This window comes from Bactrocera oleae, chromosome 5 (genome assembly GCF_042242935.1).
Source record: "Bactrocera oleae isolate idBacOlea1 chromosome 5, idBacOlea1, whole genome shotgun sequence".
In the NCBI taxonomy this organism is placed as follows: domain Eukaryota; kingdom Metazoa; phylum Arthropoda; class Insecta; order Diptera; family Tephritidae; genus Bactrocera; species Bactrocera oleae.
The window spans coordinates 49,119,459-49,191,547 of NC_091539.1; the positions used below are offsets into that span (position 1 = coordinate 49,119,459).

At 33.9% G+C, this 72,089-nt stretch overlaps 1 protein-coding gene across 1 annotated transcript; it reads left to right on the forward strand.

The window, feature by feature from the left end:
* The first annotated feature begins 3,986 nt into the window (after window positions 1-3,986).
* On the forward strand, window positions 3,987-49,962 carry Scgdelta (sarcoglycan delta). Its single transcript, XM_036366305.2, has 7 exons — window positions 3,987-4,323; window positions 25,636-25,766; window positions 29,411-30,482; window positions 30,820-30,940; window positions 38,093-38,354; window positions 46,180-46,303; window positions 46,491-49,962. Exons 1-7 carry the CDS (start codon window positions 4,027-4,029, stop codon window positions 46,677-46,679), a joined length of 2,196 nt encoding a protein of 731 aa, XP_036222198.2. The 5' UTR covers window positions 3,987-4,026; the 3' UTR covers window positions 46,680-49,962.
* Window positions 49,963-72,089: the final 22,127 nt, after the last annotated feature.

Sequence of the window (72,089 nt, forward strand, 5' to 3'; positions counted from 1 at the left end):
AAGCATTTGAAGTTTGCGAAAGTCATCTGGGAGCTTAAAAGTAGAATATGAACCCAAAAAGTTGGTTGGAATAATACCTTAAAAACAATGAACCTATTTTTAATGAAATATTAACAACAAAATAGTGTCTCCAATTTTTTATACCTTTTTCATGTCTTTATCCAATTCGTCAATTTCGCTGGTTTTTAGTTTTCCCATTGTCTTAGTTTGAACGCTTTAGCCTTTACAATTTTATTCTGCGCCCTCTTCGTGTCCATTCTTGATACATAGCCTAGCCTTCTTAATCGTCGCGCTTTGATAAGACATATAGTATTTTCGCAATCTGAATCAATATACATTTTTGTTTATCCCTTTTGTGAATTACTAACATTACGTAGTTACAAGACCCTTTTGGCTCTAGGTAAATCTTATGTCGAGTAAGCTGCGCGCTCTCAGCAAGGATCATCCTTTCCCAGTTCTAAAGATCCCATATGTGTTAGCACTCTATTCTCATGTCAACTGTAGAGGTTGCTTGGAAGAAGACGAAGTAGGATCATTTCAATACTTTGATCTTTACTGTCTCACCTTTGCGTAATGAAGGCTAGAACTCCTTGGACCGCACACCTTCAGACATCCGCGTGCATTAACGGAAATAAAAATAAAATACCTAAACAGATATTTAGTTGGTTCAAGGCATTTGACGAGACTATCCAACAATTGGGGTTTTTTGGCTACAGAAGGGACTAATCTTAGCAATCAGCAATCAAAATGTGATTCTCTCTTGTAGATCAACCATAAAAGCTAACCTTACCGAATGAGTAGAACTCTGAACTCCGTTAGAGTAATTCAATCATTGAAATATCTGCATTAAACCTTTGACTCGGACACTCGGCTTTAGTCCATCTTACTTAAATTGTCGCTTAAAAGCCTAAGAATAGGGATCCTCCGTTGTTTCGTTCAGCTAGTGAATGTTCAGGTTCATATTAATGACTTTATTTATTTCTTAATAGCTTTAAAGGCAAATCATACTTAAAAAGTTCTATCTTGTAGAGCTTGGTCAAAATAATTATGGCTAAGTTTATTGGCTTCTAATTTTTTTAAATTGGTATATTCACCACCAAATGACAGCAACAGTTTTTGCCATACATGCATTATATGAGGTATAAAACTCATCGTGTTCACCATGATATGCGCACTCATTTCACTTGAGAATTAAACACAATAGTAATTGATAATACCATAATAAAAGCGATTATTGTGAGAACAGCTGTTATGATTTTAGGAATAACCACCAAGATTTCAAGCCAAATAATAAAAGCAGTTTTAGTTTTTAAGATACATAAATCAAGTTCTGGCAATCTAAGTGATTTTAGCTTGGTCTATAACCATACTTAGGAATTCAAGAGCCATTTTTTTACTTTCACTTCACTTTCACGTTCATCATCTTTATATGATATATATATTTATGAGATAATAATACTCGCTTGACAATCTGATAGGCAAATTACGGACCGTTAAATGGTCCAGCACAGATTTATAGTCAGGTTTTCTACTTTTACTTACTAATGGTGCTAGGCTTACCATACTTCAATACTTTACCATTATCTGAAGTATTATTTTTACAATTTTTAAAGGTTTTTGAAGTAAAATTTTTATAAAAGATCATAAAATATAAAATTACTGTTTAACTTTGGCAACTCTGTACACTTTTACGCGTGCACTTAAGTAGTTTCAACCCTTGAGCAAGCTTACAAGCCAAACACCAACAAATACTGAACAACAAAACCAAAAGCACACAGCACAGCAAAAAATAAACAACAATAAAGTATCGCAATTTACGAGCACAGCCCCGAGTTGTGGAAGCCGCATTGCATATTGTGCAGCAAACCACGTGTTGCCCACACTCGCTAATAACAACAATAACAACAGTATCGAAGTGCGATGTAAACAAACCGGCAATGCAAAACAAAACATTGCTCGGTAAACGCTCACATTTACTCTCACACAGGAGAGAGCACGAAATTTAAAATGAGCACTTAATGGCGAAAGCTTTCAGTTGACTGCAAAGAATGTTTTGTGGCTGCAAAACATTTTTGGCTGCACAGCATTTCTTGGCTGCAAAGCTGCTGCCGGCAAACGAATTTTCCGTTAAAGCGATTCGCTGCGCTGCACGAAGTGATGAAACTGCCGCCGAAGATATTGACCAGTCAGTGTTTGGCAAAGCGTGCGCGTGAACAGTTCGCAAATTGTGCCAAGCGGCGCGTAAAAATCGTGAAAGCACTAAGTGCAATATTAATAATTAATTGAAAGGTGAAAGCAAAACGATTTACACTAAAAAAAGCGTTGAAAATTGTATTTTACGCAACCGCTTAGTGAATTTTTAAGGCTTTCGTGAACGTGCAATGTGCAACGATTATTATTATTAGTGCGCGAAATAATTTTTGGGAAATTGGTGAGTGCCAGTGTTGCAAATGTAATTAATTGTATGTGACAACCGCGAAGAGTGTGGCTAATAAAGTTGCGTATACGCCGTGTGTAACGACTGTTAATTTAACTTATAAAAGTAAAAATTCCAATTTTTTTTTTTAATTTTCCAATTGCCGTAAATGCATGCTTGTCACTGTTTTATATGCTGGAATTTAGCATCATTTCACGCGCAATTAAATTACTGCAATTGCTGCCGTCAGCGCATTGCCTTTTGTATTGCCAACACCGGACAACCGGAGTCAGGCGGCGACCGCCGACGCGCGTTACGTTGGCATTTCTCGTTTAATTGATTGGAAAATCATATAATTTGGCTGTGCAAAATTGAGCTGCTGTGCTGCACGCACTCATTTATCACACATTTTTTGCCATGCACTGTTGCACTTGCAACATATTGACAAGAGCCTTTAAAATCACGTGATATTTGTTGCTTTTTTGTGCAAAGCAATAATATGCGGTTATCTGTCTTATCGTATACTTTTTTTTTAATTTTTATACCTTGAACAGCTGTACTAAAATTTCCACGAAGTTTGTAACACCCAGAAGGAAACTGCGGAGACTCTATAAAATATTTATATACGTTATAAAGGTGACAAGCTGAGTCAATTTAGCCATGCCCGTCTCTCTGTATATATGGAAACTAGTTCTTCGGTTTTTGAGATATCAATCTAAAATTTGGTACACGTCTTTTCTTCCCAAGAAACTGCTCATTTGTCGGAACCGCCAATATCGGAGTGCCATAGCATATAGTTGCCGTACAAGTCCGATCAGAGTCAGGTCCTTGTATGGAAAACTACTTTATCTGACAAGATATCTTGACGACATTTAGCACTGATTATTGCTCAAGACAACGTTATTATATATAGCAAATTGTTCAGATCGGACCACTATAGTATAGAGCTGTCATAGAAACTTACTAATAAAAATCTAATAATTTTTATATGTGAAGGGTGTTATAGCTTTGGTGCAACCGAAGTTAACGTTTCTTCTTCTTTTTTTCAATGACATATTTACACCCAGTCCTTAGCCAAACCAGACGTAGACCATTTAACGGTTTATTGTTTTATTCGTGCGTCTGTTTATTCAACTCTCGTATCGCGTTTGTTTACTCACTCATCAATTAATTAATTAATTAATAATTTGTGCGGAAAATTCAGCGAGTCAACGATAAGTCAACTGTTGTCGCACGGTAACTTCTGACGCATGCATCAGTGTATGACCAGTATTTATGGTTGCACGCATCGTTGAGTACATTTAATATGTGGCAATAAAATTGTGTGCATTAAATGTGCCACGTGTCTGTGATATATTATATAACAGAAAAATGTCGGAACAACAACAACCACGAAAGATAAAATATAAATTCACACACATGTACACAAGCACACAAGTAAAAATAACAATTAAAATAAAACAATACAATTAATTGATAGAAACTATAAATTAAATAAAACCAACTACTACAATTGAAAGTAAATCAAAGTGCCCATATTATTCGTTTTCTTTTGTTCTTGTTTATAGTGCGTCAGCAATCTTTCGGCACAGTGTTTGGCTTTCTTTGCCATGGTGAATGATACTATCGACATTGCCGCACATATTTTAGATTTTAATTTAGACTCTTCGACGTCACTGCAGCAGCCGAAAAATCAAAGCCTGCAGCATTCTTCTAGTAATAACACGCTGAAAGTAACCTCGACGAAAAAGCAACAAAAAGTGTACGATCATTTGGCCAAGCAAGAGCAGCAAGGTCAGCAAAATTGCGAAAATTTGCATATTTTGCCGAATAGCGCTGAGAATTTGAGTTGGACTTTCTTCGAACATGTCTCCACGTTGGACAATCAATTGCGCGGCGATGAAGAGGTGAGTGCAAACGTTTGTTTTTTTATTTATTAGGTTAAGTCTTTAAGTACGATTCCTGAAACGGAGATCATGATTATCCATGTATAAAAAACTTTGTGAATATTAAGAAATAGCAAATGTTGCTAGAGAAGAGTTGCTTCCTTCATTTTTCTTTTTATTTTATCAAAAAATTCTCATCGATTTCTCAAAAAACTAAAATAGACGTTACGATAATTTTGTCCAGAAATCTGGCGCAAAGATTAAGATAAGTGTTGAATCAGTAACTATTTCCTAGAAATTATTTTCTTCAATTCAAAGGCAATTTTAGCATTATGAATAACATTTTCCAACAAATACTATTAAATGCAATTAAAAATTTTAATTATCAGAGGTCGTAGAGAAAAAACAATTTCCAGTGAAATTCAAAGACCTCAGTTTATCTAAAATTGACTCAAACCAAATTTTTAAATCTTGAAACTTTTAATTTCGACATAAAAAATATATAGGGTATACTAAAAAAGATTAAATATTTTTTTATATAATTTTATTATAATTTCAACAAAAAAAGCTTTTCAATTACAGATCATTTTCAGGGGTCTAGTTGATTGCTCTTTCAATAACTTTTTGAAACCTCTTGACAATAATGAGCATCATTTAGTGAGGTGAAAAGATAGCTTTTGGCAAAAAGTTATACGTTTATTATGTATAAATATATTTTTATCTGTGGCAACATTGTTTCTGTTTACAATCGACCTATGCACAGTTGATCAAGGTCTTATCTACTTCGAAAGAAATGCTGAAAAACACAAATGTGCCTTTTTAAACTATTTTAGCCCTATATTTACGTATATTGCACTACAATTGTACTGACATTACTCATACCATGTGTATTCTAAGCAATATTTACTAAACCGTTATGTAGCATACATCTAAGCTTTAGTTGAATTTTTTGCGATTTTAGGTTCAATGATTTCTATGTACTCTTCTTTTGTTTGATTGTGTTAATACTATTGTAATTTTTTTCTAATACGCTTACACATATTTTGAGCCTTGTGTTCACAGTGTCTTCAAAAACAATACTTTTATCAAAATATTGAAATAAAATATAAGCTGATTTTGTTACAAAGCGAACAGCAACAGCTTGCAAATATATACCAAACTTATTTTTCCGTTATATGGCTTCAATGTAATTTCTTAATACATTTTTCCCTTGTTTATATGTCGTTCTGATTTTAGAGATCCTCTGTCTGGCTATACTAAGTGGTAATATTTTGTTTAAAAATATCTTCAATTAAACTATATATATTATTTAATTGTACAGTTTGGCTATTTTCTTCCACATATCTATAACTAGAAGAGACATGATTTTTAAATAAAATCTCAAACAAAATCGGTTTATAAGGTTTGTTAAGATTATACTTTTTCAATGGCAATTCTTTTTTCAAATAAAGACAATACTTAAGCGCCACTAATGCACCGTCTTGGTAATACGTGTGGTATACGTAACTTTTAAATTAAAAGGAATTATCCTAGAAACATTTAGTGTGCCCTAGTAATGCTCTACCTCAACCTAGAAGCTCGTGTTAATATTATTATTATTTTTTTGTAGGTTACCACGATTTTATAGAATTTTGGAAAATTTCTGTTTTCAGAAAAAAATTAAATGCATGCAGTTTTTTTTTATTGACAATTGGCCGCAATCGCTGCAGCATTGAAAGAGTTTTTTTCTATTAATTTGGAAAACAGCGAATAACTCGCAAAAAAAATATATATTTTTAAAAATTAATTGTATGGTAGCTATATACTATATTGATCCAATGTAAACAGTTTCTTTGGAGATTACATCATTACCTTATACAATTACTCATGCTAAATGGAAAAGTTTTCCATACAAGCACTTGTTTTCCATCGTTCAGTTTGTATGGTAGCTAAATACTATAGTGAACCGATCTTAAAATATTGTTCGGAGATTTTACCGTTACCTTGGATAATAATGTGAAGATGAAAAATCTTTCCATTCAAACACTTTATCCCGATCGTTCAGTTTGTATGGCAGTTATATGCTACAGTGGTCTGGTATCGGCCATTTGGACAAATCAGCAGCTAGAAAAGCACGGGTGTCAAATTTCAGTTTATGGATTGATGGATTGATATCTCAAAATCTTAGGGACCAGATCGCATATATACAGACAGACGGATATTGCTAAATCGACTCAGCTCATCGTACTGTTCATTTATATACATATGTACTTTATAGGGCATCTGACGATTGCTTGGGTGTTACAAACTGTATGGCCCTGTTCAGGGCACTAAGTGTACCCCTTAAAACCTCTAATCATATAAAAATGTTACTTATTATTTACTTCAAATTGATCTTTTAACATTGGAGCTAATTCATTTGTAAAGCCCAGTTGAATGAACAATACATTTATATAGCTTTAGAACAGTGTATTGTACTATAGAAGTATTTTTGTACGACTGAATCATCTTCAAAAGCTAATTGATCAGCTCCGGTGAAATCGCTACAAAAAACTGCTTCGTACTTGAATTAGATTTATCAAAATTACAGTCCTTTTCTAAGAATTTTCGTCAGAAACTAATTAGTATTTTTATTGGCTATTACAAAACAACTTCATCTATATTCTGGTGATTTGCATAAATATTAAATTTCCTCGCCTAATTTTATCAATTCCAGTACACACCTTTACCAAACACAATAAATTGAGCGTACAAGACTCAAGAGCAAACAATTTCTTGATAAAATCAGCTTTACGCATAATTTAAAACAATTTTAGTTTCCATGAAATCACATACATATACACATGAGTGCTACCTTGTATGAGTATAGCAAGGAGTACCTTTCGAATAGCCGGAAGAAAATGAAAATGTTATTCATTTTACAGGGCGACCGCAATTACATCAATTTTAGAATGACAACAATAATAAATTTTTAAAGGCGGACACATGTTGTTTACAACTTTTGTTATCACACATACACACACACAAATATTTGAAACCTGTTTTACACCGTATCTTTTGCATACATGTTCACTTCACGGGGATACTGTGATAGGCGAATACTTGGTCTATTCGTTGAGGGAATTTCGAAAGGCCTAAAGATGCCAAGCCACCACACATACCTATGTGGACCGTTAAATGTGTTTTGTTGAGCAAGAACGTGCAACTATTTAAGCGCTACATGTGTACGTATGTAATTGTTGCAACCGCACGCACAATGTGCCACAGATAGGAAATAATGCGTTGACAACAACTGTGTCGACAGACAGACAAAACACTCAGCCAACAGAGTCTACTAAAATGTAAAGGTTAGTTAGGTTGGGGTTATTATTAAAGAGTCTGCGTGCGGCCGGGCTAGGCCCCCGCCGGGCGCCTTATATGCTTAACAGTGCGGTCGACACAACATAAGCGACAATAGTAGAGTGGCAACATTAAATTACACACATCCGGTCAGGATATGCTAAACACAAGCTGAACCCACACACTGACGCACACATGCATGCAAATAGCAATTTTTCGGCTGCGCCAGATGTGTGCGACATACGAATGCAATGAACATGCCACATGCCAACATACACGCACACAAGCGTTGTATGGCCCTGTCGAGCATAGGGTTTTAATATAGTTGTTACCCGTTGTTGTACGTGTTCTTGTTGATATCTTAATGACATGGCAGTGCATGCAGCTCAGCAACAGTTTTTCATATACTTTCATTGCTTATTTTTGCTGTCACTTCTAATGTTGCAACACCAATGCGATTGTGGTAACTGGAGTGGTAACAGTCACAGACGGCATCACAATCAGACTGCTTTGCGTAAATATTTGCACTTTTGTGATTTGTGTAACATCTCTTTCTGAGAAAAGGGATAGTTGCCTTGAAATTCGCTACTGCCAAGGACAGTTTTAACAAAATATTTTCATATTCAAAAAACAGTGAAACCTTATACGAAATTTTTTTTTTTTGTGACCACAAAATTATTTTAAGAGTATCCCATTTTAAAAGCGTGAATTTGAGGTGGTTTTACGTGTGCTATAAATAAAAACAAAATATATGTTAGATATGAATTTTTAACTCTTTTTACTAATGTTTTAATAATTCATAAAAAAAGTGAAAATATTGTAAACATAAAATGTTATTAGTTGTTGAAGAGGGGGTTAGAAAAATGGCGCATCAATTCTTTCACGTTCGCAAGCCTCATAATGAGCTCAAACAAAGAAACTAAAAAGGATTATGTATCTAGCTAAATTCTAATACCATAGTAAACTAAAACTAAACTAAACACTAAAAAAAAAACTAGTTTCGCTAAATTTCAGATATCCAACAAATTAATCGATTTCAAGTTCATATTCAAGGTCCAAGTAAATCGGTCAAGTAAAGCTTATGAAATCATAATAAACTATTTGAGAAGAAAATAAAGTTTGGAAACAAAAACAAGTTAAAATTTTCAGATAAAATTTTACTACCAGTGCCAACCGGCCCAATCGGTTCGGTTGCCATGCAACTAAATTAAATTGACAAATTCTGTTAAGCACACAATCTTAAAAGTTTAAACTTTTAAAATAATAATACAATTTTGTTCAAAGTTCTACACTTAAACTATAACTATACTTTATTAAAAAATTATTAATTTTTTTAGTGTAAATTTAATTATTGATATATTTATAATAAAAAATATTGTCCTATTACTAAAAGAATTAAGGGACTAAAGGGTCGGTCATAAAAAATTTTAAGGTCTCGAAAAACAACTGAATAACTAAGCTTATTACCTAAAATATTACCTTCCGATATTTATTTTCAAAATGAATAGTAAAATTAATTACCTTCAATTTTATTGATAAGTTTTATCGTTAACTTAATTTTGTGATATACAAAATATTACTAATCAATTTTTTTTTTTATCGAAAAATAATTTCTCGTCAATATATTATTTTTTACGACCAATTAATTAATATTATAGAAGTATTGAATAGGTCGTATTGTAATGTATTACTTTGAGTTTGAGCCAAGAAAACTGAGGACCATTGATCTAAATATTTTTGTCTATGTTGTATTTCTCGTCTTTTTTTTTTTTGTTAATTTTGTTAGTTAGGAAGTATTTTCTTTCCCAAATGTGTTCCAGGTGTACATTAATATACAAATGTGTTGGTAGTGAACATTTGTTGTGAACGAGCCTTAATTTTTTTCTGTTGGGTTGGCATAATATCTCTCAAACATATTTAATAACCCTACAGACATTGAACAAACAACATCATATTTATTCATTGTGTTGAAAATGTCAAGTAAGCTCATCCCAGCATTTCCTATATATCAGCAGCCAGTTTTTGTATGGAATGGTTTTTGTTTGCAGATATATCTTCAAGAAATTTAGCATAATAATATATGGTACAACGGTACAATCTACGAAAAATTGTACATATCGGACTACAATTGTACATATCGGACTGCCATACCAACCGAACGCTCAAAATCAAAATAAAGAACTTATTATGCTGTGAAGGGTACTTTAGCTTCGGTGCAACCGAAATTAATGTCTTTCTTGCTTTTTATTTGATTATATATTTCTTTGTTATTTCACGTTTGAACATTTCTTAAAAATTTTACCATAAGAAGTTTTTTTAAACGGTATCTTTAGAACTAATTCTGCTTATGCAATAATAGATTAGAACTTAACAATAATGTTTTTGTGTTTCTATTTTACGAATTGAGCTTTTGGTTTTCGCTCTATCCTTATTTTAATTTAATATATACTTAGCAATTTGGCTTTTATGTTTTATGCAGTAGTTCAAATTGGAGAAAGTGTGTATGAAATATGGCTTTTGTTTCAGCAAGGTCTCAATTTAAGTAAGCTTAATTCGTATCCTTTTACTTACTCATATACAAATATACACACATATTTTCAAGTCTTTAAAGGTTTGCCTTCTTTACATTTGCCCAAAAATGATCATAAAGCCAGCGTTGGAATGGACTCTTGAATGAATGAATCTACATATGTTACACATACTACACAAAGTATAACAATTTACATATATACTATGTGTGTACTTGTAGGTGTAAGCTTGTGCGCCAACATGTAGTTACGTAGCGGTGTGTGCGCGCTTACGTGCGTAAATACACCAGACGACATTTTATGAGTACATGTCTCCAGCGTATAATGGCTGCAGAGTCAATTGTAGTAAATGTAGCTATGAGTATGTATGTGTACATGTTTGTGTGTGTGTGTGGGTATAAGCTTATGGCGGCATGCGTGTAATAACCGCTTGTCTGCAGATACTAAATCAACTCAATCGCATTTGCATTCATTTCATTACACGCTGAAAACTTCCCCCAACAAATAACCCAAAAAGGCGAGAAGAAGGTAAAGGCAGAGAGAAGAACTGTTATTTCAGACAGCAGAGGCACAGGTTCATGATGCTGTCGAGTAATATTCGCCGAACATATGTTGCTTGCCGGCAGTGTCGGGTACACTATTTTAAGTGAAACATACCCAGTACTCATATTTTTGCAACACATTTCGAGTCGCCAGTCTCTGCCACCAACTTTCACACTCACACATAAACCCACGTACAAGCACTTTTCACTCTCAACAAGCGGATTATGGGTTACATTCATAATAATAAAAGCGTTTTCATTTAGTCACCGTACAAAATATCCTTCTGCGATATCCTTGTGAGCGCTTACAATTTGGCTTGTTTTCATTTCATTGCCACACAGCACACGCTGGTAAATATGCACACACGCATATCAGAACATATACGTACATTCAAGCGAACAAATTTGCGAGTAAGAGGTGAAATAGTGCCACTACCAGCCGATACACACACATGCGTACGTGTGTAAGTTCATGAGCGCAGTCAGTTGCTCATTGCGACCACCGAAATTGTTACACGGACAGCTGGCGCATTTTACCGCGCAATTGTAATAGCGAATGAATGAAAATGTTTGCCGGTAACAAGTTAACTTCTCAGTCGGTATTACTCGTTTGGGAGATCTCACTGCCAACACGGACATAATACAAACAGATGGAGGTAGAAGCCCAGATGATAGTGGTTTGTTTTGAAGAAACTGAGCTAACTAGGTATTTGGTTTTGTGAATTAAAAATTATACTTTTTATTTTTTTTCTTAACTGAGAAGTTTAAGTCTGAAATGGTAAATGGTACCGTCAAATGCAACTTAAATTATTTTCGTAATGTCAAACATTTATTAATGATATACATTTATTAATTGAATAAAACTTTTTGTTTTAGTCGATGAGCTTAGTCGATTTAGCCATATCTGTACATTGCCTGTACATTCGCGAGCTAGCCTCTCAGTTTTTGAGACATCAATCTGAAAGTTGCATATATCTTTTTTCTTCAAAGCTTCTTATTTGTCGGAACCGCCGATATCGGATAACTATGGTATATAGCTACCGTGCATGCTAATTGTTCAAAATTAAGTCCTTGTATGAAAGCTTTCTTATTTGACAAGACATCTTCACAAAACCTTGCATAGAGAATCGCCCAAAATATCGCTACAATCTACTCAGATAAAAGATATTTTTTTCTTTATTAAGAAACCTTAGTTGATGTGCAAAACGTCAACCAGAAGATCGGAATTGATGATATTAGGGACATGAGATTAAGACCAAGGTCTAGACCAACTCCATTCATGTTCAGCACTAAACCATTAATATAATTCGGTTTGTTGGAATAACTGAAATTATTATATGTAGTAGTATAATATAATTTCACAAATTTTGGCATTCAACTAAAGTATATCCAATTATTAATTTTGCTAAGACATCTTACATAATTACCGATATATACGGTATAAGGTCAACCGGAAGTTATTATGGGGGATAAGGGAAATATTGACCCGATTCAATTTAATTTATTTGGCATACAGACTTACTATTACCTGGAAAGGATTCTCTTCTAATTTCAATTATATATCTCACACATTGACCGATATTTTCGGTAAAAAGTCAGTCATAGGCCCTAGCTCTACATTTCTGGTATCTGGGGCTTGGAATAGTTATGGTCCGATTTTGACAATATTTAGTCTTGAGCATACCTTAATGGCACTATTCGTGTAAAGTTTTATCCCGATATATTAATTGTTGCTTAATTTGAATACTGGAAAGTGAAAAAAATCATCCGATTTCACCTATTTTCACGCTGTCGAAAGAGCCGACAAAAATTGGATCCTAAACCTATTAGGAGGCAGGGCCACGTCCGTTTTTTTGCCAAGGAACAAGTGTACCAAATTTAATTAAGATATCTTAATTTTTACTCAAGTCAAGACAAACGGGCGGACATACATACAGTCACAGTTTCAACTCGTTTCATCATCCAAATTATTTATATTATATATATTATATTTATTATACATAACCCTATATTTAACTCGGGTGATACAAACAACCGCTAGGTGAACAAAACTATTATACTCCGTAACAACATGTTGCAAGAGTATAAAAACAATGCATACTTTTACGCGCTAAGTAACATTAATAAGAATCTTGAAATAGTCTAGAACCAAGTATCATGTTCTAAAAAAACTACTCTAGTAATAATTACTTCGCATTTACTTCAAATATATTTTAAATACATCTAATTCTAAGGCTATTAAGCTAGGTTAGGTATTGAGGATGATCCCCTAGGCGAACAGTACTCATGAGCAGTTGTAGACCATTACTTTGTTATTTCAAAAACTAGAATAGATACTTATATCCAAAATAGGTTAATGTAAATGAATGAATATGTTACTCACAGTTTAAATATTTTTCTTTCAAAAACTAAAATATTTTTCAGAAAATATAATATTTCAACTCCTTGGCGACATTTCCAATTCATTATACAATATAAAACTATAAAATACCCTCTTGTTAACGGTATTAGGTAATTCATAATAAATTTTTGAAATTTTGCAATTCTTTCCAATTTGGAGTTTTTCCTTATACTCACATTGGTATACATACCATACATCGCCATATCTCGGCATATGCAATTCTCGAAAGCAGATTTCTTGTCATTGAATGAGACTATTAAAAATAAAAACCTTAAATGTTTTTAATCTATTTTAAGTTATATTTCTGCCTTACATCCAAATTATTGTATACTTGGGAAAAGTGATGTTATGTTATTTGGCACTTTAGGTGACGATATATTAATAATTATTTTCTGGATCATCCTATCCAGCTGCATTGAACTGAAAAGTCCTCAATTTACTGGTTAGTAAAATCCATCATATAAATCTGAGCTCATCTGCATATATTGTCTTGCATTTGTATATAATTTTCTTACTACTGGGATTTATAGATTTCCGACTACATACAAGCGTTTGTGAGCTTTTCACATTCATATACCATATCCGAGGTTAAACTCCACACAGTCTGGTGCTCAAAATCCTTTTCCATTTCCATTTCAATCTTCATTCATTCCATTCCATTTCACTGTCATCTCAATGCTTGGGTATTCAATGCCTGCCCTCTATTTATTGTAAGCATGCAACACTCTTTCAGTTGTCTCTTCCATTTACCGTGCGATCTGCTTTTTATTCATATCATCCTGCACCCTTCAGTTGCAACTGTGCATTGTTTTGGTAAAATGTTAAAATCCTTAAATACGAAATAATTTTCAACAAAAATACAAAAAACTTTTAGCTGTCAACATTTATTTTAATTTTAACTAAGATAAAGGGTTGAAAGTAAGAAGTAAAGTTCGGTCGAACATACGACACCTTTGATCCGACCTTGTATGTACTTCCAAAAAGCACACCTTGTTCAATCTCTTCAATATCTTTTTTTCGGTCTGATTTTTTGTTTCGTACTATATAAATCTGGGAACTATTTATCGCTTAATTGCTAGCAATTACGCAAAAGCGGTTTTTATTCTTACACGAGTATACTCTCGAGCACATTAAATATTGTATTAGGTATAATTCCATTCAACTAACTATTTCTACACCAAAATAGAAAAATTTTAAGTTATGTACATCGAACAACTCAAAACTGTTTGCTCTAAAGCCTTAAAGCTATTTTCGAAAACAACAAAAAACACTATATAAAAAAAAGTTCTACATATATAATGGACCATGGAGACTCCACCCATATGACCAATATCGTATGCCCCAAATCAATCAACCAAGTTTCCGTAATTTTGCTTAGAGTCGAACACGGCTTTTGACGCATATTTGTCATATTAAGAAATTCTCCACACATCCAAAATGGTTTAAATATATGGCTCTTGAATGATTTGCTCCAGTTTTGTCAGGAGTTTTCGTCGTTGATTTTAGCTAATAATATAATTGTTATATACCATAATCTACTAATTCTACATGAAAGAAACTGTCTGAAACGTCGTTGTCAAAACTGTTTTTCCAAAACAGTAGATTTTTGGTTTTGTCGCTCCAAAATCAGTATATGGCTTTCATAGACAACCAAAAAATAATATAAATAGTTAAGCCGAAGACTGAGGCTCAATGCTAATTTGGCATAGGCCGCTAAGCTTGCTTCGAAGCTCATAATCTTCATCTGTAAATTTAAGATTACAAAATTGCAACCTGAGTTTTATTTAATCTTCTTTAGGTTTTGATATCTTTAATATAATGTGCATAAGAAGCATGCTGGCTCAATCAAGGCAAGTTAAGAGTGCCTGATATAAGTTATGTCAAAGTATATACATATGTGTACCTATTAGAACATGGTACGCAAGTACATATTTGCCTTCCACTTTCCGCTTTTTAACCCTTGCGTCAGCAATAACAACACTTTAGCTGCGCTGACAGACAGATTTGCAGGTGTGACACGTATGCAAATGCAATGTTGCACGTTGCGGCACGAGTAAAGTAAAGAGGAAAATAACACGCTACGTGCGTCATAGCGTGAAAGTGAAGATGAATGTCAACTTCTTGCTGAAAATCATATCAAGAACATGTGTGGGATGCATTAAGACTAAAGTATTATGCTAAGAGAGTATCAAACCTTAATCGCTGGGGATTCGGTTTGAAGGTAGTGAGTGTTAGATCTTAATATTTTAAGATTTTAAATTTTGAAGAAAATGTATGGTATACATTATGACCAGAAAGTTTACGGAAATTGTAAATAAAACGAAAAATGTTTAACGTCTTCAAAATATGTTACTACTGAAGCGATACACATATGCCATCTCTTTTTCCAGTCATCGAAACATGCCTTGTAGGTCCGCATGGGGCCAAATCGCGTGCATGCGGTGGTTGATCGATGGTATTGAACGAGTTTTTGGTCTTAAAATCGTTCTCAACTACAGCTCGGTGCGGTATTTTTGCAAAAAATTCAGCTCTTTTGAAACAAGCCAAGCATTGACGCGTCTCATGTCCTAACTATCGGTCAAAATCAAATGCTTCACGGCCGATGCTTAGCTTGCTTACGGACACTTTCTGGTCACAATGTATATAAAATATAATCTTAATTATACAGGCCTACTTGTTAGTCCAAACTATCTGGAATTTTTTTAGTTTTTATTAATCTGATTATCCCAACGCATACCTCAAAATAAACTCACACATCATAAACTCAATTTTTATTTCATTCTAGAAGCATCTTTCACCTCGAACATAAAAAGAATTTATATTTCATAGCGTTTTTTTCTTGTTTAATTAATTTATTCAAAATGTGGAAAATTACAAAAAAAAGCCACTGAAAATTAAATTCAAAATTTCAAGCATCAAACGTTAGGCAGCAATTTGATTAATGACTTTCCGAGAGTGGTGCGGAGGCAGCAGCTGTTGCACGAAGGCCACCTGCCCAACGGACGCCGCGCCGTCAGCCGTTTTCAAATCAAATTATTTATAAATTCTTATAGTATACCAAGTGAGTAATGCCAATGCCGAATGCTGACCGAAGCGAACGAAGGAGAGTGGGGAAACGAATTTTCTTTTTTATCTCACGGTTAACTAATAAAAATACTTAATTAGGCTGCATGGCGAGACGTGGACGTTTATATTTGTAAATATATATTTTTTCTTATGATTAAAATTTCGCAATTTATTTTTCTTGAAACATGAATATTTCGAAGTGGCTTTTAATTATGGAGGAAGTAGGATTAAAAAACAAGGTATATTTTTATGACTTTTAACGAAGAAATCGGTTAATTTATTATTGTAAAATGAAAGTAATTAAAAAATGTGAAAAATTACTTATTCAGCGAAATTCAAAAATTCAAAACGAATTTACACACTTTCTTTAGTCTTTTTCCCCATTTATAAGTTAACTTAAGATATTCAATATAAATTTTGGTTTCATTATTCATCTTTTTGATCAGCCTACGTAGACAAATCACGTCCGACCATGTAAATTTTTTATAGTGCTAGTTAAAGAATACTTTTTGATCCAGTAGACGTGTTCATTTTCGGTTTAAATCAATTAATATTTTAACAGAAAATGCAAATTTTCATTTACGAGGGCTGCTATATAGCTGGCTGGCCTAGGCAACACTAAGAGTTGCCAGGTGCAATCTGACATTTCCATTGGAAAGTTTGACATTTTTTAGCATAACATCACTCAGAACGTTTTGCCATTTAATCGTGAATTGTTTTATTTACAGGGAATTAAAAAATTAATCTCGGCCAAAAAATGGAATTAACTCGTGAACATTTTCGTGCGATCATTTTTCACAACTTTCGCACCATCCTATAGCACTGTGAAAAACTAGTACAACGCATTCAATCGTGGCCGACGCTCGCTTAAAGACGAATTCCGTGAAAGTCGTCCAAAAACAGCCGTTGTGCCATAAAACATCGATGCCGTACGTGAACTGATAATGCAAGACCGTCATGTAATATACCTTCAGATAGAGGCATGCCTATGCATTTCTCCCACTAGCATACATTCGATATTACATGATCACCTGGCCGTAAAAAAGGTTTGTGCTCGTTGGATACCGCACAATTTAACAATCGCTCGTGTGGATTGGTGTAAAGAAATGCTGCAAAAATACGATCGCGGTGCTTCAAAAGACGTTTATAAGATCGTCACAGAACACAAAAAATAAACCATTTTCGTTGATAAATATTCGTATTTTCATTATTACTCCCGAAATATATATAGCAGTCCTCGTAGAGAGTGGTAAGTGACCGAAATATGGAAATATTTTACTTGAGTAAAAATACAAATACAACAAATGTAAATGTCAGTTCCTGCTAAAATTTAGTACATAAGAAATGTATAGACAAACAAACAAAACAAACAGCTTTGCTTTCATTGCCATTTCAGTTTCTCTAACTAATCTATTTATGTAAAAAGGTATTTATGGAGCTTGCGTTTTAAATCTGCAAAAAAATTTACGTATTAGCTGTTGAGCGAAATCCATTTCGACACTATATTGTAATGTCTAGTATGCAATCAGCTGTGAAAACAAACAGTGCCAATTTTAATATTCGTTTGTGTTTTGGTATTTTAAGTAAGCAGAAAATGAGCAAATACTTTTTCATTTTGTTGTGATTTTTCTTGCACTATGTAATCATTGAAAGGAACTTTGAAATAAATAAATGTATTGCTGACGTCATTTTGCTTTTCTGTTGGCACATGTTCTTTTTTTTCGTTATATTTAGTTGGGTAACTTCCATAATCAGCTGTCAGTTCTAAACTTGAAAATTAAATTTAATGAAATTTTGACTAATTTATATTTATTATACCCTGAACAGGTAGAGTAGATTTAGCCATGTCCGTCTGTCTGTCTGTATATACGCAAACTAGTCCCTCAGTTTTTATGCTATCGATCTGAAATTTTGCACCTGTCCTTTTCTAACAAAGAAGCTGCTCATTTGTCGGAACGGCCGATCTCGGACCACTATAGCATATAGCTGCCATACAAACTGAACAATCGGAATCAAGTACTTGTATGGAAAACTCTTTCATTTGACGAATTATCTCCACGAAATTTGGCATATATTATTATTTAAGGCATTAATCTAGTCTCCGAAGAAATTGCTTAGATCGGATGACTATAGCATATAGCTGCCATAATAACTGAACGATCGGAGTAAAGTGCTTGCATGGAAAATTTTTTTATTTGACGAGGTATCTTCACGAAATTAGGCACGAATTATTGCTTAAGGCAACAAATTATTCTCCACAGAAATTGGTCAGATCAGATCACTATATCATATAGCTGCCATACAAATTGAATGTTCGGAATCAAGTTCTTGTAAGGAGCCTTTGTATTTGTGAAGGGTATTATAGCTTCGGCGCAACCGAAGTTAACGTTTTTTCTTGTTTTAATTTATATTCGGCTTAAGGCCCTTACCGTAGAGATAAGCGGAAAATCTAAATCAAATAATGACAAACTTAAAACATATGCAAATATAGTCAGCTGTCAGTCACTTTAAGTGAACTGTCATTTTGCATTAGTGACTTGTTATGAGGGTTGCAAATTTTTTTATTCCGAAATTTGAGATTTAAAATTCAATTTTATTTAATTAATCTCGATGTTGGGTCCTTCAATAATTGCCTGTAGTCGTCTATAGTAAAAATAACCTTTTTTGGTTTTTGGATTTGAAGATAATTTTAGGCAGAAAAATCTTCCTCATCTCCAAACACCTCATTTGGAGATCCTCTTGGAAACCTCTATGGTATCAAGGGAATCCTAAAATTTTCAGAACAAATAGCAGATTATTAAAGTACACTGAACTCTATAAATGTACATTTTTTTACTATATATAATGCGTCTTCCAAAAAAATTTACACAAACTGCGTCTTTTCTGACTTGCAGGTGGATATAAGCACTTAAATTAACACAACTCGATATTTTATAGACAGTACTTAACTATTTGGATAAACTAAAAAAAGTACCGCTTTCTTGAAAACTAGCTAAAAGTTAACTATAGATTTTCCTGATCTTTTCGTATTTGTGAAGTTACTCCATGTAAAATATATGTACCTCTGCAGATCTATACCATCCTAGGTATACTTTTAGTGGTGCTCCAAACCATTGGCCTCTCAGTTTTATGCATTATTCTTACAGACAAATATTTTAAATTAACTCGCTTAATTAATGAAAATTTTAATATTTATATTTATTGCTAATGCAGTGAGCGAACGCAAAAGCAGAGAGTAATTAAAAAAATGAAAAAGCAAAAAAAATGAAAAACACTGTTTTATAAATATCAAATGTTAAAAAAGCGACCACAAAAACCACAGTTAAGCCGTGGAGTAAATACTGGTATGTGGGTATGTATGTGTGCTATTGTGAGTATGTATATATTCATACTAGTGTTGGCGAAAAGCGAGTATTTCTGGGTATCGAAAATAAATTTTTCAAATCCCTCATAAAAAATATTATAATTTTTAATATAAAAAAAAAAATTAAATAATAATAAATAATAAAGTTAACAAAATTTAGGTGACAGAAACACGAAAAATTTGTAAGTACAGCCATATAATATTTTTGGGTGTCAAAAAAGGGCTCTTACGATTTTTTCGTAAACCTACTGCTTGCAGTCAATTTTCAGAGAATTAAATTTTCTAAAAAATCTATAGAACGAGATATGTTTTGGAGTAGTTGGCAGCGAGTTTTGAATTTTTCTATCTGATAATAAGAAAAAAATAAAAACTGTAAGACGGAGAACCTTCCCATAACAATAAAGATCTCATACTTGGAGAGACTTTCTTAGAGGTATCTCAGAACCATATTTTCAGAGTACCAAGCGATTATATTCGTTTCATTGTTTACCCACCCTAATGTATATTTAATTTTTTTTGCGAATGAGCGTCAAATGCTCCACTACTTTTGATATCTCTTCTGCACAACTCTAGTTAATACCAAAATGTGTCTAAATACACAGAAATAACACAGACACTATAAATGAACGAAGTAGTAATGATTATTTTTTGCCATTTTTGTGGTCATCCACACAGACAAGTGAACGGTCAAAAGCGAAAAAGCTGAAGTCAAATAATTTGCTACGAGAATAAGAGCATAACTTAAATTGAAAAAAATAAAAATATAAAAAATACAAAAATGCAGTTGGGAGAGAGAGTGTATGAGGCAGAGGCAAGAACAATTATTTTAGACAGCATTTTGTTGGTGTTACTACAAATACAACGCTGTCTGCCAGTGAATGAAAGCTAAAAAAAAGTGTTCGCTCATGCATATCAGTATGTATGACAGTGCATAAGCATGTGAGCATTATATTGACCAGATAACAAATAAAGGCAAATTGTTCGCAGATAAAGTGGCATGCGATTGACATGCGATAAAAATGCAAAAATTCCAGCTGATTTACAAATGTGTAAGTGTGCGCTGCCCGCATGTAACAAATATTTGATGAGAGAATTTATTTTTATCGGCGTTATATAAATCGACTTTTCTGAAAATCCCATTCGTTTTTCGGCTTCTGTTTTTTGTCGAAAACTAAGAAAATCGGTAAATAATTTCAATGTCTGGATATTTTTGAAACTAGTTCAAATGACTTATATATCTATTCATTCTTTATCCTTAAAAAATACAAATAATTCACGAGCCATAATTTTTGTTTTTAATATTAAGATAAGTCCATATTGTCTACAACTCACTCATTTAACTAATAAACCAATATTTACAAAAATTACCAAAAGGCCAAAAATAAAATACAAGTTTATCACAAGCGCACATTGATTATGAGTTACACATCTAGGTGAAATTTTTATTTAGTATGTGGGCATATTTGAGCAATACTTTTAAAATATTCAGCCAAAAACTATATGGACTGCATATCCGTTTCTTTTCTGCATACTGTGAATAGTCTCCCTAAACGAGGTGTGTTCAAAGAAAAAGGAGAATTTCCTTTTCCCAAAACTGAAGAAACCAATGAAAGGAAAGTGTTTGGCCACAATTGATGAGATCAAGTCAGAATCGAAGAAATAGCTGATGGCAATACCGAAAAACGCATTGCAGAAGTGCTTCGAGGATTGGAAAAAGCATTAGCACAAATATATTATATTCAAGGAGGATTACTTTCAAGTGGACAAAACTTATATTGATGAATTAATAAGTACTTTTCAAAAAAATTCAAAATTCACCTTTTCCTTTGAACACATCTCGTATAATCCTTATTACGTGACCTTTAAAATAGAACTTATAATGATTACGGTCTCTGATTATTTTTTATCTTCGAACGAATAATTCGTTTTTACTTTACCATTTACAAAAATTTACTTCTTTCCATCAAACAAAAATCTTCAAAATCTATCTTTACATTCTATTTATAAATTTATTTATTCGTAATCAAAACATATTTTCTCAAATAATCGTATATCATACGCAATGTGTTAACATCCCTAACCAAAAACCACATTATTAGTCATAACATTAAAAGAAAAGTATACAAATGCTACCAAACAATAACAAAAAGTAATAGCAAAGTAATAAAAAGCAGAAACACCGCAAGTATAAAAACAAGCGCTATAATATAGAGCATATAAAGAGGAAGAGGCAGTTGAGCCTTTCGTCATGCATTCATTACCTATTCATACATGCACACTCTATGTCAAAACTAGCCTTTTGGTTGTTGTATCATCATTGTATAAATATTTTACAAATTACGATATTTTTAGAACTTTTTTAATCTTATTGTTGCGCCACGTTGTTGTCATTAATTATTATTTTTTTTTGCAATTCAATTTGCTTTGTTGCTGCTGTTTTATTCTTCGATTTGCCTTTTCGGCGGCTGTGTTCACTCAATTTTGGCACAAAAATATGTAACAATTCATATATGCCATATATATTTTTAATTTTCCTCTCAAAGCCGCACACACGTCGCCGACGCAACGAACGCACAACATACTAGCCGACAACCCGCTGTTAAGCATATTATATTGCATGTTCACATATACATGAATATGGTACATATTTAGACATGTGCATAAGACCGTGTTCAGGCATAGAAATGTTATGTAATTGTAGGAAACTGTTTTGCGCATCGCAGCTCGCTTCAGGAAAATTTTTTAAATACTTTTTTATATTATTTTATAAGCTTAAAAGTATCATCCTTATAAAATAAAAGGGTGTAAAAAGAACTTTATCTTGATTTCAATCGATCAGTTCGTACGGTAGCAATATGCTATGTTAGTTCGATTTGAACAATTTTCTCGCAGATTGTACCGTTGCTTTGGACACTAATCCATCCCAAATTTCGTGAAAATATTTCGTCAAATAAAAAACTTTTCCATACAAGCACTTCATTTTGATCGGTCAGTTTATATGGCAGCTATATGCTATATGGGTCTGATCTTAATAATATTTTCGGAGATAGTACCGTTGTTCTGGAAAATAGAACATGCCGAATTTCATAAAGATATCTTCGCAACCAAAAAGTTTTCCATACAATTACTTGATTGTTATCGTTCAGTTTCTAGGACAGTTATATGCTATAGTAGTCCGATACCGATCCGATACCGGCTGGATATTACAAACTTTGTGACAAAGTTAAGGGTATAAATATTTGGAATAAAATTTAAGCAAAAGTTGCCCTGTCAGAACAGAGTCTCAGCAAAAATATAATTTCAACAGAAAAAATTTCCGCCTGTTTCGCCTTACACTTTTTCGCCTTGTTTACAGTAATTGAGTGTGAATGTCGACACTCCCACTCAGTGGCTGGCACTTTTGACGTGCAACAATCCGCGTAAGTGCATACGAGTTAAATGTGCGTCTGTGTGCAACATGATGCTGATGAAGGCTACACGACGTGGCATAGCGTTGCATACATTTGCATGGCTAACATGTTGAGGTGTTGCATGCCACTGGCTATATGCAACAGTGTTACTGTATATTAATTCATACATAAATATACATATTTGGCATATATTACTACAATTAAATGCATGCCATTGACATGCCACACATGCACACTGCTGTCAATTTGCATAAAAAACTAGAAAGTTCACACTTGCAACACAAATAGCTTGCAGGTGTGTAATAAAACGAGCGCGAAATTTTTCTGAACTTGCAACACCAAATTCAATTACACAGTTGAAAACACGGCTTGTATATATATATATGCGTACCTGAGGTGTGTAACACCATATAAATATGTAAGTTGCAAAAACTACACGTAACATCATATGCATACTGTATGTACGTAAGTAATTGAAAGCGCTGAACTATATAGCTGACGAAAAAATTTAAAAGGAAATATGCCAAAAATGCAGCAGCGCATTTTATTTCATTTTCCATTGCTACAAGCTGTTGCATGCCGTGTTTATTTATTTATAATAATGTTTTCGCGCTTCTGCAATAACTGTTTAAATACTGAAAAGCTTGCTTATATAATAACACGGAAGGAAATGCACTAGTTCCAAACTGACTCATTTCTGTTACATTTCGTGCTATTAGTGGTTCCTTTTTGTAGTGTAAGACCGAGTTCACACGCAGCAGCTCTTGTTTTGTAGAATACGAGGTTTGTTTGTTGTGAAGAGGGAAGGGCGCTAACTTGCTTGTGTTTGGACGAAACGATTTTTGTGGTTCCTCGGCATTTTTTTCTTTTTAATAATCTTTAATTTTTTTTTAATTTCAAGGATGTTTAAAAGAATACATGAAATATCAGAAAATATCAGAAAATATTGGGAAACATTTGCTCTGTTTAAATGTGAAGGATAACATCAAAATAAAATTTCAGAGATATGCGGAACTTCAACTCGTTCTGCATTCCCTTTTCTGTAGAATTCAATAGTCTGACAAGGTAAGCCTCTGGTTTTTTTATGAGGGTATATCCAAATACATGCCTGTAATAGCGGTAACTGGTAGTGAGTTGCCTTTTCTTATCAACTCATAAGCTTTACAGATACCAGCTTATCCGTTATGACCTGGTATCTGACCTAGCCTTATCCAGAAGTTACCCGATGCTGTTGTGCGAACCTCAGCTTGAAAAAGGCTACATTAGTACAAAGCTTAAAACTCATATTGATAGATAGTTTAACAATAGACTACTACATCAACCTTTACCAAAGCATTTGCTCATCCGTAAATAAGCTCATCGTCCCTCTTCTTCAGCGGCTAGCTCTTACCCACATCTCCCTTGCAGGTATGGTGGCAGAGAAAAGATCGCCAAAGCTTGGTTCGGTGACTCTATGATCCAAATGTTCCGTTATGAAATCAAAGCGTGCCAGGATTCCGGAGTGTTCAGGCACAAGTTCATTTAGATACCGAGCTTCGCTGAGTCTAAAAGTAACCTTCCTGTACAAAATGACATTAAATTATATGGTTGCTGGCCCGTTGAACGCCCTTTAGTTTCTTAAAACCTGGATATTTTTCTTTTCATGCTTTTTGTATGTAAGAGTGAAGTCTTTTTGAACAAATACTTTAAATCTTAGAAAAACTTGCATGTAATTATTTTAATTTAATATTATAATCAAATGGCCATCTCTACTTATCTATAGGTATATTATCTATGACGCGCTCAAATACAAATCTACTTAAAATTTTTTCCAATTCATATTCCGTAGGTATGTATGTATATGTGCACACATATCCATTCTATTTACATTCAATTAAAATTTGTGCAATTCAGTATTTTTTTGAAAAGCTTTTGCTTGCGAATAGCAGCACGATCATACGCATTCACCGTAAATGCGCTAATTTCTAGGTCAAAAAAATTGCGATAGCTGCCGTATAATTTCTTTACAAATCTATTGAATTCACATGCAAACACGTAAATATGTGTTGATTTATAGAAAGTAAATAAAAATTAAAAAATCTTGCGGTCAAAAGTTAATTTTTATGAATATCCATTCATAGTTCTTATTTACTCAGTAATAATATAAATAGTTAATAGTTTACGGTAAAAAGCCAATTAATTTTTTTTAACATTTACGAAATTGATTATTTGACTGATGGCACGCGTAACCGTTTGATTAATTTTTGTTCAATTTTTTATATTTAACTGCACTACTGGTTTCATTTGAAAGAAAAATAATTGCTCTGAACTACATATGTATCGAAAATTATTTCAATACCATTTTTAAATTATAAAAGTGGAATAGTAAGTGTGGAATATTATTTAAAAATATAAAATATATTCAGATAAAATATATTATATTTTTTGCATCTACTATTCATTTATGCTACATATTAAAACAAATTAATTGAAAACCGTTGCTCGGAAGACTTTCGCATTACTATTAGGAGCTCACATTTAGAGAGCCTTTCGTAGAAGTGTTTATCAAAAAATTTTTCAGAGTACGGAGTGGAAAAAAATATTTATCTCCATATAATACTAGTTTTGTTCAACAAGTCAAGCAGTTCGTCTAATATATTATTTTCTTAGCTTTTCCATATATATCTTTGTTGACTGACATTTATTTTAATTTTTTTAATTACAGCTGAGCTCAACAACCACCAATGGTTGCCACTTAATGTCTACCTCACCTACGCAAACATATGCAATACACGAGGACGTTGACGCGAGACTGTTGATAAGCCACTCGGGGCCAACACAAGAGACAATCTCACGGTTAGTAGTTTACAGTATATTTTCTGTGTAAAAAAGACTTAAAAATATTTACAGTGTCTAATTTAAAAATATAATATATCCATACCCAAACAAGATTCAATAATGTAAGGATGTGTCGTTGGCGTAAAAACAATAAGTTTCCGTTAAGATTTGCAAATCTGTCTAAATTAGCTGTGTTGCTTTCTTGATGTTTCTATAAGCGAAAAGAAAGTTGCGATTTGAGTGAAAATTTAAGCTAATTTTCTTGTATTATTGAATCATGATGCCCAAACCGATTATTAAGAATGCATGTTTCATTTAGAAGACTTCGCTCAGTTGTCGGTTTTGACTACCTTATACTCTCAATCCAACATTTTCTATATCTATATCCACTTGTGATTTTGAAAAAATTAAATTTGCTTACTTATCGAACGTACATACTATATATCTGAAAACATGCTCCAAATATTTGAAGTTGATCCGGCAAATGTTGCGGAAATAGGACCGTGTTTGTGAGAATTTTTTAACTTAGTGTAATTGGCTCTCACCACTTTAAATGCGTATTTCTCGAAACACTGTTTTCAAAATGGGTGAAGAATACTTTTCCGAACAGTTAGACCGATCGACTTGAATTTCATTACACGACCTTTTATGATATACTTGTCAGGTAATGATCGAAGGAATAAGATTTTGGATAATAATTTCGATTTTTTAAGCCACTTTGAGGTATAAAATTTTTTATTTTTATTTTGGGAAGCCACCATTTTGTGACTAGTCCTGAATAGTTATAATAACTTTTTTTTGTTTTGGGTTTAAAATAAGTTTAATTTAAAAATCGAAGGTCTCCTGGAGATCGGCTAAAATATCAAGCAAATCTAAAATTCTTCAAAATGAATCGCCGATTATTTAAGTACACTAAATTCTGTAAATGGACATTATTTTTATTTATTTATAAAAAAAAATGTCCCTTTAAAAAATTTTACTCATTTTGTTTCTCTGACTTGCAAGTGGATATAACCCTTAAGCACTTGTCAACTGCCATCTGCCGGTTCGCTTTTAAAATTTAACATAATTTGTTAACAGCATACTCAAAACATTTTCATACCTGTATTAGAGCAGTATCGTTTACAGTGGCTTTGAAAATTTAACTTGCGTATCGTCAATACTTTCTTTAAATAAGTTTTATAATTTTTGGAAAGCGTTCATTTGACACAGAAGCCTTGAAATACTAAAAATCATTATGCTGCGAACAATTATCTTTCAGTAGCCCTGTAAAACATCTTTTGTGAACTTTCTATGACCACTGTTAGCCCATCAGCAAACACGGCTAGAAAATCATTGGATATTTTACTAAAAAGGATATTAATACATTAATCGATTCGGAATAAATATTCCCGAGTTTTTTGTACCTTGTCTCCGGTAAAACGAATACCAAAAAGTATTGGCAGTTGAAGATTTCCCAAATAGATTTAAAAACCTTATATAAGTTATACATTCCCACTGTACTTCGAAAATAATAACAAAATTAATAAAGACACAAGTAGGCAATATTCCAAAGCGAATTCCCAATTTTTACTTTTGTTTGTAATTTGTCAAATTGTTATTTCATAAGTCAACGAAAAAACTTTACCATCTATTATTTGTCTGGCAAATTAAGCGTCAACCCGAATTGACAAAATATATAAAAACGTCGTAAAAATGCCACATTCTAGGCACATTTTTCCCATTTGCAAATGTGATAAAATTTTTAAGTGCTACCAACACATTAGTAAACATAATAAATAAAAACAAAATTGAACTATTTTAAATTCATATATATGTATGTATGTATGTATGTACTCGTTTATTGGAAACTATAATTACTTTTGGTCGGTGCTTGTTAATTTTTCTTAGCAATGGCCAGAACATAAATGTCAAATGTCTATATTAGTGGAGAAGAATACTTTCAAAATTTAAATACATATATAAATTGCATAATCTTAAAAATAGTATCCGCTTATCCAATATAGCTAACTTAATGTCACTATTTAAATTTTAAATATGGTATTTAAGGATTTAAAAACAATTACAGCTTTGAAGCAGCATAAAATCATAACTCAGAAATTATAAACTTTCAAAATAATTTCTGATATCTTACACTTAATTTGCGTTAAAAATAACTCTCTTACGGCTAGGTATCAAAGAAATTAATCTGGCTTTGGTTAACTCAATTTGAGCTTGGCTTAATTTTTCGGTTAGTAATAATAATATACCGAGTTTTATAAATAAATGTATTTTTTTCCTTTTATATAGAGGGTTCTGTATTGAATTCAAACTTTATTTTCAAAATGATACAAATTTGAGCTATATCTTGGCACGAGCTTGGGCCCGTCACCTACCGAACATAAGTCATTTATTGTTATACGGCGATTCGTTAAATGATTCAATAGTTTTATTTCTGTCGTCTATATATTTCAATGTTATATCTCGGATTAGAAAAAACGCCACTTCCTATATGGATATGCAGTCCTTTTTAATGTGCTCATATAGTATAGTATATAAATATCAACGTTGTTAGATGAAAAAGGGGCCCACAGCTAAGCTAAAATAGAAATTGACTTTTAAAAATTTTTTGTCATTATTTGATGATTAAGTAATTGATTTACTTTAACTTATGTCAATAAATAAAAAAATCTTTCTGACAACTAATATAAGTAGTATACATTGCTACATAAATATATTCATCAGTTATATTGTTAACTGTGGCAACACTCAAATAACTTTACCATTTATAAATGTTTGGATATACCAAGTTGTTGTCGGGTACGACTAATGAAGAGTAACAAAACTTAAAAATCCTTAAACTACTACATATATACAGTCCTTTGTGAAACCAGAATCTAGAACTCCTGCAATCAGATACAAAAAGTCTATAAAGCGTCAATTTTCTATTCACACCCTCTGGCATCCGGTAAGATTCCCAACCTAAGCGTGAATTATTTAGAAAATAATTAATTTCTTACAAAATTTTAGTTTTCTATAAACGAGAACTAGGTCCTCCAGACTTTCATATACTTACTTAATATCAAATTGTACTTTACGATAGAATATCGTCTACCTTACGCAGAAAACTAAGTCGCCAAAATCCAGATGTAAATTTGGAGTTTGAAATTCTTTCCAAATGCTCTCCAAAAATGTAAACTCAGAATTGCTAGCTGCGTTTTTAAATAGACCGGCTTCTATAGCCTTCCTCAAAGCAAAAGCTTGTATTGGTATCCTAAGCAAGTATACTGGCAACTACATATCAGCAGCATTCAACAATTAGGGTGCCGCTTTACATTTAGTTATGATTATTGTATAATTCGTTTATAATCTGTCATATCATGATCACACTACCTTTATTGTGTATACTAAGTCTCCTTTCATTATAAATTAAAAACAATATCAATATCATTATTTATATTTCCCATGATTATTGGCGCCATAAAAACACTTTCAACCAAATCATCGCTGCTCTATGCCAACTAAATACCGCCACATTGTCATAATGACCCTGACATTATGTACAATAATTTCAACGCATTTCACATCACATATATCCCGGGCATGCAACATCCACCTGCCACTCATACCACCATCTCCATGACTCATGATTTTCCATCTACTAACTTAACCGAAAAACGCAGCAAACAGAATGGCTTTGCGCCACTAAGCACAACAACAATACCAACAGCTAATCATTGTGCTAAAGCGTGCAATCCTATTCATTCACAGCAAACGACAGATTTAATACAAAAGCAACAAAGCGACGCTGCTGCAACTGAATTACAATTAGAAAGCGCGACAACTTTTCAATTCACATCGCCGACTGCAACATTTAAGCGCAAAAAGCAACAGCAAACACAGAAGCAACAACAACAACAACAACAGTTCGAACATCAATTCCACAACAATAACAATAACTGTGGTGGCAATCAAACAGTGGCAGCAACGGTAATTAATAATTCACTGGCAACCGAAGTGCCGCAGCCGAAATCAAAATCACCTAATCGCAACAGTGCTGAGAATGGCAATGTGCAACATACAGCAACAGTTACCACGTCGATTATATTGAATGGTATAGGTGTGGCAGCAACAACAAAAGCAACAAACGCGACAAAAGCAATAACGGTTGACGATATTTTAGCAATTGGCAGCAGCGGTGTTGTTGGTGCGCACAACAATACAACAACCACAACAAAGCCAACAACCAGCATACGTACACCGCGCAATCGCACCTTGCCACGCATCGCAACAACCACAACAACACCGCGAACTGCATATGCAGCTGACAATCTCGATCTAGTGGGCAGCCACACAGGCAAAGCGCCGCTCAACGGTCACAACAAGCGGCAACGTGCCACAGCCAAGGTGAAACAGTCGCCACAGCAACATCAACAACAACAGCAACGACAGCCAGCACTGCAACAACACGCGCTGCCAAAGAGAATGACCGCAGGCGCCGCTGGCGGCAGTAGCAGTGCGAGTGGCAGTGGCAATAACAGTAATCACAGCAGCAGCAACAACAATAATAACAACAACAACAGCAATACACTACACAAAGAAAACAGCGCGCTCATGGACAGTTTGGGTGCACATTTGGAGCTGGTGGGTTGGCGCAAGAAATGCCTCTACGGCCTGCTTGTGCTGCTAATGCTGCTCATCATCACAAATCTGGTGTTGACATTGTGGATACTGAAAGTGATGGAATTCACGACGGTGAGTAAGCCAAACATACGCCAAACACACTCACACACTCACACACTCACATACATACATACATACACGCTCTGCTGTTGCTTGCAACGAATTATGCTTATATGCTCATGCCACATATTTCGGCTCAAAGGTGATTGTTGCCACACACCGGTACGGTTGAATTCCACTCCGATCGGATTGAATCGACCAGTTGACATCAGGCATGTGGTATTATGCAGCAGTGTGTGTGTGCGTGCGTGTGTGTGTATGCATAAATCACTTTGCATATTTGCCTCATTAACCAGCACAATTGTTGTTAATTGACCTTCAATGGTTTTCTGTCTTATCATCATTGCAGGACGGCATGGGCCAGCTGAAGATAGTGCCAGGCGGTATTCAGCTCACCGGTCAGGCGCTCATAATGGATATGCTGCGTGCATCGACAATACGCTCCAGGCATGGTCAGCCGATAGCGATAGGTGAGTGTGCGTTTTATATATATGTACATACATGTATATTTGTATGTAAGTGTGTGTTTCAAAGGCATGCAATATGCTAGAGGGTGCTAAATGTAGGCACAAACACACAAACGTACGATGAATTGCAGGTACATATGTGGTACCTACTTATATCAGAGTTATTACCTACATATATATATTTACAGTGTTGGAAAAAATAACAGAAACAAGCTGCTTGCATCTGTTGTCTGCAAATATTTCGTACAAGTACAGCGCTAAAGTAATATTTTTTTTAATTTTTGTTCTTAACCTATGTACAAGGTATGTCCGAAAAATAACCGAACTTTATGAATATAGAATATACAAAGCAAACAATATTATCTATAAAAGTATTTTTTTTTTAAATATGTTGTATTGAACTCAGTACAATGTTTGAAATGATCAACCAACGCATGCACACGTTATTTATGTCATTTATAAGAATGCTCTGTAGCTGCATGCTCTGTTCCGGCTGCTTCAGTGGCTGAGATGTCATCATAAAATGCTGCTTTTATGATGGTTTTCAGTTTTGGAAATAAACAAGCAAATACCTTAACTTCGGCTGTATCGAACTTAAAATACCCATTCACAAGTGCATTTCTTATAACATGAAATAGTATAAAAATATCTTAATCGAGATTGTGAACCGTTAGTTTATATTACTGCTACATATTATATATGCTATAGTGGTCCGATCTGAAAAATTTATTCGAAGATTTTGGCCATGCTTTGTAAAATTATCTATGCCAAATTTTGTGAAGATGTTTTATCAAATAAAAAAGTTTTTCCCAGAAGGATTATATTTTTATCGTACATTTTATATGGCAGCTATATGCTGTAGTAATCTGATATCGGCGGTTCCGACAGAAGACCAGCTTCTTGAGGAGAAAAGGACGTGAACAAAGTTTCTAATCAATATCTCAAAACCTGAGAGACTAGTTCGCGTATATATATGCACAGGCAGACAGACGGACATGGCTAAATGGACTCAGCTCGTCATGCTGATCATTTATATATACACTTTATGGGATCTCCAATGAATACTTCTGGATATTACAAACTATGTGTACAAATTTTAAATACCAAGCAACTCTAATTGTAAGGAACAAAAATATTTTTTATTTTTAATTTTCTATTAACAAACAATTTTTTTTTGCGCTTTGAAAAAATAATAGAAACAAAACAATTCATATTTAAAAACACAGTATTTTTCGCATCGACCTATTAAAATACTTATTTAATTAATATTTGGGTGTACAACCTTTAGTTTTTAAGACCGTAAAGAACCGACGAGGTATCATATTCACCATACTGGCGCAATTTAGAGGGTCAGTGGCATAATCGGATTTAACTTTTCTACAGAGTTTTTCCTTATTTTTTGGCTTAAAGCCACCAATCGATCTTTTTTAACATTCCCCACAAATGTGCTATCGAATTTAGGTCAGGGCATTGGGCAGGACAATCTATTTCATTATTTTTTGGCCTTGGAGCCATTATCGGACCCTCCTGAGGAGAAAAGCATCGCCATAGTATAATATCTCTACAAGTTTTTATGAAGTGTTTAGGATCGAAGGCAGTATTTTCTGGTCTTTTAATCCCAAAATCGAAAATTTTCCAAAATTCCAATTGCATTATTAAATAGTTATATCTTTTAATCTGATTTTTAATCGGATCAATTTTTAATCCATTTTTGAAATTTAAAACTTTTGTTTTATATTAAAAGTATATATTTTAGATTAAAAGTTTAAAAATTGTTTCTAATTAAAATTTTCGGGTTTATAAAATGAAATAATTATGTAATACACAAGTTAATTTTTTTATTTCTGGTATTTTTGAGATAACTTAACGAAAAGGAGAGGATTTCAGGAGTTAGGATTGGCAGAACACCTTTTTAACAAAGCAGTATAGTAGCATTAATTTAAAATTTTCCATTTTTCGTTGTTTTTAAATATTTTATAATAATTTACATTCTACAGCGGTGTAGAGGACTTCGCGATTAATTTTTGTACCTAATTAATAATGTGTTTAAGTACAGCAGTTCGTGTTGTTTCTATTATTTTTTCCAACACTATGTATATACATATATATGTTTATATCCATATTATGCCCACAAGTGCACAATTATAAGTGTGTGTGTGTGTGTGTGTTTCCAATGACATGCAAATTTGTTTGTCTGCGATTTGCGGCAATTTGTATGCCGCCAGCATGACACACCGCACTAACGCACATACTCTTGCACATTTGGGCATATGAATATGCATTAATAAGCGTATGAATAAATCTACAAATGCGTAAACATTTAGTCGGATAATGTTTGTCTGATAACGTCACGGCGCGATAAGATATTTGCGCACGTAATTTATTATGGTGATGTCCCTATTAATATTCAGTTTGCATAAATTTACAAATGCTAAGATTATGTGGCGCCTAAAAACCTATGGCCAACAACAAATTTCTTCTTACGCACGCTTCATGCAGAATTTAAAGATTTACTTCTAAGAAATTAGTTGTTTGTCATCTTACGTTTATGGTATTATATTATTATTTGTTGGCTCTCGTTGTATTTATGCACATAAGTAGCACCTCCCACCGATGATATATTTATTTGTTCAAAGCTCAGCATTTGTGATTTCTCAATCTTATAAAGGAAAATTGCTTTAGAAATTAATTTCTTTAGATATATCATAAGCTAGCAAACCACACAGTATTTTTGTATACACACATATAGAATTACATCATAACATTATCGGAAAATTTTTTTGATTTTTAAAAAAAATTAGAAGAGTATTAAACAAAATAGTTTTGTGGAAAGAAATTGGATTTACAATATTTATACATAATTTATCATTTTGGAGCACAAAGAAAAAACATTTTCTCCGTATACTTACCACATAACTTTAAAACTATACCCTGGAATAATTTTCGAAATATTTTGCCAACATTATATGCGGTATAGTTAAAGGAAATGCATTAAGTTGGAATTTTTATTTAGCTTAGTGAGCATAAACTGATTTAGCTCAAATATGTTATACGCCGTTTTGTTGGATAACTTGTCGCCATTTTGAAAGTGATTTCATAATGCCACTGTCATAGAAACCCTCTTCCTTATTGGCAAAAAAACTGGGGCAGTGGATTGCCACACTTTTCTGTTAAGACAAATTTTTTAACAGCAAAATCATACACTATATACAGGAACAGGTAGTATACACTTGGATCGGACCATAAGTTGGATGCATAGCAACCACCTAAACAAGCTACAGGAGCTTGTACATAGTCACTATCGATGTTAGGCCACACACATGTCCTGATGTAAAAAATTTCTCTCCTCTTGACCAAAACTGCCCGCTTTTGGACGATTACCTCTCTCAGAATAATGTCGATTTGAATTTTTTGATAGATTTCATTTGATTGTTTGCATTTCTACACTCTTTGTGTTTTATTTTGCTCATTTGTTCAGTTTTAATTTAAAACCAACCAGATACATTTTTGCTATATAATTCATGTTTTTCTTGTTTAACTTACGTATTCGGCAGTTGGCGACTTGAATCCAAAATGTGTTTAAATGAAGCCTCTCTAGAAAACTTTACGTATACACATATTTTCCAATATTTTTAAAATTTCAAAGGGTGGCGACCGTATTAAAAAATATGACCAAATTAAAGCTTTTCAAAATATTGTCTTTTCCTTTGTATGTTTTATTTTTGTTACTTTGCTCCGTTCGAACACGATCGTTTTAGTTCCTTATAAATGACATTTTTCTTTCATCAGCATAATGTTGCAATTAAGAGCTCTTACTTATCAAGAGGTGTCCATCAACTAATTTTTCAAAGTACCAAGCGAAGCAAAAAGAAAAACATTCGTTTCGTTTGAAACACGCTAATATACGTATGTACAGGGTTTTCCAATACAAGTGGTATGATTTTTTTTCAAACAAAAAAAAAAACACACTAATTGTAAAGGAAATTCAATTGTTTTTTATTTAATTTGAAGTACAATCGATACAACTAAGTCTGAATATAAAATAATTCAATAATAGTACATCATTCCACGGCTTCTTTTGCAGGAACGAATTCAATAAACCCAATTTTCGAGAATTTTTTACACTAAATCAAGTCGTCATGAATAGCACGTGCTATATTGACTTCTAAAGCTTGAATAGAGTCTGGTTTGTTGCTTAAGATCAATGACTTTAAATAACAACACAAGGAGTAGTCTAATGGTGTTAAATCACAACTTCTTGATGGCCATTCAATATCAAAATTTCTTTAAATTATCGAGTCTCCAAACTTGTCTCGCAATAATTCGGTTATTGTACGCGCTGTGTGCCACGTAGCTCCGTCTTGTTGGAACCAGATGTTGTCTAGATAAACTTTCCGCTCTCAATTGACAGAACGATGTCACCAGCTTCATTTTGAAAGAAGTACGGACCGATGATTCCACCAGACCAAGAACCACACCAAACTGTCAATTTAGAAATGAATAATTTGTGAATTTTCTTTGCACCAGAGTAAACAGTTTTGTTTATTTACCCCACCACTCCGGTGAAAGTGAGCCTCGAAAACCGCACGAAAAGTTGCAATTGGAGAACGAATACTTTAATAATAAAATTAAATAATTTGCAAACGTTGTTCTTGCGTATATGTTTGCATAATGTTTTGCATATTAAAAATGGTGGAAACGACACTTAGAAATCATATCATTCCTATTGGAAAACCCAATATATTCAAAATTTTTCGTAAATCTGCCTAAGTTCCTTTAGGAGTTATTTTTAGTCGCAAATTACACCATTTTCTTCATATATATTATTATTTTACTGAGAATTTTTTTTACTTTTAAAGCGATTAGCTTATTAAAATTCTGACCCCGTTTTTTTATTGTATTTTGTGCTTATGAGTGGTAATTAGTATTTCTAACCGTACAATTTTTTACTAACTATACACGTTATAGCTAATCAAAAGTCCTTTACTGTGAGGTTGATATACAAGTACATTACCATGACAATACTTTGGAAATGTGAGTAAATTTCAATGCAAGAACATGTTGAAAATCATGCATGTACAATACATATATCTATGTTCTTGGGCTGTGGATTTGTGATTGTGATAAACTTTTGAAACTTAATGAAATTCATGCACCCTGACATGAGCTTGGGGGTTTCACACTGTGTTTAACAGCAAATATACAATTGCGGTCATGATATTATGCCCCTGTTTTAGCTTTATATGTTTATTAATGGCTTTAAATGGGATTCTTTGATATATTCCTCAAAGCTTCACTATTCACAGATTAAGTAAACTGGCCATTCCTTGCGACAAGAGTCACTTGGACAGCAGAGAAAGGCAGCACTTTGTGATGCAATGAACTTCTAATTTTGCATCATCAGGATTCTTGTAAGTCCACAAAGTGCCTTAAGCTCGTCTAAAATTTGTTGAGGCGGGTAAGATCAATTCTGGAGAATCCACCTCGTTCGCCAAAGGTGTGGCTACCAAGATGTTCCTAACTCTGGCTAGCGAAAGCTGGATAGTGAAGAACAACTTCCCTGCATATTTCCTCTTTGACCTTTTCAATACAACGATATGATTTCCGCAAGATACTTAGCCTTCTGTGCACTATCCTCAAGGTATTTAATACCATACATTAAAGCGACAACTTAACAATTGAATTTTCATAATTTCAAAATTTAAATTTGAGCAAGTTCGACACGATCTGATACCATTTTCAACACACCTTCTTCATTTTTCTTCTACAACCTGCCGAATGCTGTGAAATGTAAAACTATTACTCACTTAGAAAAACAAAAAAAATTCAAAAATCACAACTTCGATTGCAACCAGATTTTATATACAACCTTCGGCAAACGCTGCATATTTCAATCCAACAAAAGTAAACGACCTTAAGAAATTACAAGCAACTAACAGAAACACATAAAGCTAGAATTCTACGAATCGCAATAGAAAAATTAAAACTTACCGAGAATAAATAAATCTTGCCACACTCAACACAATGTGGAGAACGCTGAAAGTACGTGTGACACGCACGAATACATTTCACCACAACTAAATATGCTTGTATGTATGTGTTGGCGAGTACGCAGTTAGGTGTGCGGGCGGTGACTGGCGTTGCACAATTACAGATAAAAGTAGAGAAAGACAGATGGGATTTTCACCAAATGACAACATTAAGGTAAGAGAAGTCACAGTCACAGCCAGTGGACCGCAGCTGAGATATGATGCTGAAGAGGGTGTCGTACATACATATGTTTGGTGATGGCGGCAATTTCACCTCAGTGGCCCGGATGCAATCTTTAAATTTCTTCAATGTCTTACACGTTTGCAATACTCACACTGTTGTGTGTGAGGTAGGGGGTTTACCATAATAGTAGATGAACAAATTTCCTACGTTCAGAGTGTCTTTTATGGTAGCTTTAGCTCCCTCGCCAAGGTTGACTGGTTGACTGGTCTATTGGCCGTGAGCTGCAGAATCGTGATGGCACAAATTTTATTTCCGTTTCCGCTATCATGTCACACTAATCTTGCGGCCTGCACGCTGATTTGTAGCAAGAAAGATGTGAGTGCGCACTATTTGCTTTTTTCACTTTACTTTCCTGGCTGCGTATGCTGTTGGCTTTGGCAGGGAGCTGCGCGCGGGGATGAGCCTTATTACGGCACATTTGTTATACGGCTTGTTTTCGGCGCACGTGCACATACTCGTCGTTTATTTATTGCTATTTATATTATATAGTTGACATTTCGTATATTTGATTTTACTATCTGCGCCCACAAATCGCACTCATATTTATGTTGTAATATTTCCTTGCAATTTTTTCGGTACAACCGGATGGATGTCATCATCAACGCCGTAATTCACATTGACTACCACAAAACCCCAAACCACAAAACTGAACAAAAATATAAAAACAAATGAACAAAATATTAAATAAAAAAAATGACACACTCAACCGATCAAACAACAAATAACTCATGACCAAACATCAAACATTCATATCCACCACAAACCAAATGGGAATTGCGGTCATCCAAACACCGACACCTCAACAAACTACACTTCACCGCGCTGCTGCGTTGATTACCTACACTCGCTACTTACCTGGCGGCAACCGAATATCATCAACAGAATCATCACGTAATTTTTCAATCAATACACGTGACGCGAATGGCATGTTGGAGAATCATTTATTCCTTGGGCACGATAAGCTCGAATGCTTGGCGAAGGAAATTCGCATCAATGACACCAACGGACGAAATTTATTTTCTGTAAATCAAAATGAAGTCACAATCGGTGCACACGCGTTGCGCATTGACGGCGAAGGTGGCGCCATATTTCGGGAATCCATACAAACGCCGCATGTACGCGCCGAACCTGGACGTGAGTTGAGGTGAGTACCACGACACAAAGTAGTCATAACAAATTTAAAGGTTAAAAAACAAGTGAACATACCTATATGTATAGGGGAAATAGTACGAAAAATGTAAATATATTGATCTTAAAGGGCACACCTAGTGTCATAAACCAAATCAAAATTTTGAATTTAATTTTTTAAAATTTAATAACTAAACAATTTTTGAAAAAAAATTAAATATTTTTCGAGTTACATGCGATTACGAAGACGCTGAAAATTCATGCTCCGCTGCTGCAGTCATTCCGGCCTTCCCGTGGATGAAACCTTAGAAGCAAAATTTTTCACTAGAAAATACATATTGTCCGTACAATGAACTAAGTTCGAAAAAAAATGCAAAATTTGTAAGAAGTTGAATTTTAAAAAATATTTTGGTAAATTTTACAATGTTTGATCAGATCAATAAACTGGTAAGGCATAGCACATTGTAGACCTATATACAAAACATGAAAGAAAAAGTCGATAATCATCGGATAATCATTGTCTCCGAGTAATAACGGCGGCAATTTCGAAAAATGCTGCTAAGAGAAAAATAAATTAAAGATAAACTGATTGCCCAAATTGACTATTGTCATCTACATTTTAGAAGGCTCTAACTCAAAAAATGTTACAAATAATTATTTAAATTTTATCGATTATCGAAATTACGCACTATGTGTGCCCCTTATTATCACAGTGCTTCCAATCAGTAATTTAGATAATAAAAGCTCTCAAGGGATTACTCCACTCTAAAAGGAGTTCACAATATTTTCGGTAAAACAAGAAACAATATATAATATTTAATATATATATATAATATAAATAATTTATAAGAATACTTTATTCCCTATGCAATATTTATAGAAATATTTTACTGCAGATGGTTGGCTGTTGACCTGCGGCTATTGTAACACACCAGAGAAGATTATTGATCTCCAATTTTAGCTCAGAAAACTAAAACTACTCTAAAAACACTTAATTTTTATTGTACAAAAATCTGGAGAAAGCTCTTTCTCTCTCTCTTCATAAAAATGATCAACATTTTGTTCTTGACAAAAAATGTGCACTAACTAATGCAACGTAAAAACCGCAACGTATTTTCTAGATAATAAAGTTTGAAAAATACGATTTAAATTTCAACTCAAATAGGAAAATTGCTCCAACAGTTTTTAACCATGTTTCTGGTAAATTGAACAAGCAATTAAAAAAAAAAAACCTTTAAACTATTATACCTACTTCGAGTGCGAAACACATGACTCCGATCGGTATTGATATACAAGGAAAGCTACTATTTTTATTCGAAGAGAGAATTTTAATTTTTGTAAATTCTAGTGTGGCATACTTCTTTAATCTTATAGTTACGTACTTTGAGAGCAATTTGATGAATTTTTGAGTATCACTCGTAGTGTGACTCTAAGTCTGTTTAAGTCCAGCTCTTCTCTTTCTTATATGGCACTACAACCACTTGCAATCCAGATGAGTTCTTTCTTTAGTTTCAGAGCTGGAAAGATTTTCTATTCTAGTATTCCACATATATTCATAATTATCCACATAAGTCATAATAATAACATAAGATCTGAAAAAACGACAACTCAATATATAATATTAAATTAAGCCTCTTCGGTTGAGTTTATATCACATGATATATCTCATTTGAAAATGATTTTAACATAATTTTCGTTGTCGGGCAGTAAAGTATAGTCATAAAATTAAGTGTTCCAAAGAATTGGAATTCATTATTTTAGGGAATTTCATTAATTATTATTACAAGTATGACCAACCTAAACGGTCAGTTGCAAAGTCTGAAATTATTACATAGGAGGAGAAATAAAATGGCTAATTGCATTAATTTTTGACAATATGCAGGTATAAATGAGAAATTCTTTTCAAGAAATTTTATAAACATATATGGAGTAACGTCAGCCGGACGTTTCAAAATCGTGAATATCAGTTATATGGTTGCTAAGGCAATTTTTCGTTCGATTTTATCCATTTTAGACACAAATATACTCTGTTATTAGAAAAATTCGCTCCCTCAATTTTATTAATATAACTTCAACATTGGCCGATATATGTGGTATACCATAAAGTTAAATGGAATTTTGAAAATCTTTATACTAGGTATATGGGTGCTAAGTATTGCCTCGATTTAAGCCATTTTTGACACAAAGATAAACTATCAAGAAAATATTTTTATGAACTTTAATTATATATCTCCCACATTAATCGCTATTTTTGGTAAAAAAGTTAACTATAGGTATTGTGGTTCACATTTTTGTTACCTATGGGTTTAAACAGTTTTGGTTCGGTTTGGATAATTTTTGGTTTCAAGCTGGCAAGATTTGTGCAAAGTTTTATCCAGATTACAATCACACTTACTTCCTAGGTAACAAAATTTTAAATTCCATCTTATCCAGTCACTTTCCAAAACACAAATCAAAAACCAATAATGGTAGGTTGTAGTTCGATTTCCCCCATTTTCGCATTGTAACATATTAATATCAGCCGAGTTTTATGTGCTGAATTTGGTTGAAATCGTTCGGGCAAGTTCCGAGATATGCGATTTCACCTAAAAGTGGGTGGTGCGACGCCTATCGTTCAATTTTGATACCGGTTCCAATAGAGCCCTCTTGTGCTATCCTGAATGTAAAGTTTTATTTCTCTGACGCATTTTGTTATTGATTTATTGCACTTCTAGTAGTTTTTAACAAAACGGTTATATGGGAAGTAAGCGATCTAACTCGATTTCGCTTATTTTCACACTATCGTAAGAAAGGTCAAAAAGATTTGTCCTGTGCGAATTTGGGTGATATAGCTTGAATCGTTTGGGAGATATATACATTAAACCTATAAGGGAGCCACGCCCACTTTATAAAAATTTCAAACCACAGATACTCTTTGCTACTGCAGTTCCCTGTACCAAATTACAGGTTTATATTTTAATTTCGTGCCTATACAGTCACTCACTCGGATTTCAACTCGCCTCTTCATCCTGATCATTTATATATATGTATATAACCCTATATCTAACTCGCTTATTTTTAGGTAATACAAACAACTGTTAGATGAACAAAACTATGTTATTATACTCTGTGTTGCTACATGTTGCAAGAGTATAATAAATAGTCTTGCCTTTAGCGTCGGTTTAATTGACATGACCTTTAGCAATCTACCGAATAAAGCAGTTTCTTTGCTGGGGATCACTGGTACATGAAGGCACTTCGAAATTTTAACAGATTCTGATTTTGCTTATTGTTTGATCTGCCTTCCTATTTACCATAACTTTTTACGTGGGTTATACACCAATTATGGCGTTCTTCTAAACTTTATATAGCATTTGTTTAGTCGGTATATCTTTTATTTGAAAAAAGGGCTCAGTCTTTACATCTTCATTAACGTTAAATATTTTTCCAGGGAGCATTTTTTATGGTCTGAGAACAGGAGAAAGTCACTTGTGGATCATGTCCGGAGAATACGGTGGAAGTGCTAGCAATTCGATTAGTCCAAATTTTACCATCGTTTTATTGGTTTGTAACATGGTGGATTGTGTGAAACAACGATTTGTTCTTCTTCAAATTCGGAATTGGTCTATCGCGTAAAATCTCATCAAATGACTTTAATTGAAACTCTGTGTGACATGAAGGACTTTTCTTTCAACCACATATTATCACATATTGACCCAAATATATGTAGATATCGTTTTGTTAGCGAATAGGTATTTCAGCTAATGTAGCGTCAATAACTCATAAAATTCGTTCATACATTTTTTTTCTAAAACAATCTAACTCACCTTTATAAAGGTGCTCTGCTATTTCTCACGAACCAATTAATTGATTCATGTAAAATGTAAACACTTGTCCTTCAAAGATTAGGTTTATATACTCCCTGTTCTTACAAAAAAAAAAATTAATAAATAGGAATGTTTTTCGCTATATAACAGTATGACATAGTATAATATATTTTCATTCGATCTTCATATCTATTTTCTTATAATCAATCTGACCTCATTGAAGTTGTATACGAAGCATGCCTATAAATTGGAGAAAGTGAAAAATTGACAACGTGAAGTATAGCCAAAGCAATGAAATTAAAGCGCCCGATGGGCAGAAAGCATATGAATCACTAGCACACTTTGAGCCCGTAGCTCTTTGCTCCTGTCAATTTTATTTTGACTTGAATTATGATGTGCAACATACGCCACACGACAACAGCAGTTCGACAGCTAGCAATGCGCAGGAGAAGCGCAGTCCAGCGAAGTCAACGCGAACGAAGTGTTGACTCTGTTGGAAGCACTAAAGGGACGACAGACAAATAGGCGCAATCTGCGCCCCATGAAGCCCCTACACATACACACCACACACATGTGCCTAGAAGTGCGCCTTAAGCGAGGCAATTGTCATCCGTATGAATGCGAAGAATAAATGGTTGGAGCTGCAATGGTCAGCTGCAAATTGCAGTGACGGAAAATATTGACTCGCTGGCATATTGTATGGAGCTTCTCGAATTTGTTGAATTGATTTAATGGTGAACACATGCATAAGATAGCGCGCTGTGGGGTATACCTTTGGAAGGCCAGAATGCAACAGCTGCAAAATTCAATATGTCTTTAGTGTTATTTATGCCACATTTGCCGAATAGTTGGAGATGAGGTTGGCATAGTGTCAGCGCATTACTTTAAATATGACAAAAATTAATCGTAATTAAGATGATCATATTCAATAAAAATCAATTTTTAAACAAAGCGCAAATAATATATTTACTAACCTTTTACAAATGTCATTAAATCTCAAAAGCTCCTAAACTGAGACTCGCAAGATCAATTTTGGGGATTCATATGACTGCAATTACCGACAATCACAAAATGATAAAACTAGCAATTAACAAACACAGTTAGGCCATTAAAAAATATACCTCAATTTTTTGTTTAATTATGAATATATTCCATGTTTTAGAATATGCTAGAATAACAACAGGATATTATGCAGATTTTTCCTGAAAAGCTTTAGCAATAAATCTTTCTATCTACAATGTAATAGGTAAGAAACGAAAACTAATAACTTTCCAACTCACCAAACCGCCCAAATCGCCACAGACTACTACACTAAGCGTCGATTCTTATTTTGAGACCTCAACGACCCCCGATCAAACCATAAATGCGGAAGTTATTCGATGAAAATGATCAACAGTACCCTACTATTCGGTTCTGGGCGATTTTACAAATCTCGAATTTTAGCCTTCAGATAGAAAATTTCTGTTAGTACACATTACCTACCAACAGTCGAGAGTACACTAGTTAGCATTGCATAATTAACAGCTGTTAAGTTCCCCTGTTATTCATATGCTGCAAGCTAGAAATTAATATTTTCTAGATATAACGGGGATTGGGGATTTATATTTTCTAGACATAACGGGAACGAATAACGGTATTAGACCCAAAATTGGTTGAAACCTTACACTTTCATTCGACACTTCAACGACTCAAACCGGTCGAAAAGAGGGGTGTTGTTATTCCATGAAAATGATCAGCAGTATCCTATTTGTTTCTGGTACAAATCTTCGCATTTTAATAGAACATTTCTGTTGAACAGCACTTGCAATTATGGCAGAAAGTAAGGTAAACAGGTTCCTTACTACCCAAAAATGTAAAATCACATAAGCTTATTGCAGAAATGATGCAATTTTTTAATAAAAATCACTATTTGGATATGTGTCAAAATACAGATTAATGAAGTAAAAAATACAAAAATTTCTTTTATTAATCATTTTCAATTGAAAACAAAACTGTGTTTGCATACAATTTTTGTTATAAAAATTTTCCTAGTTTTTTTCGATTTCCAATATTTCATATTTTTAATTAAATTAAATTTTCTGAAACTCCACTCAAATCCCTTTCATTTGACACCAAAATCATCCAAATCGGTTAAAATTTGCCAAAATTACGAAAAAATCGCCTTTGGTCACTCGGTTTCCTCGCTTTTCGGTCAAACTCACAAACATCAATTTCTATCAGGCGACCATAAATGCCAGTAGGCCACTGCTTCAAAAAATCAATCAATTTTCGTTGCATACCTCAAAGGCGCACGAGCAAATCATGCAAATGGTGGGCAATATAGTGCTGCCGGCATTATCGCTATAACTTTGGAAAAACTCAACCGATTTCAATGATTTCGGTAGCTAAGGAAAGGTAATAGCCTCAAGAAAATGTTAGTAGTATGCATCTATTTTCATCTTACACTAAATCATGGCAATTCAGCTAGAAAAAAGTTTCTCAAAAACAGGCGCTACAGTTGTGAATTTGAGGTGCTATATGATAAAATATACTTACAAAGCGTATCCCAAGCATTAAACAGCACAAACATTATTTCAACTTGTTTTAAAAATATAAAATTACAAGTATCTCTTCATAGAGTTGCTCAGTTACATTTGATTTGAAAATATTTCTTCTACTTGTGATTTGCTAATATTTATTAGTACCAGATTGTATAGCTGCAGGCTTGCCCTTTAATTTAGTACCTGAGTGCACGAAATTGGGTACGAATCGTAAAAGTTGTTACTGTAAACGTGGCGGAAGTCTTCCCTTCCGGGTTTCCTGCAGACGTCGCTAAAGCAGTTTGATTTGCGCCTTTGAGGTAGGCTACAGAAAAAAATTATTTTTCGCGGCAGTTACCTGCTGGAAGATTCTGCGTGCCTGGTGTAAATTGGGGATTTGTATGAAACGAAAAATTCTTGGAAACGCCTGGGATGACCAGATTGCAATTTTTATGTAATTTTGGAAAAAATCGACTTTCATGCAAGTAATTTAGTATATGGATAAACATATTTTTTTATATCCATATATATTTAGATATATTTTATGTAGATAAATTTATTATACACTTTCTATATAAATTAAGCCCAAGTTTTTTGAAATGAAATATTTTCCTGTTTTTTTATTTTTTTTTTATTTGTTTATTGAAGTCATACTTTGTCTCTAAATTAGTACAAACTTTTAACGTATTTTCATATTTATGAATAAATTCTTTTCTTCTTCGACTTGATAGTTTTTGAGGTTATGTTACATTTTACATAGTATACTCGTATGTGTTTATTTCTAACATTTTTTGCAGTTATCTTATTCATAATATGTATAAAGAATTATAATTTTTTTAACTAAAGAACAATTTGTTGTTCGCTTTCAATTCTCAAAATACTGTCGTAACGCAATCATGTCCAATTTGCCGTAGCCTTTTTTCCAATACTTCCATTTTTTTTTTGTTTTTTACCCGTTCACCAATCTTCAAGAGTTCGTAAATCGAAGACGAAGGATTTTTACTTAGTTTTGATACATTATAAGACTTATAAAAAAAATATAGATCAGAATCGGTGGTGTTCATATTTTGGGTAAAATTTAATATATTTTATTTATTTAACAAGAAGATAATTATAAATAATTATATTACAGTTTAAAGGCGCTGTGTTAGCAACGAAGGCTATCGGCCTCAAAAAAGTGAATATATGTACATATATGTATTAATTGGAAGGCAAAACATTAGATACAGTTTTTTGTTATAGGAGCACTTAAAATCTGCAGTCGAAATAGCAGAAAAATCTCAAAAAAAATAAATTACGAATAAGATTTCGCAAGAAATATACATAATAATAACATTACACATATAAATTATTCTAACGTAAAATTCTTTGCCTTCAGATGGGAAAATTTGGTGGGTTGCTCTCATTTTAGACCCCTTAGATTCCGATTTATACCATATAAAGAAAATTGACTATTGAATGATTTGAGAAAAAGATATTTCCATTTACTTAACAATTTCTCTGTTTTTTTTTTTAGACTGGAATCCCCCACACGTCAGCTTGAACTGACCGCTGCAAAGGATATAAATTTGCAATCGCGCGCTGGTGCAATAGAAGTAGCTGCACTGAAAGATGTGAGGCTGAGTGCGCTGGACGGAAGTGTAAGTGGTAAATTGGATAATTTCAAGTATTTAAAAAAATATATATTACATATATTAAAAAGCATTATGAGTGCATGAGTTTTGAGCTTAATCTGCTGTCTATCACTACAACATATTTTCATTTATAATTTTTATCTTTTTCTTTTGCGCTCTCCTTTTATTCATACAATGAAATCGTGTCTCACAGCTGCGCCTGGAGTCCGCGAAAATCCTTATGCCGAATCTGCGTACGGCGCAGCCACCACCACTGGGGGCGCCACAAAGTCGTGACCATTTGCATCGTGTCTTCCAGCTGTGCGCCTGCTCGAATGGCAAACTATTCCTGGCCGCGCCGCATTCGATATGCGCCGGTGATGACAGCACTGTTTGTAGATGATTACCAGAACGGAGACAATAAAGCAATTAGATGCTGCACTGAGTGTTTGAGGAAAAAGTGGGAAAGCATAAGAAAGTAGTTAAATATTCAAATGTAGTATATAAATGTATTTGTAAGTAAGTATAAAGTATAGATATAAAATCAAGCAGGGGTTAAAGTAGAATTCATATCAATGTAACTGTTAAATATCACGTATGTATATAAATTATTAACGACAGTAGTGGTGGGTAGCGAGTTAGAGTAATATGTTATATAAAACTTTTATTGCTCATCAGAAATATTTTCTATTATTTAGTTATGACTTAAACTGGGCTATATTTTCTGTTGCAAAATTTTCATTGATTAATTATAGAAATTAAATAAATTTTATTGCCTTGTGGGCCTTGTTAGACAGGATGCAAAATAAGAATATTTTCATACAAATTTTATAGAAAAGTTTCAAGAAGAAGGTGCAGAGGATTTCGTAACTTTTATTAAGAAAAACGTTTATTTTATTCTCTGGAGAATTAAATTAAAGTTAATTCCTGCAAAAACACGCATGTTTTTGAAAGTTTTTTTAATGACGACGCAATTAAAATACTTTTATTAAAATCAATGGTAATACATTAAAGTATGGCATTCGAAAAATGTAATAAAATGTTCACGAGAAATATTAAATAAATCGGTTGCATCGTAGCTATGATACCCTACTTATTTGCTTTTCTTATTGCACAAAAGGGCATAAAAAGAAATGTATCTTAATTTTGATCGATCAATTTATATGACAGCTATACGGTATAATAGTCCGATCTAAACAATTTCCTCGGAGATTGCACCATTGCCTTGGTTAATAATTTTTTTCAAATTTCGTGACGATATCTCGTGGAATAAAAAAGCTCCCCATACAAGTACTTGATTTCGATTGTTCAGTTTGTATGCCAGCTATATGCTAAAGTGGTCCGATATCGGCGTTTCCAACAAATTAGCAGTTTTTTATAGAGAAAAGCAAGGTTGCAAAATTTCAGATCGATATCTCAAAAACTGTGGGACTAGTTTGCGTATGTAAAGACTGACGGACATTGCTAAATCGAGCCAATTCATCATGCTGATGATTTATGTATGTATACATTTTATGAAGCCTTCGACGTTTCCTTTTGGGTGTTACAAACATCAAGGCAAACTTAATATACCCTGTTCAATGTATAAAAATTGCCAAAAGGTCGACGCAGTAATTTTGAACCTAGTTGTGAGGGGAACGCTTTAGAGTTTTGAACACTAAAAAATCCGATTTAAAACGTTCATAAGACAGGTATAAAAATACTCATCTTCGTCAATTTTGCTTCAACCGCCTACATTTTTACACAATATTCTTGAGATATCATGCATTAAATAAAAAAAAGTGTGAAACCTTGTCGAAGGTATGCTAATCCAAGTTGAGTCAGCTATCTTTTAAACGTTATCACGTGGAACTGCAGTTTTATGAAGTAAAAGTGTACTTTAGCCAGAAAATGAATATATTATATATTTTTTTCCCGAGTCCTCCATAGCTTTATAACATAAAAGTCTAAGAAGAAGATTCTTTGTTATAACGTTTTAAAAATTAAGGTAAAAACACTGACAAAAAGAGATGATCTTGATTTAGCAATTTTTCTTTGAAAGAAACTGTGGGGTTAACTCAAAGAACGTTAAAGCCATAATTATGGTAATAGAACATCATAAAGATAAGATTACAGCGAATTATCTGAAAATCAAAAGAATCGCATGGATGCACCAATAACTATTTTGTGACGCTATGCAACTAGTGTCATTTCAAAAATACCAAAGTTTCGCAAATGACTCGAATCGAACAAAATTTCTTGATCTATGTTGCAATCGGAAAAAAATACAGAAAATTACGCTCTCCTAGAGAATATCGGTCAATTAATATCTTTTAGGGGATATTCTAGTCCAGAAATTTGAAAAATTCAAATTATTTTCCAAGTTATAGCAGTTTTAGTGTCATGGCAACTACAATTATCCTTAACTTAAAAATCTAAAAGCGTTTTTCTCGCAATATCTCAAGATTTAATCAACAAGGGTGTAAATCGTGGAGACGAAGACCCGGCATATTTTTCTCATCAACTGCAAGAACTCATAGCTTTATCAAAATATATTACTATTTTTTTTTATACCCTGAACAGGGTATATTCAGTTTGCCACGAAGTTTGCAACACCCAGAAGAAAAAGTCGGAGACCCTATAAAATATATACAATACATAAATGATCAGCATGATCCGTCCGTCTGTCTGTTTGTATATATGCGAACTAATGCCTCAATTTTCAAGCTATCGATTCGAAATTTTGCATTCCTCTTTATTGTCCATTCCTCTCTAAGAAGCTGCTCATTTGTCGGAACAGCCGATATCGAACCACTATAGTACAAGTATATAGCTGCCATACAAATTGAACGATCGGAATCCAGTTATTGTAAGGAATCTTTGTATTTATGAAGGGTATTATTATATTATATATTCGCTGCAACCGAAGGTTAATGTTTTTTCTTTTATTTATCTTTTTTATACTTTCAAAATATGAATAAATAAATCGCTTGATGGCCTCTAGACCAGAATACCCTCCTGAGGTGAATAAAACTCAACAAAAACCTAATAGTTCCGAATATAATTAATTATTTGGAAAACGAAATATCCCGATTTGTTATCAAAATGCAACTGTTTGATTTTAATGATGATGGTGACTAAGTAAGATAATTGAATCAACTGCCCACCCTAGCAAAGACTATATAAATATAAAGTATAAGTATATATAAAATAAAATAAAAATAAAATAAAAAATATATATATATATGTATATGTATGTAATAATAAATATACAAGTAATTAAAAATTGTTAGATAAACGCAGCATTAAATGTATCAGTAAATAGGCTTTAATAAAATATTATATAAATGCAAACAAAGGGTATAAAATTATAGAAAAAGAAAATATTTATTTGCAAAAATCCATGTGGAATAATTGGTGAAAAACCACCGAGTTAATTATGTTATTAATCGAAACAATAATTACTGAGAACCAACGCGTGCATAAAATATACTGAGTATAGGTATAAAATACATAAATAAATATATAAATAATCATATAATATATAGTAGAATGAATCTTCGTATGTAGGATTGTATGTCTGATAAGAAAGCTTGGCAAACTAGAATTTGTTGGAACATTACTGTAAATAAGTATGCGCATAGTTTATATATAAGGGTATGTAATATATATAGTATTATAAAATAAATATTTATTAATTAGACAAACGTAAATATCAAACTAGTTTTTTGTTATTTTGTTTAGATTTTTAAGCATTAGAGCGTGTTCGGGAGCTTGTAAACATGGCTTGTGGTCTATTGTGTCACAATTAAGCGAATGTACAGGGCGCTTCATCCTTCGGCATAAAAATATTGAATAACCTAAAGGAAATAGCCGACTATTGAATTTCAGATATTTTAATATAATTATTTGAAAAACTTTATTGCAACCACAATTTTTTACTACATTCTACATACATTCGTGGACAGACGTATGCATAAATATCGAAATGATTCCTCACCATATTAGTATTGAAAGATGGAGCACCCTGTATATAAGTATATAAAATAAAATACCAACGTACTGCATATACTCATTAGCACTTAAATTACATAAAAGAAAATATTAAAATTAAAGTTTAAAAAATTAAAATAATTTAAAGTCATCAGCTGTAGTTGCGTTCGCTTGTAAGCGAATCGCAAAAGAACACTCGCCTATAAAGCGGCAATACAAACTTGGCTTATTTATTGGATTCAGTTTCAGGGGGTTGATAAGCGACTGGTTGATTAGTGATATCGAAAAAAAAACAATTTCATTGTGTATTTTGTGCATATTCCATAAATCCTTGGCCAATAGTGCTCAAAAGCCAGGCAAAATTAAACGGCGTTAGCCTAAGTATAGTCTAAGTATTCGCTCTCTATTACATATCTCTTACCTATTGGTGATCCTTGCATTTTGTTAAGTTAAGGATATGAACATTTCATTCTGCCTCTCAAAACCTGATAAGTTCCGACATGTTTTTATAGCTAGAATGTTGCCAGTGCTAACAAATAACTTCAAATTATTAATAATTTAGTTGGGCATTATTTTCACACTCGCTTACAATAAAACGATCATTATATATAAATATTTAACTAAAATAATAGTTTTCGGCTTTTGTCGAAACGAATTCGGAAGTATTTATTAGTAGATAGATAACAGAAATTTCCATCTATAGAGAGTAAAGTATTATAATATAATATTGACTATAAACTCGAAATTTTATTAAATTTAACCGCCGCGATTGTGAACTCAAAAATTACATAATCAGTTTGATATCCAAAATGACTAACACGATTTAAAAGCTAATTCAATCTTTGAAGTATTACTTCAATTGATTGTCCTTATTTGATTAATGGAATATCTGTTAAAACTCTCGAGTTCATTTTACCGATCATATAATCCAGTACTAATAAGTTGAAACTGGGTAAGTGAGTGAGTAAAATTAGATTTGTGCATATTATCCAATATATACTGGACACTGAAAACCAAATGGTACAGAGAAATATTGCAAGATCAAGTCAGAACTAAGTCGCACTAAGACTCGCTTACTATGTGACTTCCAGTAGCCAAAACCATGTCAAAAATGCTTGGCTAAAAGCAAACAAAAACCAAGTTATAGTGTAAGTCAATGAAAGTTTGATGACCACCAGAATAATATTTTTATTTATAGCTTAAGTTATAATTTCAATCCTGCTTTGAAGATTAGGACATAGCGAGCAAAGCACACAATCTTTAATGAACTATCTGTTCGATGGACTAAATTTTCCATGAGGTTTTGGGAGACCTGTTTAAAGCTTGTACATCCTTAGCGAGAATAAACCAGTAAAGTCTAAAATTTCAAAAATCAATACCCTTAAATGTTTGTTAAAATAAATGGTACAATAACACCTTTAAAAATATCTAGAACTACCATCAAGCTCACATGTGAATCACTACAAAACTTAAATTATGAATATGGCACTAGCCGCTCTTAAAGATAATTTTATAGAAACAAATTGGCTTACTTTGAAACCAATTTTTGTGGATTAAGCACTCATCACTTCCTTTAAGCGCTTTACTCATATAACAGGTTTACACTAAGTTTTGTTTAGTCATCGATTTTTTCCATATTATAATTCACTCAAAATCGCGACATATATTAATAATAGGTGCGAGAGCAACACAATTTTATTCAATCCATTCTTCAATTCATAGAATAAACTGAAACACATATCTAAAACTAAATTTGGAAATCCGTTTCTGTAATTGGCTAAATCAAACTATAACTTCCTCTAACCCCATATACCGAACAAGATTTCTCTGATCCCTCTGGTTGACTTTATGGTATACCGTTTTTAAGTGAGTACATAACAAATAACTGGTTCACATTTAGCACCAAAATTTTATAAATTATTATTTTCTATTAGTCTCTGTAGACAGAATACGAATATTTTTCTTCATACTTATCATTATTTCTCTCTAAACGTAAGTATAGCTTAATTCAGACCGCTTTTCAATATCTGAAGAAAAAATTTTTATAAGTTAGTTCTACAGATTATAATTTGCTCATTATAACTTCGTTTAATTTTGGTTAATAATTCTCGATTTATATTAAATTAATCGTGTAAATATATAGGGCGATCCATTTCGAGGTTCTCTACACAGAAATTTTAAATTTAAAGGGGAATATTTATTATCATTCGAAAAATAATTCTTTAGTACATATATTTTTGAATATTATCTCTTTCAATTGCTGGCTGCGTCTATGTCGCAGATAGTCCATTCATTGAGCCCAATTTTCGATTACTCGTTCGAGCATTTCGGCTGGTAACTGGCGAATGACACGCGTGATGCTTTGCTCCAAGACCTAAATCGAAGCAGGATTATCCGCATAAACTTCAGATTTTACATATTTTCACAAGAAAAAGTCTAAGGTGTGATATCACACGATCTTGGTGGCCAATCGACCGGCCCAAAACGTGAAATCATCTGCTCACCGAAGTGTTCTCTCAATAAATCCATTGTTTGATGCGATGTGTGGGAAGTGGCGCCGTCTTGTTGAAACCAAATGTCGTTGAGATCACGAGCTTCAATCTCAGGCATAAAATAGTCGGTTATCATGGCGCGATAACGGTCGCCATTAACGGTTACGTTTTCACCGGCATAATTTTTGAAGAAAAATGGACCGACGATTCCACGGGCCCACAAACCACACAAGACCGTTGTTTTTTCTGGAAGAAATGGCTGAATCTTTTCAGGTTGCTCTTCGTACCAAATGCGGCAATTTTGATTTTTTACATACACATTGAGCCAGAAATGGAACAAAATTTAGTTCGAAAGCGCATGAAACACATTCTTTATAGAACAATGCTAAAAAAAATATTATGACAGCTTGACACGACTTACGCGTGATCTGTCGAAAAAAGGCTTTTAAAAATAGTACCTCTACATGGATCACTCTTTAGTATGCGAGTAATCAAAATGTAGTAATAAGAAAATATTAAGATTGAAAATTGTAAATTGAATGAGGCAAAGCAATTATAAGCAATGCTGACTTATAACGGTGTAAATATTTCATAACAAAAACAAAAAGCCTATATAAATACATAAATATAAATTAACCAAAGAGAAAAAGAGAAACAGAGAAAAACAGAGAAAAATTAAAAATAAAAGAAAAAGTTAACTTGATTTTAGTTTCGCAACCAAAATTTAAGTTGGAAAATATTTACGTACAAGTAATTACTAAACAATACAGTTATTAAGAGAAACATAATATAATTTTAATGTTTGATACCGAATTATAAAAACTAATAGAGAAATCAATTGAATACATAGAGCAAAATAAATATGTAACTAGAGCGAAACAAAATTATGCTGAAGTGAAAATAAAATATTACACTGTGTAGCAAAAATTGTATGTTAATACGTAAAAAAAAATAAATATATATATATACATATTATTGAAGAAAAAAGAAGAAATGAGTAAAAATAGACTAATTTGAAAAATAGAATGGAGAGTATACGAGTATATACAATACATACACACACATGAACAACTGAACAAAGGCAAGTGTTTTACTTTATTGCTGGGACCTTTTTATGCCGAATGCTAAATTTATTTGATTAGATAACTATTTTGTGGCAAAAAATTAAAACCAGCAAAAATATTAACTTCGGCTCCACCGATGCAATAATACTCGTACCCTTTGCAAAATGATTTTGATCGATGAGTTTGTATGGCAGCTACAGCGTCTACCAATAGGGGTGACGTGATTTTGACACTTCGTGGCGCCCATGTTTGTTTACGGATTTGTGTCAAATTTTGTCAGTGTGTTCAATAAGGTTTGCCATTTCATCATGTCCTGTTTCACTTTGGTACAACGCTTGACAATTGTCCAAGATTATTACACATATTCTCCGGTAACTACTGTAAGAGCTCTTCGCCCAAAACACGGTCTTCTCAGATGAGGCCCATTTCTGACTCAATGACTTCGTCAACAAATAAAATTGTTGATATTGGGGTGAGTCAAATCTTCGTGTGGTTGAGGACACGCAATTGCATCCTTAAGATCGTATGGTGCGAATTGGGGTATGGCAGCATCATCACCAGGGTCTTATTTCTTTCGAAATGAGGCAGAAAATGCCTTTACCAACAATAGTGAGCGTTATATTACGATGTGACTTTTTTTCCCGGATTATGATGAAATTGACGGAGACGATCTATATTTTCAACAAAACGGTGCGTCGATTTATGTTTTAGTCTAAACAGGCCCACATTTAATGCAAAGTTTGGCGACTCGTTAATTTAGAGAAATGGCACAGTCAAATAGCCGCTAAGATCATGCGATTTAACGCTTCTAGATTATCTTCTCTGGGGGTATATTAAATCAAAGGACTACGTCAATCAGCCAGCAATGCTCGAGGAGCACGAAGACAACATATAGCATACTATAGTCGAAATTCTAGCCGAAATGCTGGACCGGGTCATCGAAAATTGGCGTAAATGGGTGGAGATATGCAACTGGAGCCGTGGTAGTTATATCATTTTAACAACACGTCGTTTTTGTTGGTAGATATATAGCCATCCGATATCCGACAAATGAGTAGCTTCATTGGGAGAAAAGAACGTGTGCACAATTTTAGATTGATATCTCAAAAACTGAGACTACAAGTAGTTCGATTATATACCGACAGAAAAATGGATCTGAACGACTTAGCTCGCCACGCTGATAATTTTTATATTTATACAATATATTATTTACGGCATCCGACATTTTTATCTGGTTGCTACAAACTTCGTGGCAAACTAAATATTGTATAACCTGTTCAAGATATAAAAAAAACGACAATACAGCAAGTCCACACAAAGTTGACGCCCTCTAACACTCGAACATAACACAGTCATAGGTTAGTAAATATGTATAAACGTTGACCATGTACATGCTGCAACGCACTTTATGGCTTATATAACTGAGCACCTAAAACAGTATTAGTGTGCGTATGCGTCGGTGGCTATTCAGCTATTGATAGGGCCGCTGGGTGGGTGTTGACGAAAGCGATTTTGAGTGGCTGTCTGCCGAAGACAAGCAACAATTACAACAATACGCTGACAACTTGCTTACACTTAAAGAGCAACCAATTCCAGTTGTTTCGGGGGGTTAAACCGAGTTGTCGGCGTCTAGACCAGAAATCCACCACAACCAACACACAAGCAAGGCCTTTCCCATCTTTTTGTGTATTTGGCGTTTGGCAAAGTTTCGACACACAAACAGACGAACGTTTGGTGAAGTGAGTGAAATTTCGGTCATAAATTGAGTTACTTTTGTTGCCAGCCGGTTGATGCCACTTTGAGTGTTTGCTTGGCTGCCAGTTGGCGCTACTTGCAGCAAATGTAATGAATTCGAAGAGAATGGCTGAGGTGTGGGCGCTTGGTTGGAGTTGTTAGAAGTATTGAAATATTGCAGAAAGCTTTCTATTATTGAATGTCTGCAATGCTGCTTAAATTAAATTTAATTGAAACCCAGTTGCTCCGCATGCGGTTTTCGGAGTGGTTGTGCTGCGCTGTCTGAGTATTATTTGAATGCTTTTCGATTAGTTTTCAACTGCTGAAAAAACATTTCGTTGTTTAGTTTGGGTTATTGTTTGCTAATAAATTATTACAAAAACTGCATTTAGTTTTGAGACATAAAAAAGCAGAAAGATTTTCAATGTCTGTCTTCTTTTGTATCATATTTAACAAGTCATTAAATGTGTCAAAACTTTATTGTAATCAAAAAGAGTTAAAATAGAATTATTGTCTTAGTCTTTTGCACACAAGATCTTTTTCACTCGAATAACCCTTCATACAAGGATTGCCTTTTAATTTCGCGATTAGAAAACAATAACGAATACTAATCATCGAAAATCGCTTTATTTATATATATATAAGGTTGGAAGGTATCTCCCTTCCGCTTTTTTGTCTTTTGAATTTCGCGGCTATGTACAAAGCGCTACAGAGCTCGTATCTGGCAACACTATACATAATTTGAAAGGTCTTGACATAACCTACAAAACAACGCTATGCATGATTAGTTTGGATATTGCGTTCAACAGTTATAGACGTGTAAACATGGAGTTCACTAACGCCGAAATTCGCGCTATTTTAAAGTTTTCCTTCGTTAAAGGCAAATCCGCTAGAGAAACGTTCCGTGAGATTAATGGTGTTTTGGGGGATGGTACTCTAGCACTTCGAACCGCGGAGGAATGGTTTCGACGATTCAGAGCTGGTGAAAACGACACCATGGATAAGCCAGCCGGCGGAAGACCTGTGACGACAAATACCGATCAAATCATGGAATACATGAAGTTAGACCGGCATATGGCATTTCGTGACATCGCCCAGCAGATGGGAGTTAGTCACCAAACCATTTTGAACCATCTGCAGAAGGCTGGATACAAAAAAAAGTTTGATGTTTGGGTGCCGCATAATTTGACGCAAAAAAACCTTCTGGACCGAATCAACGCCTGCGATATGCTGCTGAAACGGAACGAACTCGTCCCATTCTTGAAGCGGATGGTGACTGGCGACGAAAAATGGATCACATACGACAATATCAAGCGAAAACGGTCGTGGTCGAAGGCCGGTGAATCGTCCCAAACAGTGGCCAAGCCGCATATTTTAACTAAATCCGATCACTGTAGCACTTTTTATAAAGCATTGAAGGAAGAGCAAAAAGGGAAGGGAGATACCTTCCAACCTTATATATATAATAATATTCTCCACCAGGATCTATACACTTTTGCATGCGTTTAAACCAATTTTCGAAGCAGTTTTGCCACTTGGAACGCGTCAACCGCCTCTTCAGATTTCGCGAAACGTTTACCTCTTACTTTATTCTTTAAATACGGGAATAAAAGAAAGTCATTCGGTGCTAAGTTAGGACTATACGGTGGATGACTGATCAAATGGATGTTTGGAGTGCTCAAAAAAGCAGTTGTTTCAGTCGATGTGTGAGAGCTCGCATTGTCGTGGTGAAAAGTGATCCGTCCTCGGCGGTTGGTTTTCCTGATTTGTTGAAAGTCAACTGGCAAAGTATTGATTGTGTAGCGCTCAGAATTTACAATTTGTGTTGTTATAGGTTGCGAAATGGCCAGTTTTTCAAACAAAATAGGCAAGTATTTGCTTGGAAGTGCTTCGTGCGCGAACAACTATTATTGGATTCGATACACCTGGAAACACCAATACAATCGACTGCTCTTCACTTTCAGGCTCACGGGAAAAAAATTCTTTTACAATTAATTCTTCATGCAATATTGAATGTATGCTGGTCCCACTAATGCTAATAGTTTTCTCAATCTCACAACCACAGGTCACATGACGATCCTGCAATATAAGTTTTCGGAACAACAATTGATTTTGGACGACCTTCACGAAATTCATCTTGGAGTCATCTACGATTTCGATTCATGTCTTTTTTGGCCGAGATGAATATTTTCAGTTACTGTATACAGCACAAATAGCGCTCGTATGTCAAAATGTTCACAGTATGTATAACATATTGTAGATTGTAGTACTAGGGTCGGTAATTAGCCGATCGACTGGAGATAATAGCTTGAAAAAGTGCATGTAGTGGACGTCGATTCTTAATAAGGTTGGCTCACTCTTATCCACATCTGACACGTTTTTTATAAAGCAGTTTATTCGGCGGAACTCACTATTTAATTTAAGCTGTTTTATAATACGATTTTATAGGTGTTTTCCGATGGGATCAAAGCAAGATAAATTTGCAAATTATTATTTTAATACAAAAATTATTATTCTTGTTATCCCGATCTGAACTTGAGCAATATAATAATTATAGATTTTTTAGAGATCTGATTGGTGGGACGAAGCCTTAATTGTCTTTCATACAAAATTTACGGCACTTGATCAATCGCAGATTTTTAAAAGCCTGGAAAATTAACAGAAATTCGAAATTAAATCGAAATGATTTTGGAAATGAAAAGTTTGGAAGTCTGTGGTAGGCGAAAATATATGTCATTTGTTCAAGGACTTCAGAGCAAAGGCAGGAAACAGTTCTCTTTTATAGCTCATTGCATTAATAAATTATAAACGATTGTGAAAAGTTGATTAGGAACGCAGATATACCAGGAACGCAGGTATACTTGCAGTCCATACTGAAACATATGTTAGTCTGAAATAACCGACCGTACTGTATCTCTACTAACAGATCCCTTGAAAGTTGACCTAAAACTCGACCGAAAAATCCTACGATAGGAGTTTTGGTTGATGGTATGAGAAAAGTTAAAATACAAGAAATAATACAAGTATATACATACAAGTATGTGATGAGTTTTGCCAAGTCGCGTTTTCTTACGAAACCAATGCTTTCGGAACAGAATCTTTGTTGGCTTATTTTAAAAACGATAATAATAATAAAAAAATATATGCTAACCTTTTTTGTCTAAACTGAACTATGTGGAAACACACGAATTGTGATTCCAAACAGTCAGGTAAAGTTATCCTTATTATGCTGACTACTCATTTCTTGTAGCTTTTCTTAAAGTTTTTATACCCTGAACAGGGTATATTAAGTTTGCACAAAGTTTGAATATCCAAAAAAAAAAAAAAACGCACACCGTCGGCTACCCTATTAAGAATAAACATATACTTATGCATATAATTGATCAGCGTGTCGATCTGTGTTGATTTAACCATGTTCGTCTGCCTGTCCTGTACATTGAGCTATCGGTCTGAAATATTGCACAACTTTTCTTCCCAAAAATTGCTCATGTATCGGAACCACCGATATCGGACTACTACAGGAAAAAAAAAAGGTTTTCATAAAAAATCTGTTTTCTTATTAGAAAGAACTAGCAGAAGAGTCTAAATATTGTTTTCAGTTAAACATTATTGAAATTCGCTCTTAAAAACACTCTTGGATTGAAAAGTGTCTAACTAGTATATCCTTTATGAGAATTTGTGGCAATTCCTACTTTCAAGGAATGCTTTGATGCGTCCGTCACCCTCAATTAATGCGCCGGATATTTCTACAAGCCACATATATAGGGTGTCACTGTTATTTATGCATTTGTGTGTGCGGGTGTGAATTTTTAGATACTCTTGTATGGCCAATACAGAGCTAATACCAGTAAGTTACATATTTATATTCATAGCAGGGCGCTTGTGCAAGCGTCGCCTGTATATTTCACTGCTACACGCTTCTCTCTAGCACATATATAGTGGAATATGTATATATAGTATAATATATATGCATACATACATACAAATGATATACACATATGTGTGTCCTCACACACGAGTGAAGTGTTTTCCTGTTTCCCTTTTGTGCTTTACTGCTCGCTTGCTTTTTAATGGTGAACCCTTTATAACTACAGTTAACAACGTCAACCATATGCGTTGAGGTCCTTTCCGTTCCTTTGCAGGGCATACCGTTGCCTTTGTTTTTCTTATGTGGCCTTAAAATATGCAACATTCTATTAATATTCTAAAAGGACACTTTTGTGCTTTATTTCATATCATTGGAGCTTTTGTTGCGGAACACATACATTGCTATACAGACATACATACATACATACATACATGTATGTGTACTCAGCGTAGGTGTATAAAGGCACACATATAGACGCTTCCAGCGTGCTGAGAAATATAGCTAGCTGTATCCTCTACAGTTTCTGCACATGTGTGCTGTTGTTGTTGTTATTATGTGTGTTTAACAAGGAAATGTTCAGGTTGTCATAAAATTTTCTAATTACCCAACTTTACGAAGGCAGCGCTCGAGCGCTAGGGCTGTTTATCCGTCAAGTGAAATCGAGTGAAAGTGTTCTAGGTGCCTGCGAGGCAATCGAGAACAACAACAACAACAACACATGTAACTAACAACAATAGCAAGATTGATATAAGCTGTAGTTGGCAAATTGAAGGTTTTCACTTTTACTCGCAACTATTTTTTATGAGTTAATGCATATAAATTTTTAGTAATTGCGGGTAATGAAGTAAAATTAAGGCAAAGACAATGAAAAGGCAAAATATCTGAGCTGTAGGAATATAGTGGCATATCACGTACTTCCTTTGGCTTAGAGCAACCCTTTGTTGTATGTCATATGCACCATATAAATATATAGATACCCTCCTGTTTTTATGCATAGGTGTATTGTATTAGACATGCAGTTTGTGTGTGTGTATGTGTTTGTATTAAATTAAGTGGCATAATCCTTGGAAATTGAGATTTGAATAATTAAATCTAACGTCAATAGCAGCGCACACTTAGGTGTCATATGGAAATAGCTGAAGAGAATGCGCTTGTGACGTGGGCCACAGAGGCGACATGGTAGCCCTAGAGAAATATCTTTAATGGAGGCGTTGTTGTTGGAATTTGTTACATAAATTAGCTAGTTTAAATAACTAATAAAGTTTACAATGTGAAAAATCTTAAAGTAGAACAAGTTTAAAGGCAAATCGACAAATAAAGTGAACATTAATATTGAACATCTTTAAAAGGAGGTACAAATATTATTCAAGAAACCTATGCTATGAGCTCGTGGATGCTTAATAGCGGTTCAAATACCATCCGATAGCTTTATATACCATACATACAAATATATTAGTCATTAAAACTTATGTCACAATTTTTCTAGAGGTCTTGAGGTGCACATCAAAATAAGAAAAAAAAATACACTGCCAAAATTCTTGAAATACTATTGTAGTTTCAGAAAGTATTTACGACACGAATATAATGAAAACTCCCAACATCTTTGTATTTATACATCATATATAAGTGGACAGTAGAAAACTGCGAAATATTAAATAAAGTTCTGTTAATAAAAGATTAGTTAAGTTGAAGCCAAATACTGTAAAAGCGTTCCGAAACAAACCAGTATTTACCTATCCAACTTTTTTTTTTTAAAAGCAAAGTAGAATACTGGGTCTTAACTAACCCTACATTTACTGGTCGAAAAAGAAATTCCACTTTATATTTCCTGTCAAATCCAAATGAGTCTTTATTTAAAATATTAATGAATCAAAGTTGATTTATAGTTAATCTATGCAAGATTTATTCCAATAAAATATATTTTAAATATTTATCACTAAGACGCAATGATTTATAATCTAGTATAGTAGATAGTGACTTCAATTAATAATCCCAAAAAGGTATTTCAGAATTCCCTTTTAACCGTATTGAACTACTGGTATGGGAATTTATAAATTTGAAATAAAATTCTTCATATTTTTTCGAATCGCAATTTTTACTCGTGGACAACTATTAATCCTGACGATATAATCCCTTGAAGGTACGTCCAATAGAAATACTTAAAGCAGGTTAAAATATGCCTACCGCCCAAATACTCGTATTGTCAAAGTGACATACAACTCGATAAAGTTCTAAGAAGTAAGTTAAAAGAAGTATGTTGGCAAGGATGACATATGACACATACGGATCATTTAAAATTTTTGACATGTTTCAGGTCTTTAGGTGAAATTTCACACAAACTATTCGACAGTATAACGGGTGATCCAAGTAGAGGTACTTTTTTCCATTGCCTTTTTTTGAGAGATCATGCGTAAGCCGTGTCAAGCTTTGATATTACTTTTGTTTTGTATTGTTTTGCATTTCATCATGGAAAGACTCACGCTTGAACAACGTTTACAAATCGTTCAACTTTATTTCGAAAATTCCCGCGCTTTGCTCAACTTATGGCCAACATAATGAAAGCGTAAAAAAATACAGCTTGTGCAAGAACTGAAGACCTTCCCAAGTGACATCGCTTCGCTCTATGGGCTCTTGAATAGTTCCAAGAAGATCCAACGTTTTCGAACCAAATTTTGTTCAATGATGAGGTCCATTTCTGGCTCAATGGTGAACCGCTGGAATCATCGATCCATATTTCTTCAAAAATGATGCCGGTGAAAATATGATGCCTGAAATTGAAGCTTGCGATTTCGGCGACATTTGGTTTGAACAAGACGGCGCAAGCTTCCCACATCAATCAATGCATTTATTGGGAGAACACTTCGGTGAGCAGATAATTTCACGTTTTGGGCCAGCGATCGGCCACCAAGATCGAGTGATATCACTTCGTTAGACTTTTTGCTGTGGGATTATGTAAAGTCTAAGGTTTATGCGGACAATCCCGCTTCGATTCAGGCCTTGGAGCGAAACATCATGCATGCAATTAGCCAGTTACCAGTCAAAATGTTCGAATGAGTCATCGCAAATTGGACACAACGAGACTTAGCCGCGGCCATCATTTGAAAGATATAATCTTCAAGAAAGAAATGCCAAAGAATGTTATTTCGAATGATAATAAACATTCTCCATTAAATTTGAATTTTCTGTGTTTTTTCCCTCAAAATGGATCACCCTTTATGAAACTCTTATGATACCTTCTTTAATCGAACTCATAACTCTATCAATACTACGATATATTTTAAATAGCTAAATCAAAAACTAGTAAAGGTATCAAATCGAAACTGAGTACAGATAAAGATCTTGATATATGACAACTCTTTTCCAAAAATTGATATAAACGAAATCTTTTTCAAAACCATTAAAAGGTATAAAAATTATCCCTCTTCTTCGCTTTGCACCATACATATTTACATATTAGCGGGAAAGAAAGAACTGAGTAGTTTGATAGAAAAAAAAAATTGCTTTATACATTCCATTATTCCACTTGACTTTAAAGTACTAAACATATATGTATATATTCTGGACATTAATTATTTTTATACCAAAAATTACAAACAGTTAACAATTTCAATATATTCCGATCCCACTTATACAACGATAGATAAAAGATTCCTAAATTCATCATTCGATTCAAAAATTAATAGTTGTGTTTTTATTAAATCTTTTGTGTTTGAATAAATTTCACAGCGGCATGAATTATGATCAATTTTGTATCGTTTATTGAAGAAACTACTAAGAGATAGACGGACTTAACTCAAGTAAATAGTTGTTATGATCTTTATGAATATTATTCATTCTAAAGAAACGAAATTAATATTTTTGCGAGGGACCAATGGAGCCTCAAGTTGAACGTTAAATGCTTTAGATTACCAAGCAAGGACATTTCGGCAGTGGTTCTAGATCCACACTATTTCAGCAAATATTGGGTAACCATGCAACAATGTAAAGAGACCTAAAGTGATTCTAAGCGTCTTTGTAACTACCGCCAATTCTAATGTTCATTCAACATATCTCTGCCATTTCTTTTCAAATTTGCGTTTTCAACTTCTCGTGATTTTTTATACTACACTGTTGCTTTTCAGTGAAACGCAAAGATTCAGATGTATGTCTCTTTCTACATTTTTATGCGGCGTTTTGCCACATAAGTGCATAAATTGTTTTTGTAGAGTGTTACTTGCAACTGTTGGAATTTACACATGTTGGAAGTGAAGCAAAAAATAATAGCTCATTCACCCAAACTTTCCACTTTCGCTCGCAGGAGCTCAATGACGCAGTGACTAACTGAATTGCAACGCCTGAATACGCGCAAAGCAAATGCTTAGGTATACCCATGCTCATATATACATGCATTCATGGTGTTAGCAACATTGTTGCTGCTATTCTTGCGCTGAATGATACTACATGCTTAATTGCCCACTTAAAAGTCAAGTTGGCTTAAATAACTCACTTTAAAATTATGCGCGTACGGCATACAACTGCCACCATACATACACAGACACATAGGCACATGCCGCTGCTGTTGCAACACTCTCGTAGACAGTCGGTTAGGTACAAGGATACTCGGTGACTACTTGGCGCCCAGCACTTTGCACTCTATCGGTAATTTACGTATGTGTTGCAAGTCCTTGAACGCCGGCGAAGGTCCTAAGTGTGGCACTGGCACTTGCCGCAAAACGATTGTCGGTGTGAAATTGTGAAATGTGAGCACTCAGTTCTTCGCATTTTCACTTTGGCGCAGTAGGTTTTTGTCACACACTGCAATCTTGCTAACTGCCTGTCGAGAAGGTGAAGGTGAAGTGCGCGACAAACGTCGTTTATCGTCAACTAACATTCATATGTCAACGAGTATGTAAATATGCATATGTCGCCTTAACTGCTGAATCCATGTAAACTATTAAATAAGATTTATGTACTTGGTATACGCTTATATACATGTAAAACAATTTAGAAATGTTTTGTTTTGCAGTATGAAATATATGAAAGTGACAATGTGCCAGCAAAAGTTGGCTGACTTGTTTGGTGTTATTCTAATTTAAGAAATAAACTTCATTTATGAAACAAAATTGACTCTTTAATGCCCTGAAAAATAGTAAATAAATCAAAATGAAGAATTTGCAAATGAAGTGTTAGCGTGAATTAAAGTGGTTATAAGTTGGAAAAATAACCGACGGACAAATCGAGGAGCACACAAAAAAAATGGCATCAGAGAGACTGAGTAATTTGTAAACTTTGTGACAAACATGAGAGGCGGATAGAAAGATGAATAAATCCACAAACTGCCTTTGGGTCAGTAGTCACTTCGGACAATATAAAAGGTGTAGTGTTCCACCAGGATAATGCGCGACCTCATACAAGTTTGATGAGTCATCCCCAAAAGCTTTTGCAGCTTAAGTGGGAAGTGTAACCACACCTACTATTTTCTCCAGACTTGACAACTGCAGAATATTACTTGCTCCGTTCTCTCTGTCTTTGCAACATTGGATGGGAGAACCTTCACCCCAAATCAAGGCATTAAAGCCCAATTGGACCAGTTTTTTGCCTGCAAATATCAACAAATTCTATTGCCCGCAAGATGGCAAAAGGTATTGGATCCAATTTATATTGTAATTTCAAACATTGTTTTCCACAATAAAAAAAATCCTATTTCAATTTCACTAAAAAACGAAGCTACATATTGAATAACCAATACGTGTAAACTCGTCACTTTCATAGATCTGGGTTCAATATAGTATAATGTCGTCGTCTGGTAGTTTCTCTTATATTGAAGCAACAACTTAAATTACCCCATAAAGTCTGCAAACGATATGTGAAGCCCTTTGAAATTGGTTTAAGAGCAAGCAAACAGCGAGCAAAAGCACCATAGTGATGATTGTTACTTTTGTTCGTGTAATGTGAAAACGTGTAAAGTGCCGAAGACCCCTGCAACCTTGCAAGGCATTTCAAGTTATGAAGAGTTGGTTTAGGTTGAAGGTTTGATGGATACATTTAAGTCCTCATACGACCCAGCACTGTGGCGGATTTTCATAGTTTATTCAAAAAGAAGCCTTAAAGCGGCTCTGCTGCACAATGGCGGTTACTATGTTTCCATTCCTGTCGGACATTCCGTACAACTCAACTCCCTATAAAAACTTGGAATTGACTCTTTGCAAATTAAAATATAAAGACCACGGTTGGCAAGTGTAAAAACAAATCGGAGAAGGAATTTAAAAAGCATTTTAAGCTTTAATTTGCCTAATGTGTTGTATAAGATTTTCTTCATTTCCACCTCGACTACTTTCCAGAAAATTTGGGAGATTTCAATGAAGGACAAGATAATTCAGAAGATGGAAAAAAGATACCAGTGAAAATGGAGCGTTTCAATGATGTCACACTACTGCTGTATGCTTCAGAGAATTCAATGAATTCTTTTTCATTCTCCGACCTCAAAAGAAAGCCCGATCGAAATAAATAAATATATTTTAACTACAGCGGAAATGCACAAAAGTCAAGGACAATAGGGTGGAATCACTTGGATTTAAAAAAAACTGAAGAATATCTTTCTAAAAACAAACCAATCCCAGCAACAATTTTTTTGGCAGAATATAGATAGAAAATATTCATACTACAGATTGCGAAAAGAGCCTCCTTCTTTAGATGTCGCAGAAGCTTATATAAAATGTGTAGTTTATTTTTAGTTTACACAGACTGAAAAGAGTAAATTTTAACCTATTCAAAAACGTAAAAAATTAAACTATTATTAAAAGTTCCATAAGCGGATAACTCTCATAAACAGACCAAAATATTGGAGCGGTGAGCTTATGAATATACTTGTTTCAACTTTACACTTCTTTCAACAGACAAGTTTCCTATAAAAAGGATGAAACTGACTTATAAAAATAATGTGCCTTACCCAAAACAATTGATTTCCTATGAAAGATATACCTATAAATAATGTAAACTTTCAAATAAATCATGGATTATTGTATTACCAGCTACTTCCAATTTATATCTAATTAATACATCGAAGTCTATAAAATGATATTCATAGTTCAATGAAAATCTATAACAAGTTAATAATTATCCTTAAAATGTAATATGTATATATATATGTATTTACTACATGTGCCTATAATATATATACGCATTAGATTGATATATATACTTGCGCTTATGTAACGTGGTTTACACACTTGTAACGACTAACGCTAAACCATTCATTGTAATGTCTTAACTAAATTGCAAGCAAGAACCTTCAAGCGACCCCAACTCTCACCAGCACACCAGTTACTAAATACCAATTTAGACCCTTCCAACGTCCTTTTGATAAAATCATATGGGAAATATTGTCAACATTATGGCAACAGTATTTTAATAGAATTGTCGCTGTTGCACATTGATACGTCTCGTCCATTTAGGAAGCAATTGGGGAGTGTCTTTAGACGTAAGCAAAACACCAATTTTATTAGCTGATTACGAGCTTTTGTGTGCTTGCGGTGAGCGGGTGACAGTAATGAGATTGAAAGATAGCAATCGCTCACAAAATATGTTACGGATGGGTAAGTGAAAACGTGCGTGTGTGTATGTAATGTTTTATTGAAATAAATTCAATGAAACGCATACCGAGCAATGTCCAGTCACATTGGCAAATTGCTTATGTGAACTGATAAATGTGGTCATTTTGGGTCAGCAAGAAAGCGAAGGAGAGGCAAAGGAGTGCATAGAATTCGGACGAAAGTTTTATTTTGCCTTACCAAACTCAAATGTAACCAGCAGCAGTACCGTGTATGCGTGTGCGGCATGCCACAATACCAACTTTTGCGCGCCATCGAGCAAAAATAATTCAACTTAACTGAAACTAAAATGCTAATAGCGAAAAGGACACAAAACAAACGACTACAGTTGCCTGGCTAACTGAGAGTCTAGCAGCCATTTCGAACATAAACGCGCCCAGCTGAATATTGCTGCAAAATTGTTTATTTTGCATTTAAGCTGATTAAATGTTGCCTGCCACACAACACTCGTATGTGAGCGTGTATGTGGCAGCACTTAGTTGCTTACTTACAACTTTATGTTACCAATAATTAACTGATACGCAATGGCAGTGAGCCACACACGCACACACACGCATCTACATACGCAGTGGCAGAGCGGCAATGAGCTGCAAGCGCGTAAATTTTAATTAATGCCACCGAAAGCATATCAAATTACAAGCAGGCAACCGGAGAACGCCAATGAAGCGGAAAAGGCTGTGAACAATATACAGAACGCTGCACAGTGCCTATGGAAAGTGCGAAAGCACAAGCGGAAAAACTAGCGCACAATTTACATACATTGATAGTTTACCGAAAACGAGCTCATGGCCAACTTTACTCTGCGGTGTGATATCTTTCTTTTTTGCTTATTAGCATCAAGCAAAGTAGACACTAAGTAACTTACTATTATAAACTAGCCCTGGTTTGGTTTTGTTTCCTTTTTATGTTTTTTTTTTTTGAGCAAAAATTTATTTCGTAAAATGTCGCTAATTAGGCGCAATTAGCTAGCTAGCCTTCGACCACAAACGGGTAGAGGACATTGCTGATATTTATTTTTAATACTTAACGCTGTTCGTTTCGTAAGTTGTGCAATAACTTATTATAGTATTTAAAATATTTTATTTTGAAACAAACAATTGTACGCAAATGGCTAAAGCACAGCTATCCTATATGGTTGGTACTAAAAGACGCGGCGTATACGTAACAAAAAATAAGAAACACGATTCTAGCGATGCTTTAGAGAATTATCTATGGCAAATTTTGTAAATATACCTTGAAAAATAAAATAGTTTTCCAAACAAGGACTTGAATACTCTTGGTCAGTTGTATGGCAGCTAAACTGAGCAGCTTCTTGATGAGAAAGTGATGTATGCGAAGCTACAGATCAATATCTCAAAAACTTAGGGAGTGGTTCGCTTATTTACACGGACATATTAACAGACAGACAGACAGACGAACATGGTTATGGTATATACTTTATAGGGTTTCCGATGTTTCCTTTTAGGTCTTACAAGCATCATGACAAGATTAACAAACCCTGTTCAGAGTATAATAATAAATGGCTTCAGCAATCCGCATTTCGCGAAGTCTTGGTACAATCGGCTTACGCTATATGGCGTTCCTAATAAAAAAGACAATTTTGTGATTGCTTGACTTAGCTGTGTTTGAGCGTGAATCAAAGCTGGACATCAGGAAAGATACAATACGCCATGTTTTACTGTGTTACTTCAATAAAGGTGAAAAAGCAATCCAGGCGGCAGAAAATGTGATACTCTAACAGTCAATTATGCGCAATCTTGGTTTCGTCGAGTCGCTGTGAGAGGTCAATATCAATATAATAATCGAAATCCACTAGTACGACCGCCAAGTGTGTACTGTTTCGATTGCCCATGAGCTAAACATTCCGTAAACCGTTTGGAACTATTTAAATAAGGCTAGATACTAGATATATGAGTGTCGCACGAGATAAAGCAAAAATTAAATATCACCATCGCAAAATCAATCCAGTTTTAAAACGGATGATAACTGTTGATGTAAAGTCGGTCACTTACAACGTCGAGGGAAAACCGTCGTAGTCGAATCGGGGATAGGCTGAGAGAACAGTGGCTAAACCAGGATTGATGATAAGGAATTCTTCGACAAAAAATCAACTATTAAATAAAAGCCAAGCTCTTAATTTGGACTTCCACTGTACAATTCAACCGTCTAAATAAGCAGTTACGCAAAAGCGCCTAGCATTGGTCAATAGGAGTGGAATTGTGTTCCATCAATAGTGACCCGACAGTAGCTTCGGGAGCTTGGTTGCAATAATGCCTACATGATATTATTTAAGGATCTTTCATTAAAAAAGTAACTTACATTCTCGGTAAGTCTATAGAATTCAAAATATATTTGGCTGTTTCGGCAGCATAAGGAGCATATCAATTAATTTAGTAGACGAGGCTTTGGATAAATATGCAGGTCAAAATAAATTTATGAAATGACTTTCTGTTAAAAATCAATATGTGTAGTAATTGATTCATTTAATTTGGAACCTATTTATTGTTAAATATACCATGTGCCCCACCAATGCCTTTCCTCCTTTTTTACATGTTTGTGGTATTTTGCAGAACATCGCATTGTTAAAAGTTCTGTCCTTCACGCTGCATGTAACAGAACCCAACTAGCGACGACCGCCTATCCACTTAGCACCATCATGTAAGTGTCAGTATGTGGCTTGATGCAAAAGTTGCTCCTTTTCAAAGGCTGCATAAAAGGACGAAAAACAATAATATAACCGAATACCAAAAAGTATTGCAAGCAAAAATCAAAACTTTGACTAAGCCTCTGCTCTTCACTACCTACGAGGGCGGTCCGATAAATATTTAGCCTTCAAAACAAAAAAGTTGATTTTGGAAATATGCAATTTATTTTTCAACACGCATCAAAGTCTTCGACTAAAATTTTTGTTCAGCGAGTTATTTCCTAATTTTGAAAAAAGAATAAATCGCACGTGGCCAATTCCTTTTTACACCAAGTAACCATAGTAGACTACACCTTTTGAGTTCCAAATAAGTTCGTCTTCTTCGGAAAAGTTTCGCCGGGTCCACTGTTTCGACTGTTCATTGGTACCTGGCGTGTAACGCTGGATCCATGTTTCTACGGCGATCACAAAACGACGCAGCAACTCCTTCGGATTGCGCTCTAACTACGTCAAACACTACTGGGAAGTGGTCGCATTACTGGTGCTCACCCCGCCGTTAGCTTTCTCATGCCCCGGATATCACACAGGATATGAAATTCTGTTTTTTTTAATTTTTACTATATCAATATTCCACTCAACTACGATTCCGATTCGACTGAAATTTTGACAGTAATTGTCTACGCAAATGTCCTATAGTAAATTGCTCTTGCGATAGCCGCGCCATCGGGCGCTGAGACCAAATATTTATTGGACTGTCTCGTACGTACAAATATTTTTATTTGTACAAGTATAATCTTTCAAACAGGGTCCCATATATGGTCCAAAACAAGAACTATTCTTAACGTTTTGGCATGTAGTCAAGTCGGGTCCCACCACTTTAATTAGCTGTAAGAAGTAACTCTGATTCCGATTACAAATTTCACCACCGCTATGACTTATCGAAATGTTAAACCTTCTGTTCTGATATGAAACTCTGTTTAGTACTGCGATCCATCATGATATGTTATTATTTTTACTTTCGTTTATAGAAAACTAAGAATGACATATTATTTATCAGAAAAGTATACTATCTCGCCGACTTATACGAATTTCCAATTGCATAAGTTGCTGTTACTTAATCGAAACTACTTTCGACTGGCATGAGAGGACCTTAACATATTTTTTTCCTTTTACGGCTGATAATGTCTTTCAAATACGACTTGTAGTCCCAAAGTTATTGTGAATCGTTTCTGCATATTACATACAAGTATCTTTGTATTTTTTTTTACCCCTTTTGACTCCACAAACTATTTACAATGCTAAGCCATTGTTGTTGTGCCGTTTTTTGTACCCTCATTGTAGCTTCATTTCCGCTTTAACCAAATATTCAATTGTTTGCAACTTTTTGCGGTTTATTGAAAGTAAACAAAAGGCTACCGTCGTTCATATGAAATAGTTATGGGCTATGGTAAGTGGAAACCACAAAGGATTTCATTTGCATTAATCTGCAATTTGCCGTTTCCATTTAGTTTTCTTCTGTGTACTGACTTAACTTTCTGTCACAACAGCGGCAAATTAAGAGTTTATGTGAAATTAGAGATGTGGAAACGAGGCTGTGAAAGGAAAGTCATTAAGTGTGTCTCAGTTGATTATTAAGCAGACTTCATTATGCAAAATAATATTTAATAAAAAATATTTTTTTGTTCGTATAAGCTTTCAATTTGAAATGTAAACCATTATATTTCGAAATGGATCATTAAATGTTATGACATAAAATCTAATACAAAGTGTTAGCAATCATTCGTATACAGAGGTATAGTATTGAACCGAATTTATTAAACAGGCGCCAATGTTGCGCAAGGATATCATAATTTTTTTTAGTTAACAGTTGTTTTCAACATAAATATATGATATTAAATAAATTAAAATTAATTTAGATATGAATATATAGTACATAAATTACAGAGCAGTTTGTTAATCCACCGTTAAACCTATACATTTTTCCTAATAATTATTTTCCAGGTAATTATTTTATACCAAGGATACATTCACCTTGAGTTGGAGTAAGTTTAATATTACAATAACATTACTCACAAACAAGCAACGAAGTGTGAGCTTTCAACAAACGAAAATCACCAAGCTCATATATACTTAGCGGCTGCTACATACAAAGTAAACAATAAATACAGCTGAAATTTTTATCTTGCTTCAAGGGCATGTATATCAACATTGTAAACAATTGACAATTAGACTCTACAAACCCGTGAAATTTTAAAATTCCCGTTATTTTCTGAACACACCTTGTCTTCAGGAAAGCTTATACGTTCATGTATATAATATCTCAAGCAGCGACATACTACTTCAATTGCATTCGTGACAATCTGGATCACTAAATCCCGAAACCAACTACAAGTGATTTTGTCTTTCTCTCTCTGCGGCGAGGCGAGCTAATAGCAACAAGCTTCTTCGAT

Excerpts from the sequence above, each read along its gene's own strand:
- Scgdelta (XM_036366305.2), top strand. The coding sequence starts at position 4,027 with ATGGTGAATGATACTATCGACATTGCCGCACATATTTTAGATTTTAAT. Across the intron at positions 30,483-30,819 it reads AAGTGATGGAATTCACGACG|GACGGCATGGGCCAGCTGAA; the intron begins GTGAGTAAGCCA and ends TCATCATTGCAG. Across the intron at positions 38,355-46,179 it reads GAACCTGGACGTGAGTTGAG|ACTGGAATCCCCCACACGTC; the intron begins GTGAGTACCACG and ends TTTTTTTTTTAG.